The 72,089-nt window shown below is 34.6% G+C and overlaps 4 protein-coding genes and 1 long non-coding RNA gene across 5 annotated transcripts in view; 4 read left to right on the forward strand and 1 right to left on the reverse strand.

The window, feature by feature from the left end:
• Positions 1-30,341: 30,341 nt before the first annotated feature.
• LOC109120135 (uncharacterized) lies at positions 30,342-31,717 on the forward strand. The gene is made up of 2 exons (XR_002027629.3): positions 30,342-31,002; positions 31,330-31,717. It is a non-coding gene; the product is annotated as an uncharacterized lncRNA (long non-coding RNA).
• Positions 31,718-36,817: 5,100 nt separating this feature from the next.
• On the forward strand, positions 36,818-38,909 carry LOC138348153 (uncharacterized). The gene is made up of 7 exons (XM_069296764.1): positions 36,818-36,921; positions 37,014-37,090; positions 37,296-37,473; positions 37,975-38,035; positions 38,116-38,223; positions 38,362-38,637; positions 38,832-38,909. The coding sequence occupies exons 1-7, from the start codon at positions 36,818-36,820 to the stop codon at positions 38,907-38,909; spliced, it is 882 nt and encodes a 293-aa protein (XP_069152865.1).
• Positions 38,910-47,022: 8,113 nt separating this feature from the next.
• Positions 47,023-50,311, forward strand: LOC101268176 (uncharacterized). Its single transcript, XM_004237451.5, has 7 exons — positions 47,023-47,510; positions 47,620-47,788; positions 48,045-48,225; positions 48,304-48,387; positions 48,582-48,689; positions 49,503-49,772; positions 49,971-50,311. Exons 1-7 carry the CDS (start codon positions 47,240-47,242, stop codon positions 50,064-50,066), a joined length of 1,179 nt encoding a protein of 392 aa, XP_004237499.1. The 5' UTR covers positions 47,023-47,239; the 3' UTR covers positions 50,067-50,311.
• A 139-nt stretch (positions 50,312-50,450) lies between these two features.
• VDE (violaxanthin de-epoxidase) lies at positions 50,451-54,002 on the reverse strand. Its single transcript, NM_001247681.2, is given in 6 exon segments — positions 50,451-51,092; positions 51,174-51,565; positions 51,647-51,743; positions 52,542-52,708; positions 52,840-53,147; positions 53,744-54,002. Coding segments are annotated over 5 exon segments (1,437 nt in total). The 5' UTR covers positions 53,119-53,147; positions 53,744-54,002; the 3' UTR covers positions 50,451-50,590.
• A 12,551-nt stretch (positions 54,003-66,553) lies between these two features.
• Positions 66,554-72,089, forward strand: part of LOC101255584 (probable receptor-like protein kinase At1g11050) — a 9,516-nt gene continuing 3,980 nt past the window's right edge. The window contains exons 1-7 of the mRNA XM_069296765.1: positions 66,554-66,772; positions 66,996-67,221; positions 70,440-71,069; positions 71,138-71,170; positions 71,252-71,701; positions 71,785-71,900; positions 71,992-72,089. The exon at positions 71,992-72,089 is cut by the window's right edge and continues 163 nt beyond it. Coding sequence (XP_069152866.1) covers positions 66,554-66,772; positions 66,996-67,221; positions 70,440-71,069; positions 71,138-71,170; positions 71,252-71,701; positions 71,785-71,900; positions 71,992-72,089 — 1,772 coding nt within the window. The remainder of the gene's footprint in view (positions 66,773-66,995; positions 67,222-70,439; positions 71,070-71,137; positions 71,171-71,251; positions 71,702-71,784; positions 71,901-71,991) is intronic.

Raw genomic sequence — 72,089 nt, forward strand, 5'->3', positions numbered from 1 at the left:
GAGTTTGAAATTTAAATTTTATAACTTTAAAGTTTGAAAATTTTAAATTGTTTTTAACTTTTAAAGTTTGAAATTTAAATTTTTAATTTTTTAATTATTATAATAAAAATTATATTCAATTAAAAAAAATTAAATCTTTAAGTTTAAAATTTTTTTTTTTTAATTACCGGTTCGTCCCGGTTACCGGTATACTACCGGGTTCCCTTCTGGACCAGGATGGAACAGTATAATTTTTACCGATTTCCCGGTCTGGTCCGGTCTCGATTCCGAAACATTACCGGTTTGCACAGTATCCGTTCCATCACAGTTCCCGATACCGTTGCCACGATTACCAAACTCTGGGAGCTTATTTTAACCCATACAATGCCTTATTCAATTTCAAGACGTATTTGGTAGCTCAGCATCTTCAAAACCAGGAGGTTGTTTAACAAACACCTCTTCCTTTAAGTCTCTATTTAGGAACGCACTTATTACATCCATTTGATACAACTTGAAACCCATGAAAGCAGCAAAGGCTATAAGAATTATGATAGCCTCCATTCTCGCAACTGGTGCAAAGGTTTCATCGTAGTCTATGCCCTCTTCTTGATTATGTCCTTGAACAACTACTCTGGATTTGTTCCATGCAATCACACCATTTTCATCAAGCTTATTTCTGAACACCCACCTGGTTCCTATAACTGCTCTTTCAGCACGTCGTGGGACCAGGTACCATACCTTGCTTCTCTCAAGCTGATGTAGTTCTTCTTGCATTGAGTTAACCCAGTCTACATCACACAAAGCCTCTTTTACATTCTTAGGCTCAATTAATGAGATAAAAGCTGAAAATTCAACTACATTTCTTGGTTTTGATCTAGTATGGATTTCAGAATTCAGAGGTGAAATAAGATTATCAAGTGGATGAGATGAACTATGTTTCCATCCTGGTCTTGATGTCAACGGATGTAACTAATCATTGTCCTCCTCTTCGACAAAATCCTCATTTTCTAGAGAGTGAGTGATATATTGATTGGAGTTCTGAATGGGACCAGGTTCCTCTTCAGGCTTGTCAACTTCATCAGTCTTTTCAGATGACTTTGATCAGCATTGTCAATCTTCAATTGATCACCTGTCTCAGGCTACTTCTTTCACTTTGTTGAGCTTGAAACAACTTATTTAACTCATCTTCATCATTTGATGCTTTCCTTTTTAGATTTCCATCTTCATCGAAGACTACATGGACACTTTCTTCAATACATTGAGTTCTCTTGTTGAATACTCCGTATGACTTACTTGATGAAGAGTATCCTACAAAAACTCCTTCATCACTTCTAGAATCAAACTTTCCAATATTATCTTTACCATTGTACAAGACAAAACACTTACATCCAAATGCCCTAAGATATCTCAAAATAGATTTCTTGTTGTTGAGTAGTTCATAGGGAGTCTTATTCAGTAATGACCTTATCAAACATCTGTTTGTGACATGGCATGTTGTGTTGACTGCCTCAGCCCAAAAATTTTGTGGAAGATTTGACTCAATAATTATGGTTCTTGAAATGTTTACTAAGGTTCTATTTTTCCTTTCCACTACTCCGTTGTGCTGAGGAGTTCTTAGAGCTGAGAAATTGTGGCTTATGTCGTTTTTCAGACAGAATTGATCAATTTTTGAGTTTTCAAACTCAGTTCCATGATAAGACCTGATCCCAGCTATCGCTTGATTCAATTTTGTTTGAATCATTTTGAAAAACACTATCAATTCATCTGGTGTTTCTGCCTTTGATCTTAATAACCTTGTCCATGTGAACCTTGAGTAATCATCAACTATCAGCGGAATGTATTTTTTTCGACTTCTACTTTGAACTTTCAAGGGTCCACATAAATCCATGTGCAGCAGCTCTAATACTCTTGATGAGGTCACTTGGTTCTTTGACTTGAAGGACGTTCTGATCTGTTTTCCTTTTACACACGCTTCACAGATTTTACTTTCACAAAATTTCAGCTTGGGCAGACCTAGTACCAGGTCCTTAGAAACCAGATTATTCAATAAAAATAATCTCACATGACCTAGTCTCCGATGCCACAGCATTTTCATTCTGAGCACTTAGACATGTTAGATCATCTCCATGAGATGTTTCTACGTTTGACACATACATGTTTTTACATCTTTGAGCTGTGAGAATCACTTTCTCTGTAGTCAGATTAGCTACAATACACTTCTCAGATGTAAAATTTACTTCATTTCCCTTGTCACAAATTTGAGACACACTCAGAAAACTGTACTTTAACCCACTCATATGGTACATATTATCAATGGATTCTTCAAGAATTTTTCCATTTTACCAACACCTAAAATATACCCCTTCTTTCCATCACCAAAAGAGACACCTCCACCTTGAAGTGCCTTGAGCGAGAGGAAGTTTTTTATATCTCCAGTCATAAGTTTGGAGCATCCACTATCCATGTACCAACATTGACTGCTACTCCTCTCACTCACCTGCAACAAGAATCACTTATGAGACTTGGGAACCCATTTCAATTTGAGTTTCCAGAAGGCAGATAAAGGAGTAATCAAGGTTTTTCTTGCCCAGTGAGGTAATTTTTTATCCTTTTTGATCAAGAGCTTTTGAGCAGGACCAGATCTCCCATTTGAAATTCTTTTCTTTCTGTATAATTTGAGAATCTTTCATGTGACTCTCTCCAGGCTATACATTCCCTTTTTAAATGCCCATTTATACCACGGTGAAGACACATCAAATTATCATATACAAATACATCTTTGATGTGAGGATTGAAAGGAGGAGTAATATTCAAGCTTCCTAAACCCTTTCTATTGTATTTTCCTTGATTTGTCACATTTGAAAGCATCTTAGAGTATTTTGTCCATTTAAGGGAATTTGCAAGTTCATCCTTAAGTTTGGCAATATCTCTCGCTAGGCTATTGCTCTTTTCCAAAGATAAAACAAGGTTAGTCTCAGTAGTTTCAATTTTTCTTCCAATTCAAGTTGTAAATTAGTAGACTTTCCTTTCTATTTTTTAGACTTGTCAGTCATCATATGTAATTGTTTTTTGAGTTCTAGTTTTTCAGATTCTGGAACAGCCATTTTATCTTCAATTAGTGACATTTTCTCACCCATTTTATCTCTTTTTATATTTAGACTTTCAAACTCAGCATTTATGGAATCTCTTTCAGAAGTTAACTCAACCACAGAATCAATCAAAACATTTGCTAATTTTCTTAGTCTTTTAAGAGAATAAGTATTCAGATTTTACTTAATATCAAGAAGAGTTACCTTATCCTCATCATCTTCATCATCTGACTTAGCCATGAAAGCAAACATTTCATTGAATATATTATCCTCATCATAAACCAGCATCATTGGGTTCATCAGAGTCTTCTGAATTACTCGAAGAATCTCCACATGCAGCAAGAGCTTTCTTGACCACATATTCTTTGTTTTCAGCTTTGAGTAATGGAAAATCTCTTATAAAATATCCAGCTTATAAAATGATGACATGTATCATTTGGAAATGCAGTTGGTGGAACATTTGCTCTCTTTCTTAATTCCTTGTTTTTCCTCACAATCTTCTGAAACCTTTTGATGAAGTAATTCATATAATCATCTTAACTGGAGTCTTCTTCAAACCTGTATTTCAGCATTAAAGACTTATCCTTCTTGGATTCCTTCTTTGACTGATCATAACTTCGGTTCATCTCATGAGTCTTGAGATTTCCAATAAGGGAATCTATTGTCAACACCTTCAGATCCTTTGCTTCAGTGATGGTATCTACCTTGCTTTCCCAGGATTTGGGAAGGATTCAAAGAAATTTCCTGACCTGCTTGCTCATACTGGTGGGTTCTCCAAGACTTCTTAACTCATTTTTGATTGATGACAGTTTGGTGAACATATCATGAATGGTTTCACCTTTTCTCATTTTGAAATTTTCATAATGAGAGGTAAACATATCAATCTTTGACTCTTTTACTTGTTCAGTTCCTTTATGAGTTGTTTTCAAGCAATTCCAAATCTCTTTTGCTTATTCACAAGCTGAGACACGATTAAACTCATCAGGACCTATACTACAGACAAGCAGCTTCTTTGCTTTCTAGCCTTTTTCAATCTTCTTTCTGTCAGCTTTATCGTATTTATGTTTGGGCTTTGGAACAAGTCTAGTGATTTCACCATCTTTTTCTTCACACATTGGAACATTAATGGTCCATCTAAGACGATGTCCCACAGTTCACTGTCTTCAGCCATAAGGAAGGCATACATTCAAACTTTCCACTAGCTATAGAAGTGGTCATTGAAATGAGGAGGTCAAGTAGAAGACGGATCCTCTTCCACATTGAAAGGAGAATCCATTCTAGAACAGGAATCACTCTCTTGGTATTAACCATATAGAGAGTACCTGCTCTGACACCACTTGTTAGAATATGTGGTCCACAACAAGTCAATGGACCAGGTCCCTTGACACACAAAAAAGTAATAGCTGTAAGTAAATGCAATTTAATGACACAAGAAGTTTTACGTGGATACCTCCTTGCTCAAGGGATTAAAACCACGAACTGTCTGATAAGATTTTCAAAACCGTTTCACTAATCTTCACAAGCAAAAGGAAACCTGTTACACAAAATATGAGAAAAAGTTTTTAATCTCACTATCAAGCAATAGCTCTATTGCTTGATGAGCCTAAGTAGATATTACTCTACCCACTAAGTTATCACACTAGACAACTTAGGATTTTCTAAGCAATCTTACAGACTGCCCACTAAACCATCAACCTACTAATGATTTAGAATTTTCTAAGAACCACACAGGTTGCCCACTAAATTAGTTTAACTAACTAACTTACAATTTCCAAATCAAACTACACTGATTCCTTTATAGTTTTAGGATTAGTTCACAATGTAAGATCGGAAGAAAGTATTACTAAACCACTATACACTATAATCGATTGAGCTTGAGTTGTTTGGAATATTTCTTCTTTTTGATTTTCTAAGCCTCTGCAAGAGTTCTTGAATGTGCTATCTCAAGTTGCAAAAACTAAGTGAAGCGTATGAAGATATTGTTCTTGTATAGAAAGGTCACTATCTTCAAACCCATGCCATTGGTTAAGATTTCTGATGCTTCTGACGCTATTGGAACCTGTGCACCAACTATTTGTACTTTCTCCAGCTGGAAGTCAAAAAGTAGTTTGAGCTGAGAACAAGGTACCTTCATAAGGTCCCTGTGTTTTGTCAAATCTTCAAAACATCAAATAAAAATTTCCACATGCAAATCGATCTAACTTCAAATCTTCAACTGGTGAGGTTACACTGAACATTTTCCTGAAAATGCCTGGAATAGTGTCAGAGTTATGTGTAGGTTCTATCTTCCTGATGACAAGTAATTACGTTTCTCATTTTATTTTATGTTTTCCAATTTTGGATGTCTCTACATGGTACATCAATGTTGGTTGGTGTAGATCGAAACCATAGCATAGTATTTTTAGCATAAGCATTGACTTGATTTGATTTCACTTATCAAAAATGCAAAACAAAGAATGGACGAAAATCTAGTGTTTGAGATGCTGAAAAAACAACTTGAAGTTAATTTGGGATCTTTGTCTGTTAGATGGCTCGAACTCACAACCTTAGAGTTGGAAGCGAGGGGTTCTTACTGCTTATACCATCTTAGCAACTCCCTCTTGTATGTCATGGGCTTTGTTGTTAAGCTGCAACGAATATAATATCTTACTTGAGTTGTCACATTCGTTTTACATATGATGTTCGTCACTAACAACTCATTGAACAATTAACAACAACCTAAGTTGCTCAAAATCTTCAAAAATGTGGCCTCATATGTGTCTCGTCCTTAAGAAATGCACTACTTTTGAAGGATTTGACACACTTAATGATATTTTTGAACAGCTTGAGCAACATACATAGGAACTATATATATGATTCTATTCTAGCTTTCTACTTGATTACGTGGCTCAATTGCATTTTAAGCAAAATCTAGATACCCCATCAATCCTTTTTATTCTAAATTGGTTTCCTATGGGTGTTAATGACTCCATGATACAAGGTAAATATTGAACTATGGTTTGAAGTTCTTCATCAAGATATAGAAGGTTGGAATTTTCTAAACTTAACCTCAAATTATGAAAACATCAATGTTGGGCATAGTGTAAGTTTTATATGCATGATAAAAAAGATTTAATCATTTTAGATACTTCGGATATATTACTATTACTTTATTTTACTTTATCACTACCTATATAGAAAGGAGAGTTGAGTTTCTTGTTTACCCTGGGTTAGGGAGTATTTAAGGGTTTCTTTTAGTGTTAGCATTATTGTGTCCGCACACTTGTAGTTTTTAACATGTACTTCTATGTTCATTGCCTTAAAATCCTAAATTTAACCAACTACTTAAAAGGGTAATTTGGTATTTACCATTCGTATGTGTTGAAGTCTTTTGTATGTATGATATGATGAATAAAGGCAAAAAACATAAATATCTCCTTGAACTTGTACCGAAAAGTCAGTTACACGCTTGAACTATTATGGCGATCTATTACATACCTAATCTTGTTCAAAGTGATAATAATACACCCTAAGAACGGACATGACAAAGAAAGTGTCTTCACCTTCTTTAAGGTGTGTGAGAAGAAAAAAATGTATCTATGAATGAAAATTTTGAACTCATGACTCTATTTTATTGGTCATTATACAATTAGGTATTACATTTTTTAATATATTAATCATTTTAATTATCTTTCTTTTTTAATCTTTTTATTGGTAGCCTTCAAAGCATTTTCATTTTTCTTAATTTTGAGTTCTTCTTAGGAATCGCTAGATTTGTCACCATTGGTTGTTTGATGGAAGCACATCCAACACTCTACTCTTAAAGAGGAACTTATAAAAATAAATAGAAAAGAGTGGAGAATATGATGACTTCAAAACAAAATTTAATAATTTTCAACTTAAAGTTCATGATTTTTTCATTTGAACTTGCCAGAGGATTCACTGGAGAAGATTATCGAAAAATAATTACGAGAAGATAATGATTTCTATTGAAAATCCTATAACATTTATGCATAAAATTCATGATTATATTGCCTAAATTTATCAAAAATTCATTAAAGAAAATGATTTCTCCATCTTTGTCTTCTCTATTCTCGCCGGAGCACTACCTACAATCACGAGAATGTCATTTTTATGTCTCAAATCATCAATAGCATATTTGATTAATCATTACACACAAAGGATACTAATGAAATGATTGATTTACATATAGTTATCAAGATTTTAAAAGAATTTTACCGATCTAAAAAATTTATTTGTTCCACCGGCAACAATGGTGTTGCCCAGCACCTATCGCCTCCGGTAACATCTCTTAACTTCATAATTGATTTATTGACTGCTATTTTCTCTTCAATTTTTTATTTTTCCCTTCAATTTATGAACAATGGAGAAGAAGAAGAAGAAATAGATTTTTAAAAGAGAAAAGTACAGTGAGAGGAGGAAGAAGCCCAAATTTATATTCTTGTGCAAAAGTTAAAGAAAATATCAAGAGATAAAGGTTTTTAATTTAAAAAAATATATTGTTTATATATTAAAAAGCGTGTACAATACTTATTTTTACATAACTGAGATTGCCTTGGAATGGGGTAATAATATCACTTTGAACAAGATTAAGATTGTAATAGGTCGTCACAATAATTTGAGTTTGTAACAGACTTTTCAGTACAAGTTCAGGGGTAATTTATGTCTTTCGCAATGAATAAATGACAAAACAATCTAATTTTACTTATTAAAAGAGCCTCAAAGTTGTTAATTATTTCACTTGAGAAAAGACCCAAATTAGTCCCTTATGTTTGAGTTAAAAGTCAAAGTAATCCTAGAGTTTTCACATAGAGCACTAATAGTCTCACTTGTTTGTAAAAATTTTTTTTTAAAATTATTTCTTTTATCCATAATTTATATATGAAATGTCAACCATATTTTTATATATTTAATAAAATAGTAACTCCATTTGGGAAAAGGTAAGAATAAAAATAATTTGTTTTGTTTAGTATAAATATTATCGTTACTGCAATCGAGAGAGTAATACGTCGGTTCCAGTAGTACAAATGTACAATATTTTCTTTTGTTGCAATATCTTATGTCAAGATGTTCTTCTCACCTTCTCAACATGTAGTTAGTATTTCTACTAGATATACAAAAAAAGATGATTGAGCATTTCATATATAAAATTGTGGACAAATCAATGTTAAAAATAGGCAAAATTTGAGGGACGAAGCATTCCATACATAAAATTATGGACAAATCAATGTTAAAAATAGTAAAAAATTTGAGGGACGACAAAATGTGTACCAATATTGCTAACATGAGAGACTATTAATGTTTTATGTGAAATCTGAAGGCTAACTTTGGATATTAACATAGAAATAAAGGACTATTTTGTGTCTCAATATCCAGTAGCTTTTTGGGAGCCACTCAAAATTAAACTATATAGTCCACATATGACTCTTACATAGTTGAAGAAGATGTTCATTTACAATATTATGCATTTATTTAAACAAAATTAAAACAAGTTTAATATTATTTTTACTTAATATTATTTTTGAATCATTACATAACTTTATAAATTAATGACATCTAAATTCAGAAGATATGAATAAGATTAATTTAATAAAATAAACTCCAAATTTGGATTAGTCTTGACACATGCAGCGAGCATCTACTATTTTTCTATTTGTAGGTTCATATTCAGCGCAGTCTCTCCCTTTCATCTGTTTTGCATAATGAACCTTTGTCTTACTGAATTCCAAACTAACCTTGTTGCCTCCGGCTTGGATTGGTTACCTGTCAGCTCAGTATAACTAACTACTTGTCATAGAATATATAGTTCCCATCAGCAGTAAGGTTAAATTGTCCTTATGTGTACCAGTGTTGCATTTTGTTCTTAAAAAAATTTATCAATTGCTATCAAATGGTGCTCTATAGTTTGAAATGTATTTGCTTTTATGTATATCCCGTTCACCAATTTCACTCATAATGATTCCTTAATTATTCACAGCTAGCTGCTATTAATATAAGCTTGCCTACATGCATAAGCCACATTCCGATTCCCACATCCTTTAATATTCAAACCACCACCATGCATGTCTCTTTGGGAAGCATATTTTCTCCCAAGATATCGATGGTATGTATTTTTGTTTTTTCCTCAGTTCCACTCCATTAGTAGTTTCTACATTATTTATCCATCTTTAGCACAACATGTTGAAAATCATGTAATTCTATTAGCATTATCTTTACTACCTAAAGTTAGTTAGGAACAAGTTAGTTAAAACTGCTTCACAGTAACTTTCCATTTTTTAGTTAATTAGCTTAATGTAGTTATTTGTTACTTAGCTAGTTAGTTACCTCGATTAATGTGTAGTTAGTTACCTCGAGCAATGTGTCATACATTGAGTTAGAATGCTACATAACATAGCCAAGGCCATCAGATTTCAATCAAAATTACCTATCAGATATTGGGAATATTGTATCAAGGCTATTGTATATTTGATGAACAGATATACCTTCTTCAACTATCTCAAACAAAAGTCCCTATGAAATACTTTATTCCAAAATTCCAACACCTGATCATCTAAAGGTTATAGGCTGCTTGTGTTATGCTACAGTGATGTCTAGGAGTGATAAATTTGCAGAAAAAGTTGTTCCTACAATATTTCTAGGATACTCAGAGTTACAGAAAAGCTATGTATTGTTGGATATAAAGTCCAAAAAGTTTCTTGTGAGCAGAGATGTAGTTTTTCATGAAACTATCTTTCCTTTTTCAAAAAAGGAAGTATATAGAGAAGCATCAATATATATATATATATATATATATATATATATATATATATATATATATATATATATATATATGGTTCTCCATTAGATGTTGCTGACAATTCCACAATGGATTGTGATCTTGATGTTACTACAAACACAGAAGTTCATCATGTTAATGATGATAATGCTAAGAATACTAATGGTGATGCAGACACAGGAGTTCTTCATGATGAGAGTGGAGTTGCAAACATAGATCATGATGACAATACATTTAATGTTCCTATTACAACTGAGATTGTTGAAGTGCCTACTACAAGTGTTTAAAAAACTTCAAGGAGTGTCAAGGAACCAGTTTGGATGAAAGATTATACAAAGGGGAAACAGAGTAGAACCAAGCATCCAATAGCTAATTCTCTTAGTTATGACAGAGTTACATCCTGTTACAAGGCATTTATGAGAAAATTCTTTGAATGCATTGAACCTAAACATTTCCATCAAGCTGTCAAGGATGATAGATGGATCAAGACTATGCAACAGGAGAAGAAAATAATACATGGTTAGTAGTTGATTTACCTAAAAGGATGCACATTGTGGGCTATAAGTGGATTTACAAAATAAAATAAAAAGCAGATGGTGAAGTTGAAAGATTCAAAGCTAGATTAGTAGCTAAGGGGTACAATCAACAGGAAGGTTTAGACTATCATGATACACTTTCACCAGTTGCCGAAATGGTAACAGTTAGATGTGTGATTGTCTTAGTTGTCTCAAAAGGGTGGCCTATGTACCAAATGGATGTTTATGTTGCCTTCCTTTACATAAGTCTCTATATGGGATTAAACAGGCATCCAAACAATGGAATTTGAAGTTAACTAATGCCTTGGTAGCAGCTGTTTTACTCAAAGTGGTCATGATTATTCATTATTCACCTTACAAAAATACAGACATTGTAGTTATTCTAGTTTATGTTGATGAGTTGTTGATCTGCAGAAACAGTTCAAGTTGAAAGACCTTGGTGAGCTCAGGTTTTTTCTTGGCCTTGAAGTATTGAGATCAGCAAAGGGAGTTATTTTGAATCAAAGGAAATATGTGTTAGAACTTATTTCTTAAGCATGTATAACATGTGCTAAACCTTCTACTACTCCCATTGAGTCATCTCAGATTAACATCAGTTGAATATGATCTGGCTAATGGCCATACTAGAGATGTTGTACTACAAGACATCACAACTTACCAAAGCATGGTTGGAAAGCTCTTATATGCTACTATTACCAGGCAAGATATCAGCTATGCTATACAAGTCTTGAGCAAGTTTATCCAATCTCCCAAGAGGTCACACTAGGATGCAACAATACGAGTGATTAAGTATCTTAAAGGAACAGTTGGTCAAGGAATCTGGTAACAATCTAAACTTTCCAATGAGTTATCATGTTGGTGTGATTCTGACTGGGTTGCTTGTCCTAATACAAGGAGATCTATTACAGGATATGTGGTCAAGTTTGGATAATCACTTGTATCTTGGAAATCAAAGAAACAACAGACTGTTTCCAAAAGCTCAGTTGAGGCTGAATTTAGAAGCATGGCATCAGTTGTATTTGAAGTTACTTGGATATTGGGGTTGTTTACTGATCTAGGTGTGGAAATTCAGATGTCAATTCTTGTGTTTAGTGATAGCAAATCTGCAATACAACTAGCAGCAAATCAAGTTTTCACGAGAGGACGAAACACATTGAAATTGACTGCCATTTCATCAGAGATAAGATCAAAGACAAAGTTATTGACACAGTACATGTTCATACTCAACAACAACTGGCAGATTTGCTAACAAAAGGGTTGAGTCAAGTTCAACATTTTCATCTTTTGGGAAATCTTGGTGTGCTCAACATTTTGCACCCTTCAGCTTGAGGGGGAATGTTGAAAATCATGTAATTCTATTAGCATTACCTTTACTACCTAAAGTTAGTTAGGAACAAGTTAGTTAGAACTGCTTCACAGTAACTTTCCATTTTTTAGTTAATTAGCTTAGTGTAGTTATTTGTTACTTAGCTAGTTAGTTACCTCGATTAATGTGTAGTTACTTACCTCGAGCAATGTGTCATACATTGAGTTAGAATGCTATATAAGATAGCATGAGGCTTCATTATAGTTAGATCATCAATTTTTCACTTCAAAAGTTCAATACAATTTCTCTTCCTCTTTTCTCTTAACTCAGTCCAGCTTCATTATCGCAATGGTGAGTTCATAAACTCATATTTTATTAAAAACACTTTGAGGAAGAATGTATGAACATTGATCCTCAAAAATAATGAATTGAAAACAAGACAGTCAGAACCACTCGGTGCGTTCATACATAAGATATATGGTTGTTTTCCCTAAATATTTTATATCATGTTTATTATCTTATCAACTAGTTATCCAAGTTTACTCCACCTCTTAGATATGAGTGGGAGTGCCGAATAAGTAATGGAGAAAAGATTCTTGGGTGAATTCTAAGAGTAAGAAAAGACTTAATATTTTCATGTTGGTCACAAGTGCAGTAATAACATTAAAGTGAACTAATGCTTTCAGGGCAATAGATTTGACATCTTCTTTACAAAATATCATTAGATCATCTGCAAAGACAAGGTGTTTCAGCCTAAATACTTTACATAGGGTGAAACTTGAAATCTAGAATTGATCGTCAAAATGAACTCTGTTGTTGATACACATACCATTATCCATTATTGACTATGTCTGAAATCCATTATTGTTCTTTAAATATTTCATGAATTTAAGTTAAGTGTTTTAAACCTAAACTTCAATATCCTCTTATTGTAAAATAAAATTTAATATATTTTTTAATTGTTTCAAATTTATATTTTGGTTTTTTTTTCATAGACCCCCTCGAGCCATGTAAAATGAAATAATGATTTGATATCATAATATGAAAAAGAAATTAATGTTTTATTTACACAAGTAATTTGAATACTAAAATTAAAATTTTCTTTTACTCATAGACAAGTAATTGTGATAACTATAAAAATTACTTAAGTTGGTAAAAAAAGTATCATACATGACCACAAATATCATATCTACAATATCATATATTTTATATAAAAGAGAACCTTAGGCCCGCCTACGTGGTGCCACCATAAATTATAATTTTTTTTAGTTTATTTAATTTCGAAATTAGCCTTCTCCTTTCTTGAAAAAATGTGACATATATGAAATGTTGCGACTTTAATGAAGAGATGTGATTGTAACAACCCTAAAATGACTCTAAGTAATGCTTAATGTATCTAGAATGCCTGCGATTAGACCTGGTTAACATGGATTGATGTGCGTAGAACCAGACCTCTGAAGCCTTGAAGCAACCAAGAAAACTAACTTGGTGAGTTAGTTGATCTATGAAAGGTTGGGTCCATCCATGTAGGGCACCTGAATATGAAGATTTACTCGGATGAGTCTTAACCGGACTTAAAAAGGGGTAATCTTAAGTTTGGATGGTCTAGGGATAAAACGGTCTTTTCCAGGATAAGGGTAGTATTGTAATTACCCTAAATATTAATTAATTAATCAATTAATATGGTGGAGGGGCAACTCGAGTAGGAAGGGACGAAATTGACCCTTTGAGCGAAATCTTGCTCCACCTGGGTTCGAGCCTTGGTGGAAGCAATGATTTAATTGATGTACCGTATTTAGTGAATTAGTTAAATAAACTAATATTTTATTTGTTGATTTAATTAAAGGAAAATCTGAATTTTAATAAAAATAATAATAATAATAATAATAATAATAATAATAATAATAACTCCCTAATCCTAATCCTCTCATTCTCGTGTCTCTCACTCTCATTCTCATGTTTTTTATCAGCAAAAGAACAGAAAATAATAGTTCTTCACATTTGAAGAACTTACACACAAAAAACTCAAATGAAAAGCTAAGCTAAAAACAAAAATCAATAACATTCTTCTCGATGGATTTGGTTTGAGATTTTGATAATGAAGCAGTGGTGTCGTGGGAATAGACAGCATTGAAACAAGTCTTTGACGAAATTAAGGCATGAGTTTTCTACTCTCTTGGTCCTTTTCCCAAAAGAACCCTAAGTTCAGTTTAAATTTCAATCGAAAAACTAAGGTTGTCCCCGTTGCATGCCCCTGTCATTAGATCCTTTAAAAGATTCAAAGTATGCATTTGTATGTCTTCTGGTATATAATTTTAGGTCTGGTTGTGATTATGTATTGAATGTGTATTTGAAAATTATGTAAGTAATGAAAGATATATTCCGAAAAAGTATTTTACGTTAACTGTTTGAGCATGGGTGCGCTGTAAATTAACTATGTTGTTGCCTGAAATTTGTGTGTTATGAATGTTGTGTTTTAGTATATGTAATTGTTAAAAGTATAATATTCATACAAGGGTAATGTTTCTGGAAAAATGTCACCCGAATTACTCCAAGAATCAACATTAAAACTTGAGAGAAAGATGGATTGAAAGAGACCAAATTTCCAGCTTGCTAGAAATGTTGGTCTCAGCCAAAAATTTGAAAAGTGAGCTATGTTTAAAAAAAATTTAAAAATTGTGAGGTCATTGGGAATTGGACCCAAGACCTCACCAAATGCAAATTACATAAAGAGTTCATGAGAAAAACGAAAAAAAATTAAATATGGTGAGTGGGAATTGAACCCACAACCTCTTGAAAAGATGAGAGAGTTAGGAGAAAAATAAAATGTGGTGAGTGGGGATTGAACCCATAGCCTCTTGAATAGATGAGAGAGTTAGGAGAAAAATAAAGGAGGTGAGCGAGGATTGAACCCACAACCTCCTGGATAAAGTTAAGAGAAAAATTAAGAGAAAAAGAATGAGTTTGTGGGGGATTGATCCCACAATCTCTTTGCCTTAAACGATGAAGAGAGAAGGGAAAAGAAAGAAAATATTATGTGGGTGATAGGGATCGACCTAGGATCCACCAAATCTGAAAAATACAAGTACCAAGTTTAATATAAAATAAACTGTTGCTCAAGGGATATGAAGTCGTGTTCCCTTCCCCAATTTCTTATTGACACATAAGTCGTACGTGAACAAATATTTAATAAATGTTGCCTCTAAGAGTCGAAATGAAGATCTTGGCATACCAACAAGATGCATAAGTCTTGTACCAAATAATCTTGGGTAAGTGTCACAACCCAATTTCTCGAGCCATGAAGCACCTACTATAACCCACCAGTAGGTAAGCCAAACCACAACCCAAAACAACACGTAATGGGTGTGAGGGTCGAAACTAAACAAGACTAAGCAAAATTACTATAACAATATAAGCAAACCAAAACATAAATACAATAAAGGATCCCTCCCAGAGCCTGGAAGTCACTAATAAAGAGCTACCAACAAAACGAGTAGTCCCAACAATGGACCACCGAAACTAGACTGTCTCGAAAAGTAAAAGACAAGTCTTTATATAAACAGATGGAGACTGAAATAGTACAAAACGATGTGTGCTCAACCTTGTCTCCAGACCAGAAATGCTCCAAACTCGATCAACACTGACAACTGGTGCTCGGTCCTGCATCACAAAAATAGATACAGAGCGTAGCATGAGTACCAAATAACAGGTACCAGTATGCATCATAGGCCGACTGAACTAGAAAAGTGAAGCACTTCGAAAAGACGGAATCACAAAACTAGAGGTCAAGAACGGAAGGCTAAGTAACATAATAATGAATACGAGTGTATAAAGAACTAACTAAAACAATATAAATAAGCTAACTACACCTAACTGGACCCATTATAATCCCAGAAGGTACACTCATGCGCAAGTTTTAAAAAAAAACTGAACAGACCCCCATAAGCCCGACGAGTACACAAAATAACTATAACTTAAGGAGAATAGAACTCGAGGCCAAAGAACACCGAACAAAAAAGTAGAATCTGACGGTACGGAGGTCGGGCCTTGAACCGGACGCTCACTAGAATTACACAAGTAGCCAATTGCAAAATATAAGTAACTGAGGCCGGACCTCTAACTAGATGCTCTACATAAGTATGTGGATAGTCGAGGCCGGACCTTAAAACTGGATACCCGACAAAGATGTCGATATAGCTGCTGAAAGAGTCTTTATCTACCCATAATCATATATACCCGTGGAACACCATCCAAACTTAGCTAATCAATGTAAGTTCTTAAAGCCGAATCGAAAACTTTGATTCACGGAGCGGAATTTATTGTCACTGATGTAACTCGAGAAGCCGTAACATCAAAGAAATAAGAGTGACTATCGCTGGAGCGAGCTCATCGTCTATCTAAATACTAAACTATCAGACTCAAGTCTGCTACATCAGTCTACAAGGATTTAAGCCGGCCGAGCAACGTCGGGGCTAAACTAAGTCCTACCAACTTTGAATCATGCATTTCTAAGGAAAACCCTAGTCAAACCTAAACTAAGGCCCAACATACTTCTGATAACCAGTATTCAAATATACAAGTAATCAATATAGGAAAGAAGATCAATTAATAACAATAAACATGCTCACAATTACCCGATAATTCTCAGAAAAAGGCCGAAAATATGATTTTTAACACCTATGCATGATCCAATAACTACCCAACCCAAATCCCAACTAATCAACAGGCATTCACATATTCGAGTTCAATCTAAGAAGAGAAACCGTAGCCTACCTGAACGCAGATCACGTGCGCTCCAAAATTCACTTCCCTGGACCTTTTAGTTTCTAAAAGGCCTCGAAAAGTTGATACACTATCAGTAATAGAGTCACGACGTTATTACGGTCATTTAAACACTAAAATTGCAAGAAACGGAGACGGGTCAATTTCGCGGTCAAAATGGAAAAAGTGAGATCCGCGTTGAGAAATCCAAAATTAACCCCAAATAAAAGTCCTAAATAACTCTCGAAACTTGTGTACCATAATGGAACACAATTCAGGACTCAAGACAGTCACAACATGAACATGCAACAAAAAAAACCCAAAATCTAAGCTAAAAATCAGCAACAATGGTAGCAGCTACTTACAAGATTTTACCAAAAATGAAGGTCCAACATCCAAAACCAATAACACCACGACGATCCTCACGAAAAACCCCACAACATAGGCTCTTGAATCACTAGATTCGGACCTAAAATGGCCAAGAAATCATTTCCCAAAAGTTGAGCTCAAAAATGAGCTATGACAGCAGTTAAAACACAAAATTTACCTCAAATCAGGTCACCAAATCAGATTCCAAGCTCACCAATGCATTGCCCTTGAAAATTCTCACAACTTAGCCTTTTGAATTGCCCGATTTGGAGTTGTATAGCTCAAAATATCGGAATTTCAAAGTAAGACACAAAGGCTAAAAATTGAGTTTTTATAAGGACGAAGCTGGTCGCTAATAAACCCAAAAACCTGGTCATTAAAACCTTAATTTCTGGTCAATAAAGGGCTGCACCAGATTTTAGCTTTGCTTACTTTCTTTAAAGTCTCCGACGGGTGCTCGGAAACCGTTCGTAACCTGATAAAAATAAAACAGATATGCTACCCTACCAAAGTCAACATTCCGGACTTGAAGGCGCAGTCGAGATTTTCATCAGAGGTCATCTCGATAAGATGTGGGTCCCACTTCCATTGGCCATTTTAAGTCAAAAATCACAAAAGGGCTCAAAAAAATATAAAAACCCTCAAAACCCGAAAGAAGGGTCAAACTAGACCAAACTCGACATTTCGGAGCTAACCGCGATGACGAAATTCTCATCTGAGCCCGTTTACTCAGAATGTTGACTAAAGTCAAACTTATCCTTTAAACTTAAAGTTAAAACACCTAATCACACCAACTCACACTAAAAACTTTGGGAGTCATGTCGACAATGCTACTAGACTAAAATGACCCTTCCGGAACTGATGGAATCGTCAAAATTGGATTCTGATGTCATTTTCTTGAACTTTTGATCGAAAATGATTGTTCAAGGTTCATAAGCTCCAAAAATACTAAAGCTCACACAATAACCAAACGAATGACCAGGTGACCAATCTGACAGTCCCTGCAAGTCATAAATGACTTGGAATCGCTATAGGAACGCTCTAAACGATGTACAGAAGATAAAACACTAAAAATGACAAGGGTCATTACAATATCCACTACTAAAAAGAACTTTCGTCCGCGAAAGTAAGGGTCAAGAAGTACCTGAAGGCTCAAACAAGCCGGGAAATTGCTCTCCAACTCCTGCTCGGTCTCCCAGGTAGCCTCCTCGACTAAACGATGCCTCCAACGGACCTTAACAATAGGAATGGTTCTCGAGCGCAATTTCCTCACATCTCTTGCTAGGATGGCAACGGGTTCTTCTACAAATGTCAAATGATCATCCAACTCAATTGCATCATACTTGAGCACATGGGACTCATCAGGAATATATCAGCGTAGCATCGAGACATGAAAAACTGGATGGATGGCTGAAAATGCTGGAGGTAGGGCCAACTCATAAGCAACCTCCCCAACTGTCCGAAGTATCTCAAAAGGCCCAATATACCTGGGGCTAAGCTTACCCCGCCTCCCAAATCACATCACACCCTTCATGGGCGACACACGGAGAAATACATGATCACCAATAGAGAATCTCAAAGTTCGACGCTTTCGATTCGCATAACTCTGGTGCCTACTCTGAGTTGTCCTGAGTCTATCCTGAATCACTCTCACCTGCTCCAAAGCCTCCTGAATCAAATCTGTACCTCGCGGCCTAGGCTCTGTAGACTCGAACCAGCACACTGGAGAGCGACAACGCCTACCATACAAGGCCTGAAACGGGGCCATCTAAATGCTAGAATGGTAGTTGTTGTTATATGCAATTCCTCCAAAGGCAAGAACTGGTCCCATTGACCACCAAACTCCAAAACACAAGCCCGTAGCATGTCTTCGAGGACCTGAATAGTGCACTCTGACTGGCCATCAGTCTGCGGGTGGAAAGCTATGCTCAGGTCAACCCGGGTGCCCAACTCATCCTGAAAGGTCCTCCAAAAGCTAGACATGAACTGAGAACCCCGATCTGATATAATAGAAACTGGCACCCCATGAAGTCGAACCACCTCCCGAATGTAGATACGAGCCAACCTCTCAGCACTAAATGAAGATTGAACGGGAAGGAAATGTGCTGACTTGGTCAATCGATCAACGATGACCCAAATACTATCAACTCCTCTAAAAGTCCTCGGTAGACCAGCCACAAAATCCATAGTAATGTGGTCCCACTTCCACTCCGGAATGGGTAATCCCTGAAATTCACTACCAGGCCTCGAATGCTCAGTCTTTACCGGCTGGCAGCACAAGCAACGAGAAACAAAGTCAGCAATATCTCGTTTCATGCCACTCCACCAGTAATGTTGTCTCAAATCTAGATACATCTTCGTTGTACCCGGATGGATAGAATATCTAGACTCATGAGGCTCAGAAAGTATCAACTGTATCAAATCTCCAACTCTGGGGACACAAATGCGACCGGCGAATCTCAACACTCCATCAGGATCTAAGGTAGCCTGATCACCATTACCCGCTAACACTCGGTCTCTAACAGACCCTAGGGCCTTATCCTCAAACTAACAACCACGGATCCTATCATACAAAGAAGACTGAACTCCCATATACGCCAAGACGCATCTAAAATCTGAGATATCTAATTGAACCATGCGATTGTCTAAAAACTGAATGTCCAAAGCCAAGGGTCTTTCACCTGAAGATAAGAAGGCTAGACTACCCATACTCACCGCCTTTCAGCTCAAGGCGTCTGCTACCACGTTTGCCTTGCCCGGATGATAGAGAATGGAGAGATCATAATCCTTCAGGAGCTCAATCCAACGACGCTGCCTCGAATTAAGGTCCCTTTGGCTCATGATGTACTGAAGACTCTTGTGGTCAGTATAGATCTCACATCGAACTCCATACAAGTAGTACCTCTAAATCTTAAGCGCAAAAACTACCGCTGCCAACTCCAAGTCATAGGTGGGGTAGTTGCGCTCATGGACCTTAAGCTGCCTCGACGCATACGCAATAACCCGGTCATGCTGCATCAATACACAACCCACACCAACACCAGATACATCACAATAAATCGTGAAACCCTCGCCCTCAATCAGAAGAGTTAATATAGGAGCGCTAGTAAGCAACTCCTTGAGCTTCAGAAAGCTCATCTCACACTCCTCCGACCACACAAAGGGAATATCCTGGCGAGTCAACCGAGTCAAATGAGTTGCAATAGTAGAAAAGCCCTCAACAAAATGCCTGTAGTAACTCGCTAACTCGACAAAGCTATGAACCTCAGTAAAAGAAGTGGGTCTGTCCCAATCACGAATAGTTTAAATCTTCATCGGATCTACCTTAATACCCTCCTTGGACACCACTTGCCCCAATAATGCTATTGATGCAAGCTAAAACTCGCACTTTGAGAACTTGGCATAAAGCTGCTGATCTCTCAAAGTCTGGAGCACTATCCTCAAATGTTGTTCATGCTCACTCCAGCTCTGCGAGTATACCAATATGTCATCAATGAAGATGATAACAAATGAATCAAGGTATGGACTGAACACACGTGTCATCAAGTCCATAAAGGTGGTTGGGGCATTAGTCAACCCAAAATACATCACAAGGAACTCATAATGGTCGTAACGAGTCCTAAATGCAGTCTTAGGGATGTGTGCTGCTCTAATCCTCGGCTGATAGTACCCGGACCTCAAATCAATCTTAGAAAATACGGCAGCACCCTAAAGGTGATCAAACAAATCATCTATACGAGGCAGAGGGTAACAGTTCTTCACTGTCACCTTGTTCAGTTGTCTGTAGTCAATGCACATCCTCAAAGTCCCATCATTCTTTTTCACAAACAGAACATGAGCACCCCAAAGGCGACACACTCGGACGAATGAACCCCTTTTCTAAGAGGTCCTTTAACTGAACATTGAGCTCTCTAAGCTCTGCAGGAGCCATCCGATAAAGCAGAATAGAAATAGGACGGCTTCCAGGCTCCAAATCTATAGCAAAATCAATGTCACGCTCTGGGGGTAGGCCAAGTAGATCTGTAGGGAACACATCTGCATACTCTCTAACCACAGGAACTGAGTCAACTGAACGGCCCTCCCTACTCACATCTGTGATGTGGGCCAAATACGCTAAACACCCAGAAGCAACCAACCGCCTAGCTCGAATAAAAGAGATTATCCCCGTCGATGTGTGACTATAAGTAGCCTGCCACAATATCGGGGGAACACCATGCATGGATAAGGTAACAGTCTTGGCATAGCAATCCAAGACCACATGATATGGGGACAACCAGTCCATGACCAAAATCACATCAAAATCAATCATATCTAGCATAATAAGATTTGATCTAGTATCATAACACTGGATAGTCACTAAGCAAGATTGCAATACTTGATCCACTACTAAGAACTCACCTACCAGGGTCGAAACATGAACCGGCTCTGCGAAAGACTTGGACCTCATACCCAATCGGGGAGCAAAATAAATAGATACATATGAGAATGTGGACTCTAGATCAAATAATATTGTAGTAGACTGATGGCATAAGAAGCGCGTACCTGAGATGACATTGTTAGATGCCTCAACCGCCGCCCTTGTCAGGGGTTGCGTAGAAATGGCCCTGAGCACCTCTACCTGGTGCACCCAGTCTACCACCTGACCTGCCTCCCTGAGCTCCACCCCTGGTACCCTGTCGACTCTCTCGACGGTCCTGAATCTGACCACCTCCTCTAGCCAAAGAAGACACGGCTGAAACTGGTTTAGAAGTAGGTGAAGCTGGTACAATCGCCCCCCGACCTCGCCAAGGGCATTCTCTAGACCAATGGTCAAGAGCAACACAGTCATAACACCCGAAGTTGAACGCGCTGTAGTAACCCGACCGCAGCATGAAGGAAAGGAATCTGATCCCCTCGAATTTTGGCCTGTACTAGGACCACTCTGCTGATATTGGCCTCCCTCAGAAACAGGTAATGTCGCCTGAATAGGCCGACTGGTCTGACCCTGCTGGAACCTCTGACGTGGCCTATCATATAAGTCCCTCCCCCTAGTCTGCGACTCGCTATAGCTGCCCTGGTAGCGTGCCCTCTTATCGCTGCCCCCTTGGGCCTCACGATGAATATGATCCATGGATCAGGCATGATCGACCACATCAAGAAAGAATGGCCAGCTGAAACCATATGCTCTGTGTCAACCCTCAAACGGTATCGCAACCCACGTACAAAACAACGAACTCTCTATCCCTCTGTGGGCAGGATCATAGTAGCATGGCGATACAACTCATGGAACCTCGCCTCATACTCTAAAACAGTCATAGATCCCTGCTCCAATCTAGAGAAATGATCACGAAGCCTATCTCTGACGCTCCGTAACATGAACCAGGCCAAGAAAGCCTCTGAGAACTCACTCTAAGATATAGGAAGAGATCCAACTGGCCTCGACTCTCGATACGTGCGCCACCACTGCCTGGCTGGCCCACGGAACTGATGAGTGGTAAAGTCAGCTCCTATCAACTCTAAAAATCCTAATGACTGTAACTGCTCCTTGCAAGTGAGCTGGAACTCGTGAGCGTCCTCTCCAATCGCCCCTGAGAATATAGGCGGTGCCAACCTCTGAAATACCCCAAACATCTTCTGATCCTGCAGTGGCATCTCTCTAACCTCTAAGCCTGGTGGGGCGGCCACATGAACTGGTGGCGGCTGATCTTGTAGCGTTGGTGTTGGTACTACTAGTGCTGGTGCCTATCGCATATCCCCAATAGCTGCTAATATCTGAGTCAATAGGGAATAAGATGAGGTGCTGCAACTGGTACGGGTGGTGGTTGGGCTGGCCCCGGCCCCACTGGCTGTGGCGGTACATGCGCTGCATGAGGCTCCTCCTCCCTATCCCAGGTCGGTGCTGCGGCTTTACCTCGACCTCGGGGTCGACGTCTACCCCAAGCTGAGGCTCCGAGTGCATCTCCCCCGAACGCACCTCCTAGCATGCGAGCCATCCTGTAATAGATTGAAACAACTGAGATTTTAAGAAACAAACAAGACACACACTGCACGAATTTGAAACAAAATGGATATTTTCCTAAATACATCCTGTAGCCTCCTGAAGATAAGTTACGGACGTCTCCGCACCGATCCGCAGGACTCTATTAGACGTTAGCTCTGTAAAAGTGAGACCGTTGAACCTAGGCCTCTGATACCAACTTGTCACAACCCAATTTCTCGAGCAATGAAGGCACCTACTATAACCCACCAGTAGGTAAGCCAAACCACAACCCAAAACAACACGTAATGGGTGTGAGGGTAGAAACTAAACAAGACTAAGCAAAATTACTATAACAACATAAGCAAACCAAAACATTACTACAATAAAGCATCCCTTCCAGAGCTTGGAAATCACTAATATAGAGCTACCAACAAAACGAGTACAAGTCCCAACAGTTGACCACCGAAACTAGACTGTCTCAAAAGTAAAAGACAAGTCTTTATATAAACAGATGGAGACTGAAATAGTACAAAAAGTTGTGTGCTCACCCCTGTCTCCAAAACAGAAATGCTCCAAACTCGATCAACGCTGACTACTGGTGCTCGGACCTGCATCACGAAAATAGATACAGAGCGCAGCATGAGTACCAAATAACAAGTACCCAGTAGGCATCATAGGCCGATTGAACTAGAAAAGTAAAGCACTTCGAAAAGACGGAATCACAAAACTAGAGGTCAAGAACGGAAGGCTAAGTAACACAATAATGCACACGAGTGTATAAAGATCTAACTAAATTAATATAAATAAGCTAACTACACCTAACTGGACCCACCATAAGCCCAGAAGGTACACTCATGCGCAAGTTTAAATAAAAACCCGAACGGACCCCCATAAGCCCGACGAGTACACAAAATAACTATAACTTAAGGAGAATAGAACTCGAGGCTAAAGAACACCGAACCAAAAAGTAGAATTTGACGGTACAGAGGTCGGGCCTTGAACCGGATGCTCACCAGAATTACACAAGTAGCCAATTGCAAAATATAAGTAACTGAGACCGGACCTCTAACCGGATGCTCTACATACTTGAGATCGGACCTCTAACCGGATGCTCTACATAAGTATGTGGATGGTCGAGGCCGGACCTTAAATCCAGATACCCAACAAAGATGTCAATATAGATGCTAAAAGAGTCTTTATCTACCCATAATCATATATACCCGTGGAACACCATCCAAACTTAGCTAATCAATGTAAGTTCTTAAAGCCGAATCGAAACTCAACTTTGAATCACGGAGCAAAATTTATTGTCACTGAGGAAACTCGAGAAGCCGTAACATCAAAGAAATAAGAGTAACTATTGCTGGAGCGAGCTCATCGTCTAGCTAAATACTAAACTATCAGACTCAAGTCTGCTACATCAGTCTACAAGGATTTAAGCAGGCCGAGCAACGTCGGGGCTAAACTAAGTCCTACCGACTTTGAATCATGCATTTCTAAGGAAAACCCTAGTCAAACCTAAACTAAGGCCCAACATACTTCTGATAACCAGTAATCAAACATAAAAGTAATCGATATAGCAAAGAAGGTCAATTAATAACAATAAACATGTTCACAATTACCTGATAATTCTCAGAAAAAGGCCAAAAATATGATTTTTAATACCTATGCATGATCCAATAACTACCCAACCCAAACCAAACTAATCAACATGCATTCACATGTTCGAGTTCAATCTAAGAAGAGAAACTGTAGCCTACCTGAACGCAGATCACGCGTCCAAAATTCACTTCCCTGGATATTTTACTTTCTAAAAGGCCTCGAAATGTTGATACACTATCAGTAATAGAGTCAAAACGTTATTACGGTCATTTAAACACTAAAATTGCAAGAAACGGAGACGGGTCAATTTCGTGGTCAAAATGGAAAAAGTGGGATCCGCATTGAAAAATCAAGAATTAACCCCAAATAAAATTCCTAAATAACTCTCGGAACTTGTGTACCATAATGTAACACAATTCAAGACTCAAGACAGTCCCAACATGAACATGCAACAAAAAAAACCCAAAATCTAAGCTTAAAATCAGCAAAAAATGGCAGCAGCTACTTACAAGATTTTACCAAAAATGAAGGTCCAACAGCCAAAACCAATCACACCACGACGATCCTCACGAAATACCCCACAATATAGGCTCTTGAATCACTAGATTCGGACCTAAAATGGCCAAGGAATCACCTTCTAAAATTTCTCAAAAGTTGAGCTCGAAAATGAGCTATGGCAGCAGTTAAATTACAAAAATTACCTCAAATCGGATCCCCAAATCGGATTCCAAGCTCACCAATGCGTTGCTCTCAAAAAATCTCACAACTTAGCCTTTTGAATTGCCCAATTTGGAGTTGTATAGCTCAAAATATCGAAATTTCAAAGTAAGACACAAAGGCTGAAAATTGGGTTTTTATAAGGACGAAGTTGGTCGCTAATAAACCCAAAAATCTGGTCGTTAAAACCCCAATTTTTGGTCGTTAAAGGGCTGCACCAGATTTCAGCTTTGCCTACTTTCTTTAAAGTCTCCGACGGGTGCTCGGAATCTGTTCGGAACCTGATAAAAATAAAAGAGATATGCTACCCTACCAAAGTCAACATTCCGGACTCAAAGACGCAGTCGAAATTTTCATCAGAGGTCATCTCGATAAAATGTGGGTCCCACTTCCATTGGCCATTTTAAGTTAAAAACCACAAAAGGGCTCGGAAAATATAAAAACCCTCAAAACCCGAAAGAAGGGTCAAACTAGACCAAACTCGACATTCCGGAGCTGACCGCGCTGATGAAATTCTCATCCGAGCGCGTTTACTCAGAATGTTGACTTAAGTCAAACTTAGCTTTTAAACTTAAAGTTAAAACGCCTAATCACACCAACTCACACTAAAAACTTTGGGAGTCATGTCGACAATGCTACTAGACTAAAATGACCCTTCCGGAACTGATGGAATCGTCAAAATTGGATTCTGATGTCATCTTCTTGAACTTTTGATCGAAAATGATTGTTCAAGGTTCATAAGCTCCAAAAATACTAAAGCTTACTCAATAACCAAACGAATGACTAGGTGACCGATCTAACAGTCACAGCAAGTCATAAATAACTTGGAATCGCTATAGGAATGCTCTAAATGATGTACAGAAGATAAAACACTAAAAATGACAAGAAGGGTCATTATAGTAAGTATGAGTCACTTATACGAATTATGAATGAAGCCTCATGGCTTGTACGCATGGATCCATAAGTCCAGTGTACGTTTAAAAGTAAGCGAACCTAAGATGGCTGTAATGAAATGATGTGAACCTAGGAGGTTTATATAAGAGTGTGAAACATACTAAAAGTCCAAGTGCATTGGCATATGACGAAATGAACATTACGTATGGGGATTGTAGAATGATGTAAAGTCAAATCTCAAGCATACTCCAAAAGATTGTGTTAAGAATGAGTTCATAGTTAATATGTAAAGAAAAGAGTGACTACATGACTATAGGCTAGTGCAGGTGAGATAAGTTGCATCTACGTCTAAAAATCAGTGTCACTAAATGAAATTTGTAAGAGAGTATATATATACTAAACGATGAATAAGCAAAGAAAGAGTGTCTACATGAGGATAGGCTAGTACAAATGAGACAAGTTGTATCTACGCCTAGAATCAATGTCCCTCAATCTAAACTCCAAGAGAGCATATGTATGTTACACGAACAAATAATGAAAGGTGAGTAAAGATGAAATGAAAAGATGTCGAGAGGGAACAGGGTGGCACCATAATATGAGGCTAGTGCAAGTGAGACAAGTTGTACCTACGCCTATATAAGGTCACCAAAAGTACTCACCTCAGAGAGTGTTGAATATTAAGAGACAAGTCTCAATCACACTCTATATGTAAGTGTAAGGACAATTCGTACTTAATACGTAATGATGAGATGAGAAATCATCTAATGAGCTATGATGCCTCATGCTAGAAGCCAGTTTCTATAATGTATGAGATAAATGTAATGAAACTTTTTAGTGAGCACCGATAGTCTAGCTATGAGTCGTGATTCCTTCTTTCGAGAAGGGAGAGGTTCGTGTAATTCTCATGAGATGAGACTGTCCGTCTAGACGAGTATGGATCTCCTTATATCTCCTAGTCTTTGAACCTATACTGCCAATATAGGGTTCTAGCAGGGTTCGACTCCTTATATACGCTAGCATATTTTGGTTCACTTTGGCCGGTGATTCCACCTCTTTTCGGTGTGGGGTTAAGCACTGGATTTCATTATGCTCACATGATCTATGTCGGTTAAGGTTAAAGTTCTCAAAGAAAGAATGAGGCTAGCCTCAACTAATGCACATAATGAAATGAACGATACTAAAGGTGTTAGGATAGGATAATCAAGAGGTGAGCTAGACTTAAGTAATGACACTAGGTCATTCTTGATCATTGCACAGTGAACCCGATGAAAGTCTTAAACTACATCCTAGGTATGGCTGATGTTTACACTAGCTTATGAACTAATGGAAATAAAGTACGTATAAATAAATGAAGCAGACTCTGTGTTTGCTATAGGAGGCTCCCTAGTTGAGGTCCCATATGTTGAGCCCTCATTTTGGGAAGTCTTAATGTCAAGTCCATGAGTCCAAAGTCTCATGGCATATGAAGGAATGATATGAACTATGTGATATGATATGTGTAATATGTTATCTGATGTTTGCAAAATGATATGTATGATGATGCAAGTTACTCTCATAGCATGACTTTCCTAATCCAATTTGGCAAGTCTATTGACTTGACTTTTCATAACTCATATCGTTAGGAGAGAGCTCTTGTTTATCATGCATGTCCTTGGTGTGTGCTTGCATATACTCATACTTAGTACAAGTGTGTACTACTCCCATACAACTCTCTACTTTTAGGTGCAGGTGCAAGTGAATGCTAGAGTTTACGAGACTACACTGAAGTTATCCAGACGTGGAGCATTTATCCGGACTTGGTAGGCGCTCTTGCTTTTGAGGATGCCTATCTTTTATATTCTAGCTCAGATGTAGGCATGAGCTAGTGGAGTATGTTCCACTAGTGTTTCTTTTCCAGTTATTTTCAAATATTGTATTGGTGCCATTTTGGCAACTCTATATTTTTAATGCAGTTATGAACTATTTCATTCATTTGAGTATCTTGGTATTAGATGGTTGTTGTGAACGATTATGAAATTATGTAGATGATCTTATTCAAATACGATGTTTCCTATTATGAAGTCTAAGTATACTTCAACTAAACAAAAAATTCAAATTTTCCGCTAAAATTTATTTAGATGATGTAACGATGACGTATGTAGGCTTGTCTGCGACCTCTGAGAGGTCAACGACGCCGGCTTCGGCTAGGGTCTAGACTCAGATCGTGACAGTGATTTTTATGAAAAGTTGCGACTTTTATGAAATGTTGTGACTTTACCCAAGGGTTGCAACTTTTCCAGTTAGTTGTAATATTTCCGCTAAGGTACAATAAATATTTGTTCACACTACCATTTGTTGTCGATAAATAAAGGCATTTCCTTTCATTTTAGAAAATCAAAAATTCTGAACCTCACCTTTTTCTTCACAATTAATGATTTTACCATATAATCTTGTATGTAAGATACTATAGTATAGTGTTTTAATTTTAATGAGCAATAGATTTTAAGATACTCCCTCTGTTTCAAAAAGGATGACTAAGTTTGACTTGGAACGAAATTTAAGAAAAGAAAGAAAAAAATTTAATCTTGTAGTTTTAAATTAAAGTTATGTTAAATGTACTAATATGTCACGTGGAAAGTTAAAGTTAAAGTGTTGCCAAAAAATGATAGTGATCAAAAACTAAAAAGAAAATGAGATTATTTTTTTTAAACGGAGAAAGTATTATTTTATAAATTTGATAATATTAAATTATCGGGCTAAGAGCCATTATTAGTATTCTATAATTTGATAGAAAAAAATTGCATTGTGATCGCCATCCGTCAAACTACCTTTCTTTCCCGGCGCGCTGCTCTCTAATAAAATTGAACATGGAATATCATTAGTTAGCCAATCCAAACCATTTTAAGAAGAGTCTAAAACTGAACAGTCTCTCCGAGCAACTGATTACCAAGCCATGTCTTACATCCGGCATACAAAAGGTTCGCCGTCGCCGGAACCAACTCCCCCACCGGAATCCCTCATACCTGCCTTCAGAAAAAACCTAAATGTGAAATGGAGGAAGAATTGAAGCCGAGTGTAGTTGCTTGTTTGGAAGAATTCTCTTTGATGGGTTAGTACTGTTCATTTCTCATTATCAGCTTTAGTCAAATCCATTTTATTATAGTACACAATTTTTTTGTTTTAAAAGGCAAATTAGGAGATGTGTTCTGTAAATCGCTGATTTATTTCACTTTGACATGTTAATCTTTTAACTTTTCTCCTAAATGTTATAATGTTTCTTCTTTGGCGGTGTCTGAAGCACTACTTTGTTGAGTCGATTAAATCCAATGCATGTTTAATATGTAATTCTCAAATTCACTGTGATTTACGATTTCTGCAAATAGTGAAAAATCCCTGAATAGTAAACCATTGGGTGAAACTATGTTGCGGCAAATGAGAAAATCTTTCTATACGAATGTTCCTCTTTCACATATGGAATATATACGAAACCTTGCAGTTGGAAAACTTGGCTTAGAATATGTGAAGGAGAAGGAATTATACTATGTCAAGGTAATTTTTTCATGTTTCTAGCAAATCTCTCCCTTTATGCATTGGTTCTTTTAGTAGTATCCCTTGTGCTTTGTAGCTTTCAGACAACATGCACACTGATTTAACTGTCACCAGCAAATGTATGGCGGTCAAGGATCAGGAGAAAATTCAGCTCCATAAGGTTAGTTCTCAGTTCCCCGGTATTAAATGAACTTGTAAGATGCCCAATTAACTGTTTATTTTCCAACTTTAGCAAAACAACATTAATTGTTGTCATGAACATTTTTACCTCCTCATACCTATCTTTGCATGCTTTACTTCTTGCAGTTTGTTGTCATTCCTTAACGATCTTCTGACACTACACTTTTTGTTTTCGATTGAGGTGAACCAAGGTTGCAGACATGAGTTGTCTTGGCAAAAGCTTAGGCCTGAGGTTGATGCTACGTGTTGAATGCCTTGAATCGGACCCGCTACAAACAGAAAGGATGGGGTCTCGCTGACCGGTCAGCGAGTCGGGGGGTCCAGGGGGGCAACGCGCCCCCTGGCCTGGGGGTCCGGGGGACGGAGACGCCCCTGGCCCGACGGTATACAATGTTGTTGTATTGGGCCCTTAATTTTCTGTCAATTCTGTATGTTGGGTCCAAGCCTGTTAGGGCGTAGCTTAGCACTATATATAGACGCTATGGCAAACCCTATATTGTAATTCTGTTTTTGCCTCTCCATAATAAAACTGCTCTCTCTCTTCCCGTGGACGTAGCCAATTTATTGGTGAACCACGTAAATCTGTTGTCTTGTTTTTCGCGTTTATATTTTCTCGTATTATCTCAAATTCCGCACAACACTACGTACCAAGAAAATCATGATGGGTTTACTTCATTGAGGTTCAAATAATCTTGAAAATCATAGGTCGTATACTCATACTTGTAAGTTCCACCCAATATTTGGAATTATATTTCTGAACTGGAAACATCTCCATTCAATTAGTCTTGGTTGAAATTTCTTGTTTTCTCATGTTTCGTGGATTTGGGGGAGGGTTGGATGTTTGTAAATAGCCTATTGGGTTGATCCTATAGACTCCAGTAGGATAAGATGCTCATACAGGAATCATTTCTACAATGAAATTCAAAAGAAGGGGAAGTAGAAGAGAGAGGAAAAAGGAAAAGGATACAAAGGCAAACAGTAGAAATGAAGATATTCTTCATATACATTCAGCGTTAGGGGGGTTACGTAATGAATTTTATTTGCTTTGGGACCTCAAAGTAGCAATCCTTATCTTAATAAGATCTAATGGCTTCGAAAACCCAACCAAAGGTGAAGTTACACCACCAAGTAAGCAGATTCCTTTAGTTGGAAAATGAGGTGTCCTTTGATGTTTCTTCAAGTCTAACGCCTTTAAATTGTCCAGTCATATAGTACCAGGGATGATACTTTTGATATTTACATTGTCAAGCACAATTAAAGGACAGGAAGTTAACCTGAAAATGCATGGGATTTTATCCCAATTACAGGTAGGTTTTCTTTTCCTGATATGAGAAATTATGTATATTTTGGTTGGTAATACATTTGGATCCAGTTCAGTCAAAATTTTATCACGGTTCCAATCTTGTTAATTTCTGTCGGAAATTATCCGACTTTTTGTATGTCTTCAAAGAATTTACATTAAAAGGTTATAATTCAGATTTATAGTAGCTCATGTTAGCGAATAGGGCATGTGCTAAGGAAATACAAACAAAAGTTATGCAGTGTCTCTTTATGTTGAATTGATAAGCCTTTCTATTTTGCCCCTTCACTACTGAAATAATTAATTTAGTTACATTTTCTTACTGAAAATGCAGGAGCAAACGATTGATGAAGACCTGTTGCTTAAAATGCTTGAAGACAACTTGAATCTAATCTGGTATCACTGTTTGCCTGATTCTTCAAGCTGACATGTGGTCTTTCACTTTCTCTTCGCAAAATATCTGCAGAAATGTTCAACTCACAAGCTATGATTGGTTGGCGAATAAAGTTACGATGGTGGAATGTATATAAATGTAGATAATTGAATTGTTAAACTCAAAATGTTGAATGCTGTTTGCATTATATAGTTTTGTGTATGGAATGAAATGAACCAAGGCCTCTGATGTTAGCGGTGTCAGTAAGGAACACTAGTTAAGATTGTAAATAGTTCTGTTGTTTAATGGATCAAACTTCTTAGTTGAACGTATTGAGAGGTTTGGGAAATGTAAATTGCATATTGATGCATAGAGTAAAAACTTACAATGTCTGCAGTTAAACACCAGAATGGGATTTTAAAGGAGATGTATTATTTATATTACGCCTCTAAGAGAGAAGCATTACGTGATATGTGAGCAATCTATTCCAGGCAAAAAGATAAAAAGTAAATTAAATACAACCTATACATTCTGTATGTGGAAGGTTTCTAATATAACTCTTTTATCAATATTTACGTTATTGGTAATTCATTTCCGAAGAGTTTTTCTATTTTAGTTGCTTTCCATTTTAAGTCTATCCAAAATATCCATTTCTTTTTTGCTGAGCTCTCTCATAAACTCGGGGCAAATACCCAACACACATATTCCATTTCGATGCAGCCTAGAGGGATATCAAAAATCATTTGAACTGTTCGATAGAAATATATTTGAATTGACCATTATATATGTTGGATGTTAGATGAACTTGTTGAATGCCTTGAATCGGACCCGCTACAAACAGAAAGGACGGGGGTGGTTTAGCACTATATATAGACGCTATGGCAAACCCTATTCTGTAATTCTATTTTTGCCTCTCCATAATAAAACTGCTCCCTCTCTTCCCTGTGGACGTAGCCAATTTATTGGTGAACCACGTAAATCTGTTGTCTTGTTTTTCGAGTTTATATTTTCTCGTATTATCTCAAATTCCGCACAACAAATTGGTATCAAAGCCTCTCGGTTAATCGGTGTTCTTGGAGAATTCGAGATGTCTGCTTTGAACGTGAAAATCGACAAATTCACAGGGAGGAACAGTTTCAGTTTATGGCAGATCAAGATGCGGGCTTTGTTGAAACAACAAGGTTTCTGGGCGCCGTTGTCGAAAGACAAGAACGCCGTCGTTACTCCTGAGATGGCGATTCTGGAGGAAAAGGCGCACTCGACGATCATGCTGTGTCTCGCGGATGACGTCATCACGGAGGTCTCGGATGAAGAGACTGCTGCTGGTCTGTGGTTGAAGCTGGAGAGTTTGTACATGACAAAATCTCTAACCAACAAGCTGCTTCTGAAACAACGTCTATTCGGTTTACGAATGGCTGAAGGTACACAACTCAGGGAACACTTAGAGCAATTGAATACTTTGTTATTAGAATTGCGTAATATCGATGTGAAGATCGAGGATGAAGATGCTGCCCTGATTCTGTTAGTATCTCTCCCAATGTCGTTTGAGAATTTTGTTCAATCGTTCATTGTTGGGAAAGATACTGTGTCACTGGAAGAAGTCAGATCGGCCCTTCATAGCAAGGAATTACGGCATAAGGCTAACGGCACAAGTACGGACATACAGCCTTCCGGTCTGTTCACCAGTAGCGGAAAGGGAAGGAAAAACGGTGGAAAGAAAAATAAGCCGATGTCGAAGGGTGCAAAGCCGGATGATGTTTGTAATTACTGCAAGGAGAAGGGACATTGGAAATTTGATTGTCCGAAGAAGAAGAAGCAATCGGAAAAACAATCAGTGTCTGCTGCTGTTGCTGAAGAAGATACCAATTCTGAAGAAGATATTGCCCTAGTTGCGGATGAGCACACTCATCATTCAGATGTGTGGGTTCTTGATTCTGGGGCATCCTATCACATCTGTCCTAGGAGAGAGTGGTTCACGACTTATGAGCAGGTAGACGGAGGCAGCATCTCGATGGCAACCAGTTCTGTCTGCAAGGTGGTTGGGACAGGCTCGATCAAGATAAGGACACATGACGGTAGCTTCTGCACATTGAACGAGGTAAGGCACGTTCCATTGATGATGAAAAATCTGATATCTCTCAGTCTTTTGGACAGCAAGGGATTCAGCTGGTCGGGAAAAGATGGAGTCTTGCGGGTCTGGAAGGGTTCAAATTTGATTCTGAAAGGTGTCATGCGTGGTACTTTGTATTTTCTACAAGGTTCCACGGTTACAGGTTCAACCCATGTTGCATCGTCAGAATTTCACCAGAAGGATATGACTAAGTTATGGCACATGAGACTTGGTCATATGGGTGAAAGAGGGATGCAAATTCTGTCAAAGGAGGATTTACTTGCTGGTCATAAGGTTAAGAGCCTAGAGTTTTGTGAACATTGTGTTTTTGGAAAACTACATCGCAACAAGTTTCCAAAGGCCATTCATAAAACAAAAGACACACTTGATTATATCCATTCTGATTGCTGGGGTCCATGCCGTGTTGAGTCTTTGGGAGGCTGCAGATTTTTTGTGTCCATTATTGATGACTACTCAAGGATGACTTGGGTGTACATGATGAAGCATAAAAGTGAAGCCTTCCAGAAGTTCAAGGAGTGGAAAATCAAACAGGGAAGAAGATCAAGAGGTTGCGAACTGATAATGCTGAGCGGGTGAATCAAACACTTCTGGAGAGAGCAAGGTGCATGCTCTCTAATGCTGGGCTAGATAGAAGATTCTGGGCAGAAGCGGTTAGTACAGCTTGCTACTTGATTAACCGCGGACCACATACAGGCATACAGTGCAAGACACCTATGGAGATGTGGTCAGGAAAAGCTGCTGATTATTCAAATCTGAAAGCTTTTGGTTGTACGGCTTACTATCACGTCAGTGAAGGTAAGTTAGAACCAAGAGCTAAAAAGGGAGTATTTGTGGGCTACGGAGATGGAGTGAAAGGTTTCAGAATCTGGTCTCCAGCAGAAAAGAGGGTTATTATGAGCAGGAACGTTGTCTTTGATGAAAGTTCTCTGCTTAGAACCATTGTGAAGCCTACAACTACGTCAGAAACTGGGAGTCTTGACAAACAGGTGGAGTTTCAAGTCATTCAGAACGAGAGCGATTTAAAGGAACCTGAAGAGGAGGATCAAGAGCCACAGACAGAAACTGATATTCCAGAATCTATGCCATCAGATATCCATCAGAGTATAGCTCAAGATCGGCCAAGGAGGGTTGGAGTTCGGCCACCTACGAGGTATGGTTTTGAGGACATGGTGGGTTATGCACTGCAGGTTGCTGAAGAGGTAGATACATCTGAGCCATCTACTTACAAAGAAGCCATTTTAAGTTCTGATTCTAAAAAATGGTTTGCCGCTATGGGAGATGAGATGGAGTCCCTACACAAGAATCAGACATGGGATCTGGTCATACAGCCTTCGGGGAGAAAGATTATTACTTGCAAATGGGTTTTCAAGAAGAAGGAAGGAATATCACCAGCAGAAGGAGTCAAGTATAAAGCCAGGGTTGTTGCCAGAGGTTTCAATCAAAGAGAGGGAGTGGACTACAATGAGATCTTCTCACCAGTGGTCAGACATACTTCCATCCGAGTGTTACTAGCGATAGTTGCACATCAGAATTTGGAGCTTGAACAACTTGATGTGAAGACAGCGTTTCTACATGGAGAGTTGGAGGAAAAAATATACATGACTCAGCCGGATGGTTTCCAAGTTCCAGGGAAGGAAAATCACGTCTGCAAGTTGAAAAAGTCCTTGTATGGACTTAAGCAGTCTCCAAGGCAGTGGTACAAAAGGTTTGACAGCTATATGGTGAAGTTGGGCTATACTCGGAGCTCATATGATTGTTGTGTCTACTACAATAGGCTCAATGATGATTCATTCATCTATCTGGTGCTTTATGTAGATGATATGTTGATAGCTGCAAAGAAGAAGTATGACATTCAGAAGCTGAAGGGTTTACTTAGTGCTGAGTTTGAGATGAAGGATCTGGGAGCCGCTCGGAAGATTTTAGGGATGGAGATCATTAGAGACAGAGAGAGAAGGAAACTTTTCTTGTCACAGAGAAGCTACATTCAGAAGGTCTTGGCGAGGTTTGGCATGTCTTCATCTAAGCCCATTGATACCCCCAATGCTGCCAATATCCATCTCACTGCCATGTTCGCTCCACAGTCAGAAGAAGAGAAGGAGTATATGTCACGAGTCCCTTATGCCAGTGCCGTAGGAAGTTTGATGTATGCTATGGTCTGTACAAGGCCAGATTTAGCACATGCAGTCAGTGTAGTGAGCAGATTCATGGGACAACCAGGGAGAGAACATTGGCAGGCTGTGAAGAGAATTTTCCGGTACCTTAGAGGTACATCTGACGTTGGTCTCATTTATGGAGGTGATACTCAGTGCTTGGTTACTGGCTATTCTGATTCTGACTATGCTGGAGATGTTGACACAAGAAGATCGATGACTGGCTATGTGTCTACCCTTGGAGGATCTGTCGTCAGTTGGAAGGCAACTTTGCAACCTACAGTGACTTTGTCTACTACGGAAGCGGAGTACATGGCCTTGACAGAGGCTGCAAAAGAAGGGATTTGGTTGAAAGGGCTGGTTAGTGATCTTGGTCTGCATCATGATCAGGCTACGGTGTATTGTGACAGTTTGAGCGCAATTTGTCTAGCCAAGGATCAAGTCCATCATGAGAGAACCAAGCATATTGACGTAAGGTATCATTTTCTGAGAAGTGAGAAGAGAATCAAGGTGAAGAAAGTAGGAACTGCTGATAATCCTGCTGATATGTTCACAAAGCCGGTTCCACAGAGCAAGTTTCAACATTGTTTGGACTTGCTCAACATCAGAAGCTGTTAATTGCCCTGCGGGGCAACTCTGAGGAAGGGGGGGAGGCCTGGCACTATCATAGTGCGTCTGAAGAATCTGTTCGGAGAATTCAAGTCAAGGTGGAGATTTGTTGAATGCCTTGAATCGGACCCGCTACAAACAGAAAGGACGGGGGTGGTTTAGCACTATATATAGACGCTATGGCAAACCCTATTCTGTAATTCTGTTTTTGCCTCTCCATAATAAAACTGCTCCCTCTCTTCCCTGTGGACGTAGCCAATTTATTGGTGAACCACGTAAATCTGTTGTCTTGTTTTTCGCGTTTATATTTTCTCGTATTATCTCAAATTCCGCACAACAGAACTTTTTAGCTTTTCAAATGAAATCAAATTTAGTAGTCGTAATTTAATGAAGTGTTGATTAGTAGAAGCTCAAAGGTAGTCATAATGCTCATTAATATAATAATAATAATAATAATGCGTCTGTTCAAGTACTCCTTTAACATGACTAAGTATTATTTATAGCGCCAAAATGATCCCAAAACGGAGCAACTCTATTTTCAAATAAGTGATCAAATACGATGTCTCACATTCCCCCGCACAAGAGACAAACAAAGGGCTATCCATCGTTAAATCCAACTCCGGCACCAGAGTCTGTCATGAGATATGTTTTCGACAAGAGAAAGTATACTCGGAACGTCGGTTATACTGATCATACCATCTTAAAATGGTCCTCTATTGGCTTGGCTGATGAGTTGAGATTTTCACTCTTGTTAGTTTCCAAACACTTTCACCAGAGTCCTTTGCAACGAAAGAAGGCCTACATTCTCTCTCTTTGGTTTCAGCTCATCAAGGTACTACTTTTGGTTCATTAGATGCTATATATATATGGTTTAATACATTTGTATATTAGTTTTATATTTTTATGTTTAGTAAAAGCATCATACACTAATCGTGCATTAGCCGATGTTGGTGTTGCACTCATCGTCTTTAGTTCATGGGTTCACCTCTGCTTTAGTGATGATGCTCATTGATATATCTATATCTATAATTTTGCAGGTTGCAGTGAAGGAACAAAGAATGAGCTTATAGAAACACCATGGCTTTTGATTGCTGCAAATGTGAAGAAGGATTTGCTTTTGTCATTTCAACATATGAAACGTGAGATGGATGAAGCTGATATGGCACAAGTAAAACCCTCTGTAGTTGCTCGTTTTGGAAAAGTTCTCTTTTATGGGTCAGACAAGCTTCTTCATTTAGTTCACACGTTATGCTTTTATCGTTGTTGTTAATTAGAACTTTTAACACTTTTCTGTTCTGAGAAACAACACTTTGTATCTTGTATAGCATGTATCAATATATCATATGTATCATGCCTGCTTACTTTGTTGTGTTGAAGCATTATTTTGTGTACAAATGCATGTTTCAAAATACTTGTCATGTTCTTTGTGATGCAGGACTTCTTCAATTGGTAAAGATAGCCTAAACCTAAACTCATTGAATGAAACTACTTTGAGAAAAATGAAAAGATCCTTCTATACGGATGTTCCTTCTTCATATATGGATTTCGTAGAAAATTGAGTAGTGGAGAATCTCAGACTAGAATATGTGCAAGGGAAAGAATTGTACTATGTTAAGGTATATGCTACTTTCAAGCTTCTAAACAATGTCTTCGTCCTACTGTATGCATACTTTCTTTATCCATGTGTTTTGTAGCTTTCTGATAACTTGAGGACAGAACAACTGTTTCCTGCAAATGTCCTATGGCAAAAGATCATAATAAGATTCAGCTCTATAAGGTTAGTATTCTAAACCTTTTATGCCTTCAATTTCGTGTGACTGTCATTAGAATATTTATACCTGGCTCCTTTTATTTAAGATTGAGTTGAACCGAGTACGCCACATGGTTGCAAACACGAGCATTCGTGGAAAGAGCTCAGACCTCAGATTGTTTGTATATACAAAGAAAATTAAGCTGGCTTTATCTGTAAGTTATTTACTCCATTCAAATATTTATATCAAAAGCTCTTTTTGGTCCTTATTAAACTCTTGATTTCAAGCTTCTCATGACTGTTCTCTGAGTAATGTTGTTCTGTTCTATGAGTTGATTCTTCACATTTTTCAGGATGAGGAGAAGAATGAAATTAAGGATCTTATTGGTTCTGTTATTTTGGACTCACAAGTACCGGGTGGTTTAAGATGGCCTTTAGACAAGCGCCATTCTCCAGGGGGTCGATATGTTGTTAATTCTATTGGTTACACAACTGCAAAATCATATATGAATTCATCAATTAGGTTTAAGTTTCGACATGCAAATCGATATAAATTTGAATCTTCAACTGGTGAGGAGGTTACACAAGAGATTTTCATGAAAATGCCTGGAATTGTATCAGAGTTACGAGTAGGTTCTCTTTTCTCGATGGCAAGCAATTACGTTTCTCATTTTATTTTATGTTTTCTAGTTTTGGATGTCTCTGCATGATGCATCAATGTTGGTTGGTGTTGGTCGAAACCATAGCATAGTATTCTTAGCATAAGCATCGACTTGACTTGACTTGATTTGATTTGATTTTCATTCTCTTGTAAAAAATGCAGAAGCAAACAATGGATGAAGATCTGGTGTTTGAAATGCTGAAAGACAACTTGAAGTTAATTTGGGATCTGTCTGTTTAGATGGCTCGAACTAACAGTCTTAAAAGTTGGAAGTGACGGGTGCTTACCATCCAAGCAGCTCCCTCTTGTCTGCGATCAGCTTTGTTGTTAAGCTGCAATGAATAGAACATCTTACTTGAGTTTGTCACATTTCGTTTTACATATGAGGTTCAGCACTAACAACTGATTGAACAGTCAACAACCTAAGTTGCTCAGTCTCTTCTTGCATTTTCCTCAAGTTCTTGCTTGGATTGAACCCCTATTATATGTATGTCTAATGGGAAATTCATTCACTTCAATAGAGGATTCTAAAGCTAGTTTTGGATTCTACTTCTAAGTGTTGGGCATATTGTAAAATCTTATATCTCATCTCAAATGTCTGTTATGCCTAATAAAAACAAAATTAATCATATTAGATACTTCGCATATATTACTTTACTTTTACTTTATTTTGCTCTACCTTACTAGCTATATAGAGAGGAGAGTTGAGTTGCTTAGCATTATTGTGTCTGTACTTACATTTTGATGGCCTTAAAATTCTAAATTTAACAAACTACTTGAAAGTATTTGTGGTATTTACTATTTTTATGTGTTCTTTTGTATATATATTATTTAATTTATATATTATGAATAAATGACAGTACAACCCGATTTTTTAACTCATTAAAAGAGCCTTAGAGTTGTTAACTATTTCATTTGAGAAAAGACTCAAAATAGTCCCTTTCTTTGAGTAAGACTCAAAGTCATTCATGAATTTTCACATGGAGCACTAATATTCTCATATATTTACAAATTTTTGCCTATTTCTTAATATTGATTTTATCCACAATTTTATATGAAAGTTTAATAGTCTTTTTATACATTTAATATAAATAGTAACTCCATTTGGGAGAAGGTAAGAATAAGAACATCTTATTTTGTTTAGTAGAAATATTATTGTAGCTAAAATTGAAAAATTAATTACGTCGATTCCGGTAGTACAATTTTTCTTTTCTTGCAACATCATATGTCAAGATGTTCTTGTCACATATTTCTATTAGATATAAAAAGATGATTGAGCATTCCATACACAAAATGATGGACAAATCAACATTGAGAATAGGTTAAAAATTGAGGGACAACCAAAATCGCACCAATAATGCTAACAAGAGAAACTATTAGTACAGTATGTGAAAACTCGAGGATAACTTTTTGGGATAAGGAACTATTGTGTCTCAATATTCCTGTAGCTTTTTGGGACGCGAAGAAACTATATAGTCCACCTGTATTACATAGTTGAAGAAGATGTTTATTTATAATTTTTCATTTTATTATTTTATTTATTTAATTTAACAAAATCAAAACAAGTTTATTATTTTCATTTAATGTTATTTTTTAATCATCAAATAACTTTATAAAGTAATGACATTTAAGTCTAAATTTTCAGAATATATTAGTAAGATCAATTTGATTACATAAACTTCAAATAATTTGAATTAGTCTTGACACATGCAACAAGTACTGTTTTCTACTTGTATGTTCATATTCAATCGATCGCAACCTATTTTGTATTACGAACCACCTTTGTCTTGGCAGTGACACTGAATTCCAAGCTATTGCTAACCATATAATGAACCTTTGTTTTGACAGTGACACTGAATTTCAAACGAACTCTCTGTGGGGTCATCTCCATGTAGCAAACTTTGAATAGCTCTCTGCCAATTTCAAAGTTTGGCAGATTTGGTGCTGAATTATTTTTCAGCTTTACTTAATTTTCAACTAAAATCTTACCAAGAAATCTTCATAGGTGAAAAGGTTGAAACTTTGTGTTTTTTGTGATGTCACTGATGACATCATTAGGAGTAGATTTTCCTATAAATACAAAGCTCTTGCTCATTTCAAAGATGCACCAAAAAGAATTACAAAGGAGAGAAAAGAAGAGTGAGGCATCACAGAGGAAAATAATTTGTGCGGAAAACTAGAGAGTGTGAGCGATATTGTAGTGAGGTGGAAAAATCAAAAGAGTGTTATTTCTTTTGAATGTGAAGTGGTCTTTGGAGTTTTACTCAGACATACAAGTGTAAAATCCTTACTATAGTGATATTCGTTGCTCCTCTCGGGTCGTGGTTTTTCCCTTATTTAGGAGGATTTCCACGTAATATCTTTGGTGTCATTATTTCTCTTTTATTCTCGTTGACTAACCGCATTGTTGTGTTCCGCATTTATTGCCTTTATTACCACAAATATTATTTCTGTTACGGATTTATTCCCAACACTCTCCTGCCTCCAACTTGACTTGATTACCTTTAGCTTAGTATAACTACTTGTGATGGAATAATTCCCATTAGCAGATTGGTTGAATTGTCCTTGTGTGCACCAACTGTTATCTAATGGTTCCAAAATTTCTTTGCTTTAATGTATATCACATTCACCTTATTCACAGCTAGCTTCCAAATAAGCTTGCCTACATAAAGCCACATTCCAATTCCCACATCCTAATATAATTCAAACTAACATGTGCATTATCTTCACCGAGTATACCAATGGTACTTCCCTTTTTTCCTCAGTTCCACCCCAGGAGTAGTATCAACATTTCCTATCCACCTCCTTCGCAACATTCTGAGGAAGAATGAACACTGATCTACAAAAATTATGAATTGAAAACGAGATAGCCAGAACCACTTAGAGCCTCCTTCCATAAGAGAGTTGTTATGCATAAAACATTTTATATCATATTTGTTATTTTATCAACTAGTTAATTGGTGACATTCGAGTTTACCCCACCTCTTAGATGTGAGTGAGAGTACAAAATATCTAATGAGAAAAAAAACCTTTGTGTAAATTCAGTAATCTTCAAGAGTTGCTTCTTCATTTGTTTATTCATCCCTGCTAAGAAAAGGCTGGATTTTTTAATGTTTGCCACAAGTCCAGTAATAACACTAAAGTGAACTAATGATTTCATGACCCTGGTAACAGATTTGACATCTCCTTTACTAAAGATCATTTGCAAAGACAAGATGGTTCAGTCTAAAAGTTTTACACATAGGGTGAAATTGCAAATCTGGTAGATAGGTCATGCTATTGAGCAGCCTTGAGAGGTACTCCATAAATAGTACAAAGAGTAGAGGGGAGAGAGGGTCTCATTGTCTAAATCCTCTCTTTCCATCGAAACAACCATAACCTTCTCCATAGTGAACTTTGTTGTTGATACACATACCAGTATCCATTTAATGAATCTTTCTGAAATTCAAATCCTCTTAGAGATTGTCAATTTTCTGTTGAATGTCTCTCAAAGTGAGAGTCTTTCCATTATATAGTGAGAATAAAGATTACACATCCCTAAAGATCCGTCATTTCTATCCTTAAAGATCAACAATTCTATCTCTACAAATTTGTTATTCAATCCCTTCAAATCCGCTTTTCTATCACAATATTTATTACTTTGATTCTACAACAAATCGATATGATCGTGCTAATTTATATCACTATCTCTCCAAATCTGCTATTCTATCACAATATTTATTCCTTTGATTCTACAACAAATCTATATAATCATGCTAATTTATATCACTATCTAAATTAAACATATACAATTATTTAGATTTCCACCATGGTAACATCCCCCCTCAAAATGATGTCGGTGGATCAAGAAGCATCAATTTGCCTACTAGAAACTGATGGCGTTGTCGTGCCATAGATTTTGCAAATGCATCAGCTATTTGAAGATCACTAGATACATGTGGAAGAGTACTGACTCCTTTATCTACAGCTCCTCGTATATAATGACAATCTACTTCAATGTGTTTGGCCCTCTCATGAAAAACTGGATTAGTAGCAATCTGAATAGCATTTGTATTATCACCATGGAGAGGAGTAGGATGAGATTGAGGAAATCCAATCTCAGCAAGTAATCCACGAAGCCATACAACCTCAGAGCAAGCAGTAGACATGGATCGATATTCAACCTCTGCTGAAGATTTTGACACACAATCTTGTTTTTTACTCTTCCAAGATATTAATAATTCTCCAAGAAACATGCACCAACCAGTGACTAAACAACGAGTATCAGGACATCCCGCCCAGTCAGAATCACTAAAAGCATTAAGACGAATAGGAGAACCACTTGGAAAGAATAATCCACGAGTAGATGTTCCTCGAAGATACCAAATGATACAACGAACAGCCACCAAGTGGAGATGACGGAGAGCTTGCATAAACTGACTAACTTGTTAAACTGCAAAAAAAGATATTAGGCCGAGTAATAGTAAGGTAATTTAGACTCCCAACTAATTGTCGAAACATAGTTGGATCAGAAATAATATCGCCTTCCTCACGACGATACATTCAATTCCAATGGAGTATCTACAGAGGAGGAATCTTGAAGACCAGGCAAAGAAATCAGATCCTGAGCATATTTGTGTTGGTTTAGAAACACACCTGAAGCAACATTATGAACTTCCAAACCCAAAAAATATATAAAAGTACCAAGATCTTTCATATGAAAAGAATCTTTAAGCTGTTGTTGGAGGCTAGTGATTAGTGAAGAATCGGTTCATGTGATAATAATTTCATCTACATACACCAAAAGAAGAACACAACCTGCAGATGTTTTCGAAGAAACAAAGATGAATCATATTTGCTCTGCTCAAAAGAAACTGTAGCAAAATAGATCAGAACTTATCAAACCAAGCTCTTGGAACTTGTTTTAATCCATACAAAAATCACTTCAACTTGCATACATCTGATGTAGGCGATAAGAACAAACCAGGTGGAGGTTTCATATAAATATTTTCTTTGAGATCACCATGGAGAAAAGCATTTTTGACATCCATTTGACAAAGAGACCAGTTTTGTGAAGCAGCAATGACAATAATAGTTCGCACTGTAGTCATTTTTGCTACGGGTGCAAAAGTCTCCTCACAGTCCACCCCATACTCTTGTTTGTTACCAAGAACAACCAATCGAGCTTTGTATCGATCAAGAGTTCCATCAGAATGGAGTTTGATTGAATAAACTCATTTACATCCAATAGGGCGTACATTTGAAGGACATGAAACAATATCCCATGTGTCATTCTCTTTAAGAGCCAAAAGTTCTTCCTCCATTACTTTCTACCAACAATTATGCTTGGAAGCTTGTGATTAACAAGTTGAAACAGAAATGTTAGATAAAGTAGAAAATCATACCAATTGGGAGTACGCGATACTCTGGTAGAGCACCGAGTAGGCTCAAGAGGACCAGATCTTGAAGAATTCTCAGATTCTAGTTGTGGTACAGTTTCAGGCGGCGGATCAGTGTCGAAAAAGTATAAAGTTGGCCGACGTCGTTCATACACAAATCCAAATTTGAACCTCTTAAAAGAAGATGATAAATCTTCAAAAGGAGGAAGATCAGGAGAAGTAGAAGATGAATCGATAATCATAGGAAAGAAATACTAATTCTCAAAGAAAACAACATTTCTAGAAATACGAAATTTGTGAGAACATGGATCATAGCAAATAAAACCTTTTTGTGAAGTACTATAACCCATAAAAGAACATTTAGTAGATTGTAAAGAAAGTTTATTGCGCTGCGAAGGAGGCAAATGCACAAAACAAACACAACCAAATGTTGAAACTCACTATAGTTAGGATTTGGTGATAAAGACGAAAATATGGAGACTCAAGATTTAGCACTTTGGATGGAAATCTATTAATTAAATAGACAGCAATAGACAAAGCTTACACCCAATATTTAGATGGTACAGAAGACTCAATCAACAAAGTACGAGTGACGTCTAAAAGATGGCGATTTTTACATTTAGCAACTCTATTTTGTTGTCGTGTATATGACAAGAGCGTTGTGAGACAATTCCTATGTCAAGTAAGAATTTTTTGAATTCATAAGACATATGTTCTGCACCAGAATCAGATCTTATATAATAATTTAATGCACGTAGAAAATTGAGTCTCAATGTAAGCCAAAAATATCTTGAACATGGAAAATACCTCAGATTTAGATCGAAGAAAATACACCCATGTAAATCGACTATAATCATCTATGAATGTCACTAAGTATTTGAAATGAGCATGAGAAATAATTGGTGAGATGCCCCAAACATCGCTATGAATGACATTAAAACACTTTGTAGCACGACTACAAAAATTAGGAAAAGTAAGAGTTTTACTTTTGCCTAATTTACAAGTAGAACAATCCATGGAAGCAACTGAAAATTGATTTTTATTTCCCAATAAACAAAAATTTGATAAATGAGACAATACAACAGAATTTGAATGTCCTAGACGCTTATGCCAAATCTCAGTCTTACTAGCAGTAGAAGTACAAGCAAAAGATACAACAGGTCGAATAGAAAAGTGTATAGGAAATAATCGTCCAACTTTAGGCCCCTTCGTATTATCGTCTCCGACACCTAATCCTGCACAAGATAACCATTACAAAAAAAAAATCACATGACAATTGTTATCTACCAATTTTCCAACTGAAATAAGACTAGTTGAGAGCTTTGGTGAAACAAAAACATTCTTGAAAGTTAGAGTAATGTCCCCAATCTTGGCAATGGGTAAATTACTACCATTAGCAATCTGTATTTGTGATGGACCTTGATACTTACGAACATTTTTTAGGATGCTCGGTGAGTTGGTCATATGATTGGAAGCACCTAAATCAACAATCCAAAAATTAGATGTAACATCATTACCTTGTAATTCCAATGCTGAAAAGGCTGACACGATCATTTATTAAACCATTTTCAGGAGTAAGAACTTGTCCTGATGATGAGTTATCACTAGTGGAACCATTTATCCCAGCTTGAAAAGCGTTGACCTTATGATTTTGAGGGCGCGTGGGACACTCTTTGATAATGTGTCCTTGTTTTTTTATAATAATTACAAAAATTCTTGCTACAATTGCTAGCAATATGCCCATATTATTTGTAACTGTAGCATTGAGTTCTACTCATATCCCTGCCCTTTCCTTTACCTTGAGCAGCAAATGCAACAATGACGTCATTTTCCTTCTTGAAAGCATTTTATGTAACAAGACGTTGCTCTTCACGAAGTAATTCTCTAAATCAAACATCCAAAGAGGGAGACGAGTCACGATTCATCAAGTTAGAGCGAACACTCTCAAAGTCAGAGCGTAATTTCATCAAAAATTGGTCTCGCTAGCTTGCTCAAGAACTCCCTGAATCATTGATAGTGATTCAGTAGATATTTTGGCATAGACAATATCCGTAAATTCAGCCCATAAGTTTTGAAATTCAGAAAAATAATCTTGAATGGAAAGACCTTCTTGAGAGTAATTAGCAATTTCATACTCTAACTGAAAGCGTCTTGCGCTATTATCTTGGTTGTAAACATTTTGTAAGTAATCCCACATGGCCTTAGCTGTCTTATACGGCATGAGATTAAGAACATTGTGCAATCAGTTGACTCAATTTTTCCTTTCTATTTCATTCCATTCTTACATATCCTGATATGAGTTTTTACACTCATTAATGTATGCTTATGATATTAGTTATTGTCTTTGAATACATGTTTTAAACTTTATTGTTTATGTTTCTGCAAAATTATTGTCTCTAGTTATATTAAACACATACACATATAGTACGCATATTCACTGTGTAGAAGATACTTATTGTACTCAGTTCCAAGAATTCATGTTTTGATATTCTATATTAAATTTTACAACTTGAAAGTACTATACATAAGCTTACAAATTATCCATTTTTACATAGATATGAAATTTCTCACTTATCAATTGAAGAAATACATTATGCAAGTTCAAAAGTTATAATTGTTTTTCAGTTCAAACGTAATTTTTTTGAATATGTTAAAAAAATTTGAATTTTCTCCCAAGACATATATCACAATTGTAAAATCTGTGCAACTTCAATGTTTTTTTAATCACGAAATATTGTTGTATATACATATATTCTTATGTTCTTCTTTGTTTTTCGTTTTAATATTGATTAAAGAATCAATAATTTATTCTTCGTAAATAATTCATTCATTAGATATTCTTGAGTTATCTGATAATTAAAAATTTACGTTAAAATATTACTAATATTTTTTTAAAAATTTATTTTATTTTTTAATTTTAATATATAAATAACAGTAAAATATTATTTATAAGTTCAATGTAATTATTTATTATTGTGAGAATCGAGAGGCAAATTACTTGGTATAAAAGAAATTGCATTATGGTAGGAAGGCGATCAGTCGCCATCCGTCAAACTACCTTTGTTGCTGTCTAATAACATTATTAGTAACTTTATTATAAGCCAATCCAAACACTCTTTGAAGAGTAAAGTGTAGTCTACAACTGAACAGTCTCTCTGAGTGTAGTCTACAACTGAACAGTGTCTCCGAGCCATGTCTTACATTCCACCACACAAGAGGCACACAAAGGGTTCACCGTCGCCGGAACCAACTCCGGCACCGGAATCAGTGCTACCTGCCTTGAGAAAAAGCCTGAATTTCAAGAGAAAGGAAAACATTCGGCTCGAGATCCGTTATGCTCATGGTGCAGTTAGGAAATGGTTCCCTGTTGGTTTGACTCATTTTTCATCTCTTGTCAACCTTCAACCTCTTTCTATCCATCAAAAATCTAACGAAAATCCTCTTCGTTTGGTGCTAATGCAAGGTACTACTACTTTTTTGTTCTTTTTCTGCAAAATCTAAATTTTTATGTGTATTTGATAAATAAATGCTTCCAGAGTTTGGGTTTCTAAATCCTTTTTTCTATTTTTGAGGTTGCAATGGAGGAACGAATGATGAGCCATGGCGTTTGGTGGCTAAAAATGTGATGGAAGACTTACTTTTGTCATTTCAACATGTCAAATCTGTAATGGAGGAATCTAATATGGAAGAAGAATCAAAGCCGAGTCTAGTTGCTCGTTTTGGAAGAATTCTCTTTCATGGGTTAGTATTGTCCATTTCTCATAATCACTTTTATTCAAATCCATTTTATTATACTACACAATTTTCTTGTCTGGTAAAGCAAACTACAACTTCTGTAAATCGCTGACTTATTTTACTTTGACATGTAACTCTTTTAACTTTTCTCCTACGTGTTAGAATGTTTCTTCTTTTGGCGATGTCTGAAGCACTACTTTGTTGAGTCGATTAAATCCAGTGTGTTTAACATGTAATCCTCCTCAAATTCTCTGTCTTGTAGGATTTCTGCAAAAAGTCAAGAATCCCTCAATAGTAACCTATTAAAGGAAACTACCTTGAGGCAAATGAGAAAATCTTTCTATACCAGTGTTCCTCTTTCATACATGGAATATATACGAAACCTTGCAGTTGAAAAACTTGACTTACAATATGTGGAGGAGAAGGAATTATACTACGTCAAGGTAATATTTTCATGTTTCTAACAAGTTTCTTTCTCTTTATGTGTTGCTTCTTTTAGTAGTATCCCTTGTGCTTTGTAGCTTTCAGACAACATGCGCGCTGATTCAACTGTCACCTGCAAATGTACGGTGGTCAAGGATCAGGAGAAAATTCAGCTCCATAAGGTTACTTCTCCATTCCCTGGTTCTTAATGAACTTGCTGTAAGATGCCCAATTAACTGTTTATTTTCCAACTAGAAAAACAACATTAATTGTTGTCATGAACATATTTACCTCCTCTTACCTATCTTTTGCATGCTTTACTTCTTGCAGTTTGTCATTCCTTATCAATCTTCTGACGCTACACTTTTTCTTTTAGATTGAGCTGAACCAAGTACGCAACATGGTTGCAGACATGAGCTGTCCTGGCAAAAGCTTAGACCTGAGGTTGATGTTAAACACCAAGAAAATCATGACGGGTTTATCTGTAAGTTACTTCATTGAGGATCAAATATCTTGAAAGTCATAGGTCGTATACTCATACTTAGAAGTTTCACCCAATATTTGATATCTTCTGAACTGGAGACATGTTTATTCAGTTACTCTTGGTTCAAATTTCTTGTTTTTTCATGTTTCGTCGATTTGGGAGAGGGTTTGATTTTTGTGAACAGCAAAATGAATAGCCTATTGGGTTGACCAGTAGGGTTTAAAATGCTCAAATACTGTGCGTTATTGGAGATCTCTGGTAACTGGATTGAGCTAGATACAAATCATTTCTACGATGAAATACAAAGGAGGGTAAGTAGAAGAGAGAAAAAAAGGAAAAAGGATACAGAGGCAAAAAGTAGAAATGAAGATATTCTTCACATGCATTCAGTGTTAAGGTGGTTACTTAATGAATTTGATTTGTTTTGGGATCTCTAACTACCTACACTTAATAAGATTTAAGGGCTTCGAAAACCCAACCAAATATAAAGTTACACCCCAAGTAAGCAGACTTTCAAGTCTAATGTATTTAAATTGTCTAGTCATATAGTGTACCAGGGATGATACTTTTGATATTTACATTGGTAAGTACAGGTATTAACAAAACCCATAGATTTTAGAGTACCGATGAAATTTGTCTGCACTTTGGATGTACATATTTTACCTCCATTCCAGCGAAGAAGAACCTTTTTCTGTGTGAATTATTTTATTTGCACTTCAATTTCCATCTTCTCATCATGACTTCTGCACTCTCAACTGAAAGGACACCAGTAGTGTTTGTGTTCTTATTGTATCACTCTCTGCTTTTTCCCAGGATGAGGAGATCAATGAAATTAAAAGTCTTATCGGTTCAGCTGTGTTGGACTCTGAAGTTAAGGGTGGGCTGAGATGGCCCTTTGGCGAGGATTCTTCAGGGAGTCGATATGCTGTTACCGGTGTCTGGCACACAACTGCAAAATCGTATGGGAATTCGTCAATTAGGCTTAAGCTTAGACATGCAGATCGATATGATTTCAGATCTTCAACTGGTGAGGTTGCACAGGAAGTTAACCTGAAAATGTCTGGGATTTTATCCCAATTGCAGGTAGATTTTCTTCTAATGAGCAATTATGTCTATTTCTATTGGTAATACATTTGGGCAAAACATCATCCAGTTCAGCTGGAGAAACAAAATTCAATGACTGATTCCAATCCAGTTGATAAGCCTTTCTGTTTCTTTTTCTACTTGACCCCTTCACTACTGAAATAATTAATTTAATACATTTTCTTACCTAAAATGCAGGAGGAAACGATTGACGAAAACCTGGTGCTTAAAATGCTGGAAGACAACTTGAAGTTAATCTGGGATCACTGTTTGGATGATGGTTCTTCAAGCTGATGACCATATTTCGCGGTCCTTCACTCTCTTTGCAAAATATCTGCAGAAACTCACAAGCTATGGTCGTTTGGTGAAGAAAGTTACCTTTTGTAGTTTGCAGTGGTGGAATGTATAGATGGATAACTGAATTGTTAAACTCAAAATGTTGAATGCTGTTTGCAGTATATTGTTTTGCGTATGGAATGAAATGAACCAAGGCCTCTGATGGTAGCGGCATCAGTAAAGGAATAGTTTTGTTTTTGTAATGGATCGAACTTCTTAGTTAAACGTAGTGTTGAGTTCACATATTTGATTTTACTGAATGTGGGGATCGAAATATAAATAGCTTATTGATGCATAGAGGAAAATCCTACAATGTCTGCAGTTAAAACACCAGAAAAGGATTTTAAAGGAGAAGATATATTATTTGGAGCATTACATGATATATAAGCAATCTATTCCAGACAAAAAGATAAAAAGTAAATTAAATACAATCTATACATTCTGTATGTGGATGGTTTCTAATATAACTCTCATAACAATATTTACCTTAATTTCCTTATTGGTAATGCATTTCCAAAGAGTTTTTCTACTTCAGTTGCTTCCATTTTAAGTCCATCCAAAATATCCATTTCTTCTTTGCTGAGCTCTCTTATAAAGTTTTCTTCATCTTGTTGCAGCTCTTTGAAACCTTCGAACAGTCTACTGAATAAGCTGACTTCTTTTTCCTTCACCTTCTCGACTTCTTCTTCTATTTCCTCGACTTCTTTTATGATTGTCCGCTCTCCTTCTTCCACTTTCTTCTCTAACCGTTCAACAAGGGGTGGCTCAGGGCCACAAGTATTGTCTGTTTTTATGAAAGTGTTGAAATCACGACCAACTTTTTGAGCTGCAATTTGCAACTCAGGTATAATCGTTTCAGGCAAAACGGAGCTTCTAGTATAAAGTACAGAACCACCATATCCATCCCATGCATCATTTCTGCCCTTATAGTACACAAATATGTAATCATCTGGACTGTTTTCAACTTTGGATGACAAAATATACCTGCAGAGAAAATCAATTAACGTGTTTAGGTGAATCACAATGCAAGTACAAACAATATGGAGACTGTAGGAAGTGAGATACCAGTCATCTTGGTAGTGAAGATACTCATTATCATGATTGTAGAGTATCCCGGGATACTTTGGATCTTGCACGAATTTTTGCACTGCGGATCGAGTGAAAAATCCTCCATCAGGTGTCCCTATTCTCCAAGTCAGACTTCCCACAAGTTTGTTTCCTTCTGTATGGAACTCATGCAATTGACAATCAAAAACATCAAATGTGGGATTCAAACCGCGAGTGATGTACCATTTTCCAATAAAATCATTCATGTCAAACTTTTGGACGAGAACACTGGGATCAGGCACAGGAAAGTCACCAACATCAGATTTACGAGGTACACATTTCTTCCGGGAGACTGCACACTCATTGAACTCGTCTACAACACTGTTTTCAAACAAATCACCACATTTTATCTGCACCCATATTCCAACATATTAATATTCCATAAATGTGATCAAATCAATATTCAGTTTTAATAAGATGTTTGTAGACACCTGACATTCCGTTTCATCAGGTCTATTGTTGCATGTTTGGAGACAGGCAACATTAGCTGCACATGCAGGGTTTGAGATGCACTTCGCAAGCTCTATCCTGAAAGCATAATACTTTAATAAGTCACCTAAGAGTATCAGACATGCATGTTAGGGATGGAGGTTGAAACTCATCAATACTACTCCCTCCGTCCTAATTTTTGTTGGACAGTTTGACTTAGCAAAAACTTTAAGAAAGAAAAAAAGACTTGTGAATTTTGTGGTCTAAAATAAACCTAAGACATTTGTGTGGCTATATCTTTACAAGTTCATCAAATTGTGGCACGAGACAAAAAGATATCTTTTGAGATTCAGGGAAATTGGAATAATAGTAAAAACTTTCCTGCATCCCTAGCACAGCAACAGTATCAGTTGCTTTTACCACCGTAAAGGTCTAAAAAAACTTGCTCCAAATAAGTCAAATTCATACTGCTATTCTCATGGCCTAATTAGAACACAGAAAGTCTTAACAGTCTCAAAATCGGAAAGGAATAGATGGAAAAGCATTACGGTTGGGGTTATGTTTCACTTTGAACATGCTTAAAACTTGATTTTATCGATAATTACGACTAGAATCGAGAACTTATGGACAGTTGATCATAAAAAGCTAGAGACAGTCTATGTCCGTGAAAACTGAATTTGACATCCTTACCACTGCACTCAATTATTAATTCAGGACGACAATCCACAGTGTACAAACAAGAACCAATTTCACATTCCTTGTGTATTTTTATATGTAATAGAAGTAAACAAGCTCAAAGCTCTTGAAAGAAACATAAGAAGGGTAGCAAAACAAAATATATTGGCAGCTCGGTAGAAGGAAGTATACCGGCATACTTTAGTAACATCTGCAAATTACCTGCACTCTTTCAGTAAGCAAGTACAAGTTTTGAGAGCATCAACGGCATCAGCCTTTGAAGCAACTGACAAAATAAATATAGTTACAATTGCTGTTTTGGCCAATTGGCCCCATTTCTTCAAGACCATCAAAGCTACATCTTCTGGAAATTTCCATATTGTATTTCCCTATATAGAGGACTTCTGTCAGCAAAGAGAAAGAAGAGGATGAAAAGGATGCAGAGGACAGAGCTAGACCCCCACATTCCTTCGGAAAGTAGTAAACGAGAAGCAACAGAACAAAATAATATCAAACTCACCTTAGGTACATTCTGGTTAATTCTATGTGCAGAAGAAAGATTTTGTTTCCCCCGTGATGATAGTTGCAGACTTCTAGAATCCAAACCACAACATATTCTAGAAGATTTCTGCAAGTATGTAGGTATCTGTCTTCTGGAACAAATTTTCACTAGGACTATACTACCAAAGTAATCTGCTCTACCCCAGCTAAATCTTGTATGACTCTGAAGCCTTGATCCAACTTGACATTTGATGGCCTCATGATTGCACAGAATGTTTGAATGAGGGGCAAGCGCCATTATTCAATTGAATGACCACCAACTCCAACCTATAGAAATGAAGTATATCAGATTGTGCTATCTTCTAAATCTTTCTGATTGATATCTACTCTGTGCAACACACACGCGCACATATCAGACTGATTGGTCCAAGATGCATATTCTACGTGTGTGCGTGTGTGTTGCACGTCAGCACATATCAAATCTTACTATCAGATTCACAATCAAGAATTTTTCCACATTCACTAGTTGATTGAAATTCTATGATACATAAGTAGGATTTAAGGTCAAATATTGAAATGCAGATAAATTTTCAACTTCCCACATTCATCTTCAGTTCCAACTAAAGGTTTTGGTGCATAGTTCACAATCAATCAAGAACTCACCCTTTCATGTTCCTCTCTATTCACCTTCAGTTTAACATTAAATACTACTCCTTCCGTCCCAATTAGTGTGACACCATTTGAGTTAGCATAAATTTTAAGTAAAAGGGATCATTTGTATGACTTGTATCACATAAATTGAGACGGAGCAGCACATTTACAAAGCTAAAATTGACAAGTTAAATTGTCAAATGCAGAATCATAATATACTCAAAGAGTAAAAGATGAGTATGTGAATATAAATATAAATCCCAATAACTGACCTCATGTAAATAGAGTGCTATGAAGATTGAACGTTGAGTATAAAGAGTTGTTGTGGATTTTGCATCTTTTTTTTTCTTCTTCTGAATTTTTGGGTGTTTTAAGTGTGAAAGAGTTGAGTGAAGGGGAAATGGATGAAGGGGGATAAGACATTTTGTGATAATTAGCTTAGCAACGTCACCACATTTTCTTGTTTCTGCACTTCCTCTCTTTTTTCATTTTCTTCTCCTTTTGGATGGTTTTGGCAATTGCCCAAAAAAAATGATCGAATGCATAGGGGCTTGGACAACTATGGTCCTTAATGTTTACCACTTAGCAAAAATAATCCCCTATCTATGCAAATATTTGACATTTTTGATCCCCGAAAACATCTCCTATCATACATTCTATTTTATTCTTTTGAGTATAGAGTTTTTTTTTTTTCCCATAATCAATTCCAATCTAATTCTTTATTATACTTTTTAAAAATAAATTTTCTTTTTTCTTTTCAATATCATATTATTATTTTTATTTTTATTTCTATTTCATGTTCTTATTTCATAATATAATTTGTTTTTCAAAATAATCACTCTATACAATTCTCATGAAATATAAAATAATTACTTTTCAAATTCTTTATTTAATATAAAATTATATTTTATTCTAAAATTTTAAAAATAAACTTGAATAATTGAAAAAAAATTAACAACCACAACCGTAATCACAAGCACAACAATTCTCTAAATTATACACTAATTTTTTTCAAATATTGTTATATTTGAAAACGGCCAACCGTGAGTTTTTCAATTATTATGTTATGTATTGTATTGTATCGTGTATTTAAATTACTATGTCATGTATTGTATTTTAAATTAAAAATTTTCATCTTATTATTTAAATTTATGAATTCTTCATAATTGAAATCAATAACAATACCAAATTATCTCTTAAATTGATGAAAATTGAAAATAAAATAAAATATTGTTAATTCGGGATAAAAATAGTTTATATGAAATAATATATTTTTAAAAGTATATATTGTATTACATTTAAAAAGAATTATGAATATTAGAAAATTTTATTAATAATCTTAGGGAAAAGTGTCTGATATACCACTCAACTTTGTCATTTAGAACTGCTTTGTTATGAAAGTGGCGCATATATACTCCCACTTGTAAACAAATGGCTCACATATACCCTTTTCCTCTAACGGAAATGAAAAAAAATAATAATTTTAATTTAAATTTTTATTACTTTTTTTTCTAAAAAATATAATCCATATGAGTAAATTTAATCCTCGTCAAATATATATTTTTGACTTTTTTTTTTGTTTCAATGACTAATTTATAATTATATTATCAAATTTATTTATGTTTCACTAATATTCTTGTAAAACTTATTGTAGATGACCAAAATTTTTCTTCGAATACGAAATTAAATTACAATACACACAAAAAAATAGTTTAATTTTTTATTCTTTAAATTAAGGAATAAAAGAAAAAACAAAATAAAAATAAGAAATTCAAATAATTATAATAAAAGAAGTCAAAAAATAATTTATGTATGAAAAAAATTAAAATATACCTTGTACTTTGATAGAAAAATCATATATACCCCTAAATAATTTTTAAAAAAAAATTAGAAGTAATAAATATAAATTTAAAACTAATTTTTTAACTTCCGTTAAATGAAGGATATATGTGAGCCATTTTATAACGGCAGGGGTATATGTGAGCCGTTTGTATAACGGTAAGGACATATATGAGCCACTTTTGTAACGAGGGGTATATCAGCTTCAAATGACAAAATTGAGGGGTATATCAAACCCTTTTTCCATAATCTTATATAAAAAAAAACTGTGTCAATTACAAGTACTAAAAATATTATTAAACTAATAAAAAAGTGTAATAGAGAGTAGAGAACTTTAAAGACGTGATTCGAGACTCTATTTATTACTTTATCTTTTAAATATAAATAATAAAGCGTAAAATAAATAAAGCGGATTTGGAGATGTTCTTTTAACCCCAAGAATGTAATATTTTCATCACGCTCCATTTTCCCAAAATGAGACTGCAATGACGTGATAATTCCTTTTAAAAGTGAGAACAATTGCCACCTAGAGAATTAAAGACGTGTTAGAGTATTATTATACGTTAATTATAAATAAATTATTTTAAAGGTTTGTAGAACCAAAGATTGGATAAGAATTTAAATTACCTCAAAAAAAAAGTACTAGACATTTTTTCGAAGTCTAGAAATGTAAATTTTGATCAAATTTTATAAAATTACGTGGGAGTTAAACGTGTCAAATAATATCTAATTTATATAATTAATTAAAAAAAGAAAGACAAGTAATAAGAGATATGTAATATGAAAATATTTTTAATACACAACAAGTAAAAAGACTAATAACTAATTATAATCTAACAAGAAACATGAATAAAAATAGACAAGTGATAAGACAGAAATTAAACAAATAAATATAGAAGAACAATATTTTTCTAGTTAATTAAGCTTCCCCACAAAAGAAAATATTAAAGATAGTTAATTAAGCTTCCCCACAAAAGAAAATATAAAAGAAAAGAAGAATTAAAAGGTCAAAAGAAAAATTGAACTACGAGTGTCAAAAATGAATCCAAACATAGGTAACCTGTTTAATCCGTTCAGAATTTTAAGGATTGGACTCAAGATAATTTGAATTGTGTTCATTCTCAACTCATTAAGCTTAACCCATTTGAAAAGAATTCTCAATTGAGCCCAATTTAATTTCCAATTTCAACCCGTTTTAAAACTTTTTATTAAGATATGTTCCTATATTAAATGTATGAATTATTATCTATTTAGCATCTTTTTTTATCTATCAATTTTTACCTTTTTAACAAAAAATTCTTGAGTGGGAATTCAAATTGTGATTAAATAAATTAAATATCAATATGTTAAATTATTGATATTAATCGGGTCAAATAGGGTGGGTCAAGACCCAACCCGATTTTTAGCCCATTTGAGCCCAACCCATTTAAGCCCAAAGTAAACTTGGGTGGGTCAAGACCCAACTCGATTTCTATTAAACCCATTTTAATATTTATAATTTTAACTCAACCCGCGCATTTGGCACCCCTAAATTGAACTAAGATTAAATTTATCCGGTTTTGATGAGAGCCCGGCTCATAACGAAAGACAAATACATAGTTTGTCAATTTTATGTTCGGTCAAGTTACATTATTTCTCATTATCTACGCCTACCCCTCCTACATTTCATTTATTATTGACCTAAAACAGTCGATAAGAAATAAAAATTACTATCTTAAAAAGGTGTCTATCCATTCCAACTAAGTGATAGTGGACTAATTATTATCTGAATAGGTCCTAGACTAAAGAAATCCAAGGCTCTTAATTAGACATATCATCAAAGAAAACAAATAAGACAGGTCTCAAATAACCTCTAAATTAATATTAGAATGCTTGAAAACACAAGCAAATTGTGAATGTCATAACAATTTATCTGAGCATAGATAATCAGACATATAAATCGTAACATAAAACTTGAATAATATAGAGCTGAAGTTCAAAGATTAGGCATATGAGAACAATTTTAATTACTAGGATGATTGCAATAAAAGAAAGATATTTACAACAATTTTAGTTATTAGCATGCTAGTTGTTTTTTCTAAAAAAACATGTAGGCATGAAGTGTATATGATGACATATGCTGAAAATTTAACTATGCTATAAGCGGAATTTTTAAATAATGACATACATATGCAGAATATGTAGAGTATGAATCTTTTTTGGAGTGAAAACTCTCGCTAATAATAAAGACTCAACTCACTATTCTATCTGTACTTCCTTTATCGAGGGCTTTCGAGCGAGAAAAAAAAGGAGGGAAATTAAATTACGTGTGATGACAGGAAAATCATTGTTTCCTTGGTCTTTATTTCGCTCTCATACGAAATTATTAACTATATTTAGAGTCCTTCTACAATACCTAGCTATTACTAATATAATAATAATAATGCAATTATAAATAATCTATATTCTAGTTGTACTATAATTCTAATAGTAATCCTAATCATAATATAATCCTAATCATAACATAATTTTAGTCAAAATATAATCCTAATTAATATAGGTAGTCTAATCCAAGTGCGACTCTAATTCTTCAGCAGTGCTGTAAACTCGTCAGTCAACTTCGTTGGACATGTTCCAATCCTCAGTTTCCTTCTTCATCAACACTTGTTGTAGACAAGTCAATCAGCTGTGTTGGACTTGTTCTTTTGACATGTTCCAATCGTCATCTTCTATCTTCTTCAACAACATATACTAATAATAGATTTATGTGAGCAGCAACTTAAATGATATGAAACTCATTTTAAATTAATTGAGTGATATCCTATATGAGTATGATGTCTATTGTACTATAATTCTAATAGTAATCCTAATCATAATATAATCCTAATCATAATATAATTTTAGTCAAAATATAATCCTAATTAACATAGGTAGTTTAATCCAAGTGCGACACTAATTCTTCAGCAGTGTTGTAAACTCGCTAGTCAGCTTCGTTTGACCTGTTCCTTCGACATGTTCCAATCCTCGGCTTCCTTCTTCATCAACACTTGCAGTAAACAAGTCAGTCAGCTATGTTGGACTTGTTCCTTTGAATGTTCCAATCGGCAGCTTCCTTCTTCTTCAATAACATATACTAATAATAGATTTATGTGAGCAGCAACTTAAATGATATGAAACTCATTTTAAATTAATTGAGTGATATCCTATATAAGTATGATGTTTATATGAAGCATATGATAAACTAAACTTAAATAAACCCTGGTCATGCTTTTAAATTAGACATGTTGATTCATACGTAATATATCTTGATAGAGTAATATAATAGTTTGGCTGGCTATTTTTGTGGAATTTTGTCAAATTTGTATATTTGGCATTGTGAAAGCTTAAATGATAATATTCTCCCGACGTACATCCTTAGACCTTAGGCATCATCTAATTGAAATGGTCATACGCTGGTACATCCAACTAAATGGGATGTGCTTTGGTATTTTAAAATAATTTTATCAACTACACAACAAATACAAAAAGATGTGAGCTACTTGGATAGTTCATTACCATGCGAAGCGTAAGCAATTTTATAGTTGTATCATAAATTTTAGGGAAAAGAGTCAACATTGCTCTTAAATCATATAAAATCGGAAAACGGCCTAAAATATCCTTCAAGTATTAGAAATGGTGAAAAATTACCCTTCATCCACCAATTGGCTCCAAAATACCCTTCCCACCTATCTATTGACTCCAAAATACCCTTGTCATCCACCTTTTGGTTCAAAATTGACCACTTATTTAACGGTTTTATATTTAAACTATTTAAATATTTTTTAAATACGTGACGCTCAACTATTGTTATAATTTAACTTATTAGTATAATTTATAAATCAATCCACTATCCACCCACTACTAATTAAACCCACCAAATTAATAAACCCGTCACATTATTAATGCAACAACAGATTAGCTACTGCCAATTGAGTGTTTTAAAAAATTTGAGACGAAAATATATATAGAAGTAAACTTATCATACATTCAAGCGTCTAAATAAAAATTACCGACAAATTTAAAAGTCTGACTATGTTCATCTTAATTATTCTTACGTCTCAATTATGTGATGTTACTTCATAGATAACTTTTTTTTCAAAATAATATATTAAAGGTTTTAAAACAAATCATAAATATTTGTAAAAGTATATTTTAAAAAAGTGCATGAATTAATTCGGAATATACTAATTATTTACATTTAATCATAAATTTCTAATTCAATCTTGAAAGAGAATCCTATTGAAAGTGTCCTAAATAAGCGGCTCAACATAAATTTAATTGGGGCTCTAATTCGGACTCGAATAATTTTAGATGTCATTTTTCAGGAATCTATAATTTCATCGTGTTTTAGTAGTGTGTATGACGATTTTTATATAATAGTTGGATTATTAATTGGGTGGGGTTTAGTTAGTAATGAGTGGGTAGTGAGTTGGTTTATAAATGATACAAATAAATTAAATTATAACCAATAGTTGAGCATCATGTATTTTAAAAAATATTTAAATAGTTTAAATTTAAAATCATTAAATAAGTGGTCAATTTTGAACTCAAAGGTGGATGACAAGGGTATTTTAGAGCCAATAGGTGGATGAAAAGGACATTTTGGAGCCAATAGGTTTGTACCATTTTCAATACTTTAAGGGTATTTTGGGCCCTTTTTCGTAGAAGATTATTTATATTATTTATTTTAGGAGACCACAAATACCCTCAAAAGTTAACACCCTAATTTTTTAGTGACGTGACAAGTCACATGAGACTAATCCCTCCACCTATGCATTGCCAACTAAGATTTACTACAAAAGAACTTAACGTCTTTGTCGCCATAAAATCCCAAAAATTGCCACTAAAGGTTATGAGTGATTTTTAGTGACCACTAAGGCTTCAACAATAATTCATTAGTAAAATCATTTTTTCAACAAAAAAAAATATGACAATTAATTTTCTATTACAACCTAATTTTCTAAAGTATTAAAAACATCCAATGTTATTACAAAAAATTATGAAAATTACTTCTCGATTCACATCTCTTACTATATAATGCATTATTGTACATTTTATACATTTAAATATGACATAAAAATAAAACATACAGTACTCAATTAATATAATTTTTGTTTTTTTTAGAAAATGAAGAAAAAAGACAAATTAGAACTTATTGTTAAAGACTTTTAGTGGCGATTTTCTGGTCGCCAAGAAAGGTCTAGTTCTTTTGTATTGAATCCTAGTTGGCAAAGATTAGGTAGAAGGATTAGTCCCACGTGGCTTGCCAAGTCAATAATAAATGTGGAGTGTTAACTCTTGAGGGTATATGCAGTTTCTTAGGATAACAATAGGACATGTTTTATTTCAAAATATAATGAAGAGTATATGTGGTCAATTTCACATAGTTAAGGAGCAATTTTGACCCTTTTCCATAAATATAAACAATTAACTCTCTTGAACTTATCATCTAGAAAATCTAAATGAAGGACATAAATGGAATAAATTCCAAATAACTCTCTTGAACATTGAATAATTCATTTATTTATTTTGGACATTGAGAAAAGGTTAAAAAAATATTAGGGGAGAAAACGTCAAAATTTTTTCTTAAACTATGTAAAAGGAACAAAAATGTCCTCCTTTCATAGTGTGATGTAAAAATGTCCTTATCAATATTTTAGTCCAGAAATGTCCTATAGCTATAAAATGGGTCGAAAATGTCCTTTTCCTAATAAATATATTATTTTTTTCTTTTTAAACACATCTTCTTCCTAGTTAAAATATTGTTAAAGAACGCTATTCTTGTTTTTTTAATAAAAATGTAGGAAATAATTTTATTCTTCTTAATCTCATTTTATCATTTAAAATAGAATAACTTTATATACTCTTTCAATGGATATTATGTCATATCTATATGATCGTACTAAATCCATTATTAATTTTTATTTGTATGACGATAAAATTAATTATAATAAATAAGAAATATTTTCATTTCTACATTTTATTCTGAATTGAACAAAGATCAACATCTGCTATTTTTCTAAAAAAAATTATTAGACAAAAATGTGTTAAAAAAGAAAATACATAATATATTTATTTTGAAAATGAACATTTTGACCTATTAAATAATAATAACAATATTTTTGGATCAAAATATTAATATTGTATTTTTGGACCAAATTACAAACAACAAACTATTTTGTTTTTTTCACATAATTTAAGGACATTTTTTTACCCTTTTTCCAAAATTATTATGAAGTAGAGGGAGGCTTTATAGTTAATTATAGTAACAAACATTGAACGAAGTTATCTATGCATCATGAATAGAATTTGCTCCCTTGGTCACAATCACACTAAATGATTGTGGAGGATTTGTGTAGAGCAGAAAAGATTTGGAGAAACAAAGAAATCTCAAATTAGATAAAATATTTATATCAAAATATGTCTACATTCATCAACTTATTATGTACATTATTCTCCTCTTTGTCATCTTTGTTATGATAACTACTAACTAGGTAATCCTTTGGACTTGCATTGATAATATGAATCGAAAAATGGCCCATTTTTTCTTAGTTGATCTTGGGGAATATCAAGGCTTCCTTGAAAGTGTGACAAAGGAATTGCATAGTAAATTTCACAAGAAAATTGACATTTTTCTGTTTCCCTATTTTTCAAACCTTATTATAAGTATTGAACATGTTCCTTCGTTTGAGGGTGCTCCATCATCGTCTTCTCATTCTTCATTAGTTTTGGTCAAGCTAAGGTCTATTTATTTTTACTTCTACTTACACTACTACAACAAAAACAATTTTTAGCATCAATGGATATGCACCTTAATAAGGGGTGTTAATTTACTGATACTAGTTAATTGTTATTGAATTCAACATTGCTATAGGTTTTTACTGACATTTAAAAAGAGTGTTAATTATCATTATAGATACATATTCAACGGCAATTTAATTATTACCGTTAATTGATTGTTGCTAAAGATCATTTTTCATGTAATGCTACTTTACGTGTCATTCTATCAAATTTTCTCTATATTTTAGTATATTCTCATAAAAGTTCAAAAATGTGACTGGAATTGTGCTTAAATTCTCTTAATTATCTGAGTGAATTATATAATTGGACCACATAATTGATAGAAGTGCACCTAGCTAGTAGTGATATTAGAGAAGCATTTAGTTAAAAAAAAAAAAAAGACTATTAAATGGAAAAAGTATTTTTAGCAATGATAGTGACTATAATAGTAGTCACAATAGTTGTCAAGTTGTTGAAATGCATTTTGAAGAGAAGTAAAAAGCTAGTGGTAACTCAACATGTGGAATCCCCAACCACTAATGGTCTTTACAAGTTCACAATTGTTGAAATTGAGAATGCTTTAAACATTGGTAATATGAGAAGAAGAAAGTGGATAGCACATGGAAGAAGGGGAGAGTTTTATCAAGGGATATTACCAAGTGGACAAAATGTGGCTATTAAAGAGATGCACAAAACAAAAGATGCAATGGACTCTTTTACTAGGGAAGTTGAGTGTCTATCAAGAGCTAGACATCCAATCATTGTTTGTCTATTGGGTTTTTGTAATGAAGATGGAAGACACTTTTTGGTTTATGAACACTCTTCTGGTGGAAATCTAGCACAATATTTAATCAGTTAGTTTCTCTTCCTCTAACCTTTTAATTTATTACTCTCTCCATTTCTCTTATATTTGGACTCGACACATCCATTATGAAAATACTGTTATTTTGACATAATTATTTTATTTTATTATTCATATTAATTGAAGTTAAGTATTAGGTCTTAAAAAATAATTTGAAGAATACTTAATTAATATTAAGGGTAAAACATGCAAAAAAAATTTAATAGTAAATTGTATTTCTTATATGTTATAGAACGTTCCTATTTATATGTCACTATCTTAAATTTTTACCTCTTTTAAGAAACTATGTAAGTTTACTCCCTCTGTTTCTACTTATATGTCACCATTTTGAATTTCACGTGTATTAAGAAACTAAGTAAGTTTAATATTCTACCCTTATTTAATTTTATTGAAACTCAAGTTTTCAATACATGAATATGAATTAATTTATTTTGCTTAATTAACTTAACCAATATGAGCATGATCATTTACTTAGCTTTTCTAAGTTGGTCTAATATATATTTTTCAAGACCAATAACTAATCACAAGAGTAAAAAAATAAAGGATAGTAATTTGTGCATAGATTTTATGAAGTAACAAGTATTATCGACCAACTATATAAAAAATAATGACATATAAAAAGAAACGGAGGGAGTACTATTTTACCCTTATTTAGTGTTTTCTTGAAGTCAAGTTTTCAACAAATAAATATATATTAATTTATTTTGATTAATTAAATTGACCAATGAACATGTATTAATCATTTAGTTTTCCTATATTGGTCAAATTTATACTTGCAAAGTTAATAACTCAAAAGTAAAATATGAAGAATAGTTTTATTTATGTATGAGAAAAGGGTCAAATATGCCCATAAGCTATTCGAAAAGGTCTATATATACCCTCTGTTTAAAGTTTTGTTCACTCATGCCCTAACCGTCCAACTTTTGGTACGAATATGCCCTTATGGGCGTTAGTTTCCATGTTGGACATATCCAACTCATTTTTTTATTTCTTTAAATGTCACATGGAATTGCAATGTCATTTTGACTTTACCACATGACATTTATATGAAAATGGAAAGATCTTCGGACTCATAAACACCTAATTCGACCCGTAAATTAACTCCTTTTAAATTTACTATCCGACCCCTTTTTACAATTTTGTTTAGTTTTTATTTTTTCGATAAATCCCGAAAATGAGTAATTGATTAATAAAAAATAGAAAAAATATGAAAAAATATAAAATTAACGCCGAAAATTCACAAATAAATATATGAACCTTAAATCTAACATTTTAATATTTTTTTTAAATTTTTTATATTTTCGGTAATCTCAAAAATGAATAATTTGATTAATAAAATAATATGAAAAGTATTAAAAAAAATAAAAATTAACGCCAAAAGTTCACAAATAAATATAGTAACATTTCATTCTACAATTTTTTAAAATTTTTATTTTTTTCGACAAATCTCGAAAATGAGTAATTTATTAATAAAAAGGGGAAACTATGAAAACAAAATATTAAATTTACGTCAAAATTCACAAATAAATATAGTTACCTTAAATTCAATAATTTCAACAGTTTTTTTTCGTTTTATATTTATTTCATATTTTCCTATTTTTTATTTTGTGAATTTTTTTATGTAGTTTTTATATTTTTTTCATATTTTTTGTTAATAAACTCATTTTTTGGATTTGTCGAAAAAATTAAAAATTAAAAAAATATTGAAATTGTTGAATTTAAGGTTAATGTATTTACTTTTTAGTTTTTGGCGTGAATTTATATTTTTTTTCATATTTTTTATCAATCAATTACTCATTTTCGGGATTTATTGAAAAAAAGAAATTTTTTTAAAAAGTGTTTAAATTGAATGTAAGGCTACTATAATTATTTGTGAATTTTTGGCGTTAAATTTATCTTTTTTCATATATTTCCTATTTTTGTTATTAATCAATTACTCATTTTCAGAATTTATCGAAAAATAAAAATTAAACAGAATTGTTGAAAATCGGTTGGATAATTTATTTAAAAGTGGATTGATTTATGGGTCAGATTAGGTGTTTATGAGTCCAAATATCTTTCCATTTTCATATAAATGTCATGTGGTAAGGTAAAAATGACATGACAATTTCACGTGACATTTAAATAAATGAAAAATGAGTTGGATATGTCCAACATGTCAACTAACGCCCATAAGGGCATATTTGGACCAAAAGTTGGACGGCGAGGACATGAGTGAACCAAACTTTAAACGGAGGGTATATTTAGACCTTTTCGAATAGTTTAGGGGTATATTTGACCCTTTTCCCTTTATGTATTGATTTTGTGAAATGACGATACCCTCTTTGTCTAATTACTTATCCACTTTTGAATCGATACACCTATTAGAAAAAATAATAATTGACATAGTAAGTTTACTATTTATCCATATTAATTATGAAGTTGATAAATTTTAAAATTTAAGATTTTCAAAAAGTTCTACCTTTGTCAAAACTAATTAATCGAGGGTATAATAAGTTAAAAAATTATTCTTTGTTGATTTGTCAAAATGAACAAGTAAAAATGAATAAATAAAAAAGAAAAATTGAACGATTAACTAGAGATAAAGGAAATACTTATTAATAATTATTTATTTTTAATTAGAACAACATATAAATAGAAGTTGAAAAAAATTTACTTTAATATAAAAGTAAAAATCTAATTTAAGCATACTGGATAAGTAAAAGTAAAATTAGGCTTCTTATAGAGGATTACATATTTGTTGTTATACGTAATTTTAATTTGATGGGTAAATCTTGTACGTGCGCAAATGTTAAACTCTCTTTATTTATTTGATTTTTGCCTACATAGCAAAAATACACCTAATAATTTATCCTTTATCTAGTTTTTGGGCACACATGTTATACCCCCTGTCAATGAGTATGTACAAACTTTGTAAAAACTTTATATATATTACTTCTTTCATCTCATTTTATGGGTCATATTATTTGATTTGGACACAGAGTTTCAAATAAGATTTATTGAGACTATAAATGGTTTAAATGATTGATTCGTTCTATACATTATAATTTCTCTCTAAAGTTAACGTTACGTGAAATATTATTTAGGAGAAGACACTATTTTGAGTTGGGATGTAAGAGTTAAAATACTAAGGGACTGTGCAAGTGCAATCACATATCTCCATAATTATATTGATGGCAGCATCATTCATTGCCACATTAAGGTAATCATTTTACTCCCTTTTTCATTTTATATGATTTTAATTTAATTTGACATTGAGTTTAAGAAAGAAAGAAAAAACTTTTGAAATTTGTGGTCTAAAATAAGTGATAGTTGTTTGTGTGGCTACATAATTTCATTTAGGGTAAAATAAACTTTTTATAATTAAATTATTACTTTAATTTAAAAATATGTCATTTTTTAACGGACTAAAAAAAAAACGAGTCATATAAAATTAGACCAAATAGAGTAATTTGTTTGTACAAAAATTATTTATCTTTGGAAATTTAGTACTAATAGTAGTGTTCTAATTATGTGACAGCTTAGTAGCATTCTTTTGAATGAGACATTGGAAGCAAAAATATGTGGATTTGGTCAATCAAAAATGCTAGGAATGAAAGAAAGCAAAGTAGGAATGGAAGAAAGCAAAGTATTTGGAGATGTTTTGGAAAATGGAATATACACAGACCCTCAATACAAAAAGAGTGGTTTACTCACTTGTGCAACTGACGTTTATAGCTTTGGAGTTATAATGTTGCAAGTCCTATCTGGAATAAAAATTCCTCACTTCGATGAAGATGCCAGACACATATTATTAACAAAGGTAAATGCTCTATCCATCCGTTCTAGTTTGTGTAACGTAGTTTGATTTGATACAAAATTTAAGAAAAAAAAAATACTTAGAGTAAAATAAGTCATAGATCATTAGAGTGACTATACATCACACCACTAAGGGTAAATTAGATATTTTATAGTAATATAGTTTTTTTTTTCTCTTGAAGACTGATTAAACAGAAAAATGAGTAATATAAATCGATCTGATGCAGGCAAAGAATGTGAGTAGTGGAAAGCTTCCAATGACGGAGTTTGAAGATCCCAAATTGAAAGGGAAACAAATAAACGTTGAAGCATTGAAATCCATATTGCAAATTGCAGTAAATTGTGTGTCTGAAACAAGAGAAGAGCGCCCAACAATAGACAAAGTTTATGAGGAGCTGAACAACACTTGGAGGCTCATGACCAATAATGGTTGGCCTATTAATGTTCCTCCTGGTCATGTCTAGAACTTAATTAAATCAAATTTTGCATAATTATATTACAAGGGGTTATAAATCTATGTTTTCTAAGATTTTAATTAAAAGGGGGTTCGGAAATAAGAGATACTTACAAGCTTATTTTTTGAAGTCATTAATCATTACCCTCTTAGGTTTATTTACCCTTTGTAATCAAGAAATGGACTACACACATGTTGACTGACAAACTTTGTATATATGTCATAATGTTTTAATTATTGTAAAATTACTACATATGTATGGTTTGTTTTTGAGTTTTACCTTTTTATTTTTATTAATTTAAGTTGATTGTCTCTTCAATGTTATAGGAAAACAGGCATGACGCAATGATATAATACTTCGATTTGATAAAAAGAAGTCGATAACTGCATCAAGATTAGTCCAAAATTCCATAAATTAATAAGATGATAAAAAGAATAGATATATTCATATCGAGTCAATCGGAAGTGTTAGAGTTATAATAAATAATTTTATCGATTATCTGTGTCATATGAATAAAAAATCCCATCTCCCTCAAAAACAAAAAAAAAAAGAAGAGGAAAAGAGTGACTTGTTTTTTTTTTCATGCAACCAAAATTATACATCCTTTTACCCCCTTTAAAGAGAGGAAAAAAACTATAAAAAGTAGTTGCATATTCTACAATTATAGCACATAAGATAACCATAAAAGAATTGAAAGTCGAAACAAGTTGAACATATTAAATAATTGAATAGATGCAGAGTGATTAATCACAAACCAACTTATAAATTATTACTTTTTGTATAAAAGAATATAAGTATGTGAGTGCGTGCGATGTACATCCGGTTTCTATCTACCCTTGTACTCTTTTTTTGTTTGGACATACTTTTTCATAAGAATTTTGATGAATTTGAATTTGATAATATCGATTCGTTTTCTTCTAATCAAAGTAAAATAGAAGTCTCAAGCATATAGTTCATTGTTCCAATTATTTTCTTTCTTTTTTAATACATGTAAATTTCCACTCCACAAAAATATAAAGCACATTGATTGGTCTTTAGACTTTGTAAATGTCAAATTAATATAGAAAGTATATTATTATGCACAAAGAGCCATTTCAAAGCTGTTGTGCGCGGAGAATTACTATGCAACATAAATAATAAAATAAAAAGAATATATCCTATTCTCATATATTCTTCGATTTTAATGAGGAAACTTTTCCTATATATGACCATCACATTTTCTTGTCTGTCGAAAAAAACAATTTTATTAACTTAAACTATAACTTTAAAATTAATATGTTAACTCTAATTTTCAGATTTTCTTGATTAAGTATCATCAATTAAGGGAGATGGTTATTGTAGTCATCAAGGCAATCTTATTTTTCCAAATATGTCTTATTTTTGCTCATCTCGCCGTGCCTTCTCCAGAAGACTTAGGTATTTGCTTTGACTTGTTTTACTCTCTCCGTTCCTCTTTACTTGTCGTCTACATATGGACAATAATACTTGTCTCATTTATAAAAATCAATAAATAATTTATCATTTTGTGAGAGACGACACTCTATTTCAAAGAGTTGACTCTCTTACTATGATTAACTCCAGTTAGTAAGAAGTTGTTTCCAAAGCAGATTTCTTGGATCTATGTGTTTCTAGTCGGGCCTAAATGGATGAATGAAGAAGCATGCCGGGTAGACATCAAGAGCTCTTGCTCTACCTATCCTCCTACTTCTTATTTTGGGGGTCATAGAAAGATATGAACCGCCTATTCTTTAAAGTTAAGTTTATCGGAATGAAAGTAAATAAGATAATAATGACCTTTTCTTTGGTCTATTTTATCCTTGCTGTTAAATACAATTATTTTCAATATTAAGATGACTTATAATTAACAGGAGTGATATAGTAAAATTATTGTGCCAAGTGAAACATGAACAAGTACAGATGGGCGGAGGGAGTTGGAGTTAATAGAGTCCAGAACCTAATTAACAAGCCATAAAAAAAAAGTGACCAAAATAAGCCATTATTTTAAAAAGTAACTAAAATAGACTTAGTGGAAGAAAAAACTCCACTTTATTCAATATTCTAAACGTTTTCCCTTAGTCTCATAACGTGTATATTTTAATATATAACATAACTGTTTATCTACACTTTATAAAGTGTAAGTTTTTCCTAAACTTTATAAAGTGAAACTTTTTCTTACACTTTACAAAGTGGAAGAAAAAAATTATGATTTACAAAGATAAATATAAATTTAACATAAATTTTGAATCGATAGAGTTGTTGATTGGTGTTAGACTCCGTTCTAACATAAATTTCAAGTATTATTAACTTGATTTAATCTATGTAGTCATTTGTAACCCTAAAAAAGTCGGTCAACAATTCGTCATTATAAATAATTCACTCTCCAAAATTTACTTGTCTTTGTAATAAAAATGAAGTAGAATATTTTTCGACTATAATCAAATTTTAATCAGTACTATTTATACACATTCTTTTATAAAATTGATGAAAGAAATTTTGATATCAGACATTAATAAAATATTTAGCATTGTGTTTGCGAGGACAATTATAATAAACGGTATTTTCTTCATGTATAATTTCGCCATCCCAATAAATAAAAAACTCTAACTTTTGGGGTAGAAGATATTTTTTATGATTGAAATGAAGAAAAATAGAAGACTAAAGATGTTGAAGGTGCTATGTTGAATGTCCTTAAATAGAGTTTCGAGGAGTTTTCAGAATAAAAAAATAAAAATACATAACGTAATAATTTTTTTTAATGATATGTCAAATCCATATAATTGTACGACAAACACTGCAAAAGTTTCATAAACCTTCAAAACGTGAAAAATATTTCTCTTTGTAAAACATAATTATTTCTTCCACTTTATAAAGTGTAAGAAAAAAATTCACTTTGCAAAGTGTAAGAAAAACTTACACTTTATAAAGCGTAATAAATTGTTCTGTTATATATTAAAATAAATACGTTATGAGACTAATTGAAAACGTTTAGAATATTAGATAAAGTGGAGTTTTTTTTCCCACTAAACCTATTTTAGTTACTTTAAAAATACTGACTTAGTTTGGTCATTTTTATCTTTTTGTGACTTATATAAGTCAGTTAAGAAAATTTTTGTGGCAAGTCATTAAATTTTATTTTGTATTAATAAAACTACTTAGCTGTGGTCTACCGTACAAGACTATATGATAACTTTACTAAGCTAACTTGGATCTTTTGAGATATTAACTCAAACTTTAATAGTAAATTGGTTTGGTGTCCTGTACTTAAATGTGCAGATTGTGGGCTGAACTTCACCTCATCTCCATACAAACCAACCGGTGAATGCATTGCTATCGATCAAGAAATGATAAATGAATGGGACAGTTTCCCCACCACAAGATGCTGCCAAAATGCCCTCAACTTCTTCTCTCATGCATTAGCTAATCAAGCAATTCAACAAGGGAACCTCTTTCTCCATCGCGATCAATGGGGACGTTGCACCTCTGGATCCTTTAAGCACCAGCCCTCTGTTTCTATCAGTAAATGTGGACTTGATCACCTCTATCAAGAAAGCAGCCGATGCTCTACCCTTTCTTTGACAAGTGTTGTGCAGAATCAGAATTTTAAGAATGTCTGGTACAACTGTTCACGTTTCAATTCCTCTAACTTCGACGATGCTTGTAGAGATTGCACAAGTGCCATCAAATCTACGAGGGATCATTTCCTTGAACAGTTAAATGCAAAAGATAATGGAACTGAGAGAGCTATATGTCTTGTGGCTGTTGTCATTTCAGCTGCTACCACAAAATTAAATGATCCTTCTTTAATCGACGATTTCTTCAGATGTTTGCCAGGGCTGAATACTCTAGGTGATGAAATTAATGACACTAGTTTTATCTTCTAATTGGAATGTTTACTAATGTCTTTCTTTGTACAGATAAGTCAAGTGAACATTACATTAAAATCAGATGTAAGTATGAGATTTTTAAAAAAGAAGGTAATACTAATTGTTTCACAATGTTATTCTAATTAATTTACTGAAAAAGTGCAGATTCTTTAGCGAAAGCATTGGTTGCAATAGTTTTAGCAACATTTGGGATGATGATGGTGATCTTTCTAGTTAAGTATGTAACAAGAAACGCTAGGGCTGGACGAAAGCTTCTTCGTTCAAAACCAAAGATGTTCCCTTCTTGTCCAGGGCTATATACTTTCTCGAAAGCTGAGATTGAGAACGCGATAAATTATGGAGATGAGAAGAAATTCCTGGGACGCGGTAGTGCAGGGCAAGTTTTCAAAGGGGTTCTTCCTAGTGGACAAGTAGTTGCTATCAAGCAGATTTATAGAAGTAATACGTCAGATTCTTTCAGTAGAGAACTCGAGAATCTTTCCAGAGTCAGACATCCTAATCTTGTTTGCCTCTTTGGGTGTTGCATTGAAGACGGTGAACAATATTTAGTCTACGAGTATTGCTCTGCTGGAAATCTAGCTCAACATCTTCTGAGTAAGTAGAGTAGAGTAATTTTTCAAAATCGATCGTTTTCACCCTCTTTATGTTACTAATAAACGTGTTAATTTTTTTTTTAGGGAAAGACATGGTCCTAAGTTGGGAACAAAGGGTAAAAATCTTAAGAGATTGTGCACTTGCATTGAGGTATCTCCACAGCTACATAGATGGATTCATTGTTCATAGAGATATTAAGGTATCAGCTACTAAATCATTTCTCTTGAATTGTATTTCTTATGATAATATTTATATTTACTTTCTTTTTTTGTGAATTACGATGTGTGCAGCTTACAAATATCCTCTTAACAGAGGATCTGGATGCAAAGCTATCAGATTTTGGACTGGCAAAGATGTTGGGAATGGAAGAGAGCAAAGTGTTTACAGA

The sequence above is a fragment of the Solanum lycopersicum genome, chromosome 4 (assembly GCF_036512215.1).
Source record: "Solanum lycopersicum chromosome 4, SLM_r2.1".
NCBI lineage: Eukaryota > Viridiplantae > Streptophyta > Magnoliopsida > Solanales > Solanaceae > Solanum > Solanum lycopersicum.

Coding starts and splice junctions, on each gene's coding strand:
- LOC138348153 (XM_069296764.1), top strand. CDS start 36,818: ATGTCTCACATTCCCCCGCACAAGAGACAAACAAAGGGCTATCCATCG. Junction 38,224..38,361: donor AAATTAAGCTGGCTTTATCT/GTAAGTTATTTA, acceptor CACATTTTTCAG/GATGAGGAGAAGAATGAAAT. Junction 38,638..38,831: donor GAATTGTATCAGAGTTACGA/GTAGGTTCTCTT, acceptor TAAAAAATGCAG/AAGCAAACAATGGATGAAGA.
- LOC101268176 (XM_004237451.5), top strand. CDS start 47,240: ATGTCTTACATTCCACCACACAAGAGGCACACAAAGGGTTCACCGTCG. Junction 47,511..47,619: donor TCGTTTGGTGCTAATGCAAG/GTACTACTACTT, acceptor TCTATTTTTGAG/GTTGCAATGGAGGAACGAAT. Junction 47,789..48,044: donor GGAAGAATTCTCTTTCATGG/GTTAGTATTGTC, acceptor TCTGTCTTGTAG/GATTTCTGCAAAAAGTCAAG.